This window comes from Juglans regia, chromosome 8 (assembly GCF_001411555.2).
Source record: "Juglans regia cultivar Chandler chromosome 8, Walnut 2.0, whole genome shotgun sequence".
Lineage (NCBI taxonomy): Eukaryota > Viridiplantae > Streptophyta > Magnoliopsida > Fagales > Juglandaceae > Juglans > Juglans regia.
In genome coordinates this window covers 9,122,033-9,174,543 of record NC_049908.1, presented here as the reverse complement: position 1 = coordinate 9,174,543, position 52,511 = coordinate 9,122,033, and the positions used below count along the sequence as shown (strand labels likewise).

At 36.5% G+C, this 52,511-nt stretch overlaps 1 pseudogene; it reads left to right on the top strand.

Annotated features, from left to right (window-relative positions):
* The first annotated feature begins 27,595 nt into the window (after positions 1-27,595).
* Positions 27,596-38,559, top strand: LOC109020190 (annotated as a pseudogene).
* Positions 38,560-52,511: the final 13,952 nt, after the last annotated feature.

The window sequence follows — 52,511 nt, the reverse complement described above, 5'->3', positions numbered from 1 at the left end:
TAATAAAATGATGAAATCTTATTTAATATCTTTAAAAGAATAAAATCATTTAATTAATTAGAGTTTTCAATATAATTCAAATCCCATAATATTTTAAATAACTGAAATTATTTTAATAATTGATATTAAAATGATTTCCAACAATTATAATATTTTTGGAGTTCTTAAAAAATATTATAAATGTCTTATTTAAAATCAAGTTTAGTTCAATAACACTGGAAATACCTCATATAAATATTTTCAGTGAATTTAAAACACTGAGCGTACTTTAGAAATTACATAATATCTTTAAAAACAAGCCATTGAGATTTGACATGCATAACAAAACTCGCAGTCGGTAGAGAGAAGAGCAGAGTGTTACATAATTTCCGTGCTAAAAACTTGCTTACTTCAGAAGAAATGAGCGGGGTATTATAAGAAACCACCCCCGTGGGAGTTTTTCCCCTGCATGACGGAAGCCACCAACCATTGCCTAACCCCATGTGAAATCGTAAACCACCATAGGCTAGCCCCTGTTTCAAGCACTAAAAACAGAGCAAAAAGCATACCCACTTCCACACCAAAATCAGCCTTTGTTTCACCATTCTGACCACCAACTGCTGTGGGTTAGCCACTGCCATAGTCAGTTATGCACCCCCAACCCCAAGGTCCCTCTTAGAGTCCTCATAGTCCCACCTCCATTTCCGACCATCAGCACCGTAAGCCTCCCTCTCTCTCTCTCTCTCTCTATCTCTCTCACACGCTGCTCTCTCTCTCTATCACTCTCTCTCTCTCAGTGCCCTGTCGTCATGAGCACCACCGTCCACCGCACCCAGACCCGTCACGGCTCCCTCACTCTTGGTGAGTTGTGGACTATTGCCTCAGGTCGCACATTGGTTCCTCCCATAAGCCATTGTTTCCCTCTAGTGTTTTAGTTCCAGTTTTTCACATACAAGTCTTCCTCATTACCAAAATGCCCTTATTTTTTTCAATTGGGTTTGGCTGTTTTGTTTACGTAGTATTTTTATATTTTAAGTGGGCTCATTTTATTTTAAAATAGTCCAGAAACTTTATTTTTTTTACAGCAAATATTTAAGAGATTTAATTATATTGTTAAGCATTAATTTTTATAATTTTAATTTTAGAAGTGAACAGTAACCGTGTAATGTTATTTTGAACACTATAATTCTAATCTAGTTTATTTTTATCAAATGAAATTTTATTATTTATTGTAATATATTTTTGGTATAATTATATTATCTAGTATTAAATTTTATAGTTTGATTCCATTGATAAATAAGTTACATTTTATATCTTAGTCGGAGAAATTAAGTGGATATTGATGGATTTGGGAATGATGGTATCTTAGGGTTATGAGAATTTTAGGTATTGAGGAATTAAAATAGGTTAATTATAGCATTTCAGGTTTAAATATCGAAATACGTATTCGACTGGAAATTTACAAGAATTACGTGATTATTTTTATAGGTGACGATTGATTTTCATTCAATACTGTTGTGGAGAATTCCTAAAAAGCTAAAAAGTCTAGGTAAGCGGGGTTCATATACTAGTTTTACATAAAAGAAATGAAATGAGATTGACTTTGAAAATATATATGTTTCTTTTTGAAAAAAAATCTGAAAACGACATCAGATGTTTGTTCTGCATATGCATAAATTTTATATAAGAGAAAGTATTTTCTATATGATTGGTGTAGATATAAGCTAATTTTGTACATTTTGTTTTTGAACTATGCAAAAAGAGTGAATATGAACATCTAAAAGTTTTTGCTATGAATTAATGAGGATGTTTTGATTCTGTTTATTTATTTTTTATTTTTTTTAAAAAGAGCCGGTAGCCATATGGAAGTGGCCCCGTCCCAAGTTTATTAATAAGCCCTCACTTATGGCGGAGGAGTACCGTGGTTACAAGCCAAGTATGAGGGAGTTTACAGAAAGGAGAAAACAAAAACCTCCCAATTACAAACCAACCTAAAAACCAAAACAGCAAGACAAATAAAACAAATAAAACAGAAACTAACAGGCCTATAAAAACCTAAAGATACGAAAATAAAACTAAACAGGCCTATAACAAAACAAACAAATAAACATCTAAACAAACCTAACAAATAAACAAAAAAACCGGAAACAACAAAACCAAACCTGGACCGCAGACTAACAACGCAAGTACGGAATGCCAAGAAAATCCAGCCGCACAATACCTTTTAAAAACCTGGGAAAATCTTGATTGCCGTTATACGTGACATTCAAACCTATTTCACCTTCACTAGCAAGAAAATCCGCTGCACTGTTACCTTCCCGCAATTGATGAACCACAACAAAATTAAGCCCCTCAAGTTCCTTGCGCAAAGCCTCCCAAAAATTCCAAAGATACCACACAGAGCATTTACCCATAAAAAGCCAATCAACAACAATTTGTGAATCACTTTCAATAATCACATTACTCAAATGGAGCCGTTTACACAATCTAATACCATCCAGCATAGCTTTCATTTCAGCGCCATTATTCGTTCCCACCCCATAATGGGCAGAAAAAGCCCCTTTTACCAGACCATTCCAATCTCTAATAATGGCGCCCCCTCCCGAATTACCCGGATTACCTCTACAACTCCCGTCGCAATTAAGCTTCACCCAGCCCGAAGGGGGCCTGGACCATTTAACAATTTTACTAGGACGCATAGAAATGTGAGGCCTCTCTAAATTAAAATCTTCCAAAATCTTCAAGTCGTACACGGATAAATGACTAACAGAATTAATATTATTCGCCAAAGATTTAATCCACACCCGAACACTTCTCCAAACAATCACAGCCGAATCATATTTGCCATCCATTCTAGCCTTACAACGTCTCTTCCAGAGGCACCAAGTGAGGATACAAGGAATTAAATCAACAAGAGTACCTTTAAAAGAGGATTTTTTAGCATAAGAAAACCAGCCAGCTACTCTATTTTTCCAAGGAAGATTGCGTCTACAAGGGATACCCAAAACAATACTGGCTTTGAACCAGACCTCAAAAGCCACTGCCCCCATAGAAAAAATATGGTCAATATCTTCCATACACCTCCTATCACAACAGTCACACGCAGAGGCAAGAGACACACCTTTACTTTGAACCTGAACGTCCACAGGCAGACAATCCAACCAAATTTTCCACAAACAAATAGAAATACGCTTAGGAAGAAGCTGGTGCCAAAACCAATCATGCCAAGATAATTCCCGACCTCTTTTTCTCACCACCTCCGAAGTTGTACGAGTAGAAAACCTGCCATTAGTAGAAGGCTTCCACACAAACAAATCCGGACCATGAGTAACATTAATAGGCATTTGAATAATTTCCTCAACAACCTCCTCACTAACCAGCTCCCTAAGTAAGTCCTCATCCCAGGAATTATTGGACCAACAATCTTGAAGACGCAGCCTGTTATTAGTAATCTCTTCCACCCATATGGAAAGGGGGCCTGAAGCCAACCATCTATCAAACCAAAAAGAAGCATTACCACCACGCACAAGGACCTTCACATTGTCCATAACTTCCGGAAGCACCTTTACAAGCGATCTCCAAAATCTAGAATCAGTTGGCTTCACCTTGTAAGTAGAAAAATGGCTATGACGAATATATTTGGCACGAAAAAAATCAGACCAAAGATTGTTAGAAGACAAAATACGGAAAGTAAACATCATATGGAGAGATTTTTGAACCTCTTTAAGATCTTTAATGCCCAAACCACCATCTCTGGTAGGCAAACAAATACGCCTCCACGACCTCCAATGATATTTCCTTTTACCATCATTCTCACCCCAAAAAAAATTAGCTAACAAAGCATGAATACGAGACAAAGATATGGAAGGCACACACATAACAGATAATAAGTGGATAGGCATACTATTTAAAACATGCTTAATTAAAATCAATCTCCCACCCGAGGATAACAATTTAAACTTCCAACCGACAACTTTTTTCCTGATTTTATCAATTAACGGCTCAAAAACCCGGGTTGTCAATCTACCAGAAACCAAAGGCACACCCAAATAAGTAGTAGGAAACTTACCTTCCTTAAAGCCCGTAAGACTCAACAAGCTCCTCTTACGTAAATTAGAAATAAGCTTAGAAAGAAAAAGAGCAGATTTATCCCTGTTGATTTTTTGACCGGACCACCTCTCATAAGTATCAAGCATATGCAGCAAATTTTTAATAGACCTCTTACCCCCATTAGTAAAAATAAGGATATCATCAGCATAAAGTAAATGAGAAACCAAAGGGGCACCAATTGGGTGGCTAAATTTGCCAATCCGACCATCCTGAAAATTACTCCTGAGCAACCGAGACAAAACTTCTTCCATGAGGATGAAAAGGTAGGGAGAAAGAGGATCCCCTTGACGAAGACCCCTGGCAGACTAGAAAAAACCTTTTAAGGTACCATTCATCATGATAGAAAACCATTGAGACTGCACACAGTTAGCAATAATCTGACAAACAGTATCAGAAAAACCAAAAGCACGGATCACATGCAATAAAAAATCCCAATTCACCCTATCATAAGCCTTAGCCATATCAAGTTTAATCAAACATTACCACCAACAGATTTTTTATGAAGCGACTGAACCATCTCCTGAGCAAGGGTAATATTTTCAAAAATACTACGCCCGGGAATAAACGCACCTTGTTCATGAGAGACCAAAACATCAAGAACAGAATTAAGACGATTCACAAAAATCTTAGAAAAAATTTTATAAGCCACAGAGCACAAACTAATAGGACGGAATTTATCAAAACCAGAAGGCTCCGCCACTTTTGGGATAAGAACAATAAAAGAGGAAGAATAAAACCTGGATAGGGGAACACCCCTGAAGAAATCTCCAGCAGCCGCTACCACATCCTCTTTGATAATATCCCAGCAAGACATATAAAAGCCCGAACCAAAACCATCAGGCCCTGGGCTACTATTCTTAGGAATAGAAAAAACAGCTTGTTTCACTTCCAATTCAGAAAGAACCGCGCATAACCAAAGATTTTCTTCATCTGAAATTTTCTTCTCAATAAGCCTCGACAAGTCGCAGTGTTCCACCGTAGAGACATCAGAAAGGAAGTTACGGAAATAAACCACGGCCTCCTCATGAACCTCTTCAGCAGTACACAAAACTCTCCCATCGGCAAGGACCATTTTACTAATATGCTCCTTGTTACGCCTCTGGTTAACAACAGAATGAAAAAACTTTGAATTTTGATCTCCCTCAGTCAACCATTTCTTTTTAGCAATTTGGCCAAGACGAGAAGCTTCCCTTTTCTCCCAAATATCAAGTTCGGTCTTAGTAGCCACAAAATCATCCTCGATTTCCTCAGAAAAACCAGACTGAAGTTGGGTATCTAAAAAATCTAACCTCTCTTCCAGTGCACGAATATTCACATCCACCCTACCAAAAACATTTTTATTCCAGGCATGAAGCGCTATCTTGGTTCTTTTAAGACGAATAGAGAGCTTAAGAAGGCCAGACGCAGTATCATGCTGGTTCCAAGCTTCCTTCACACACATAAGAAAACTATCATGTGAGCACCACATATTCAAAAAACGAAAAGGAGAGGGGCCATAGGACAAAGCTGGATGATCTGAGCAAAAAATCATCGGGCAATGATCAGAAGATTTAGGGCTCAAATAATTGAAATGAACAGAAGGAAAGAGACTGGAAAAGAAATTATTCATGAGCACTCTATCTAATTTAGCCCAACTTCTGGACACTCCCCCATGTCCATTACACCACGACATGCGCTGGCCAGAACTAGAAACCTCTAACAGACCATAACGATCAATACAATCGTTGAATTCAAGCATCGAGATAAAAGGCCGAGGATTCCCACCAACTCTTTCCGAGTCCCTGCGAATAACATTAAAATCACCCAAAACTAACCAAGGCTGATCCAAATCGGTCCACTCCTCTAAATCATGCCAAAGGTGTCTTCTATCAACATATGAACACTTAGCATATACAAAAGTAACAAAACCACGATGAGCACCCCACTTGAACCAACCAGACACGGATTGGGTCGTACAAAGCACAATCTCAAAAATGTTAGGAATATTCCAGAACACCCACAACTTACCACCCTGATTAGCATTAGAAGCATAATAATTAAAATCCAAAAAACATCCAAGAGAAGCCATACGAGAATCATCAACAAAAGGTTCCGAGATAGCAAATAAAGAAACCTTGAATTTAAAAAGCAACTTCTTCAAAATACCTCTAGAACTGCCCAGCCCTCTAATATTCCAAAAAAAAATGTTATCAGTCATAAATTCAATTTTTGGGAGCGGGTATGAACCCGCTGTGATTTTCTCAACGCCTTATCCTCCTTAATATTTAGTTTCTCATTGGCCGAGATATGATCCGCATCCGAGGCATAACATTTTTCTTTTCCCATCGCAGCAGGTAGAGCACCCTCTTCATTTTCGGAATCATAAAACCGCACCCTCTCCCCATGGAAAACCAGCTTACGCGAACTCGGCAAGTCTTCCTGCACCTTTTCACCATCAGCCTGCACCTGCGGAACGCTGTCACACCAAACTTCCTCACAATCATCTTCACTATCTTGGGCGCTAATAGCATTCAATTGCTGGCCAACATCCATATTAGTAACAGCAGTAGCATGCTCGCGTAACTTCTCAGCCGCAACGTTCTCCAACGAAAGATTAAGACCAGGTTCCTGCTGGACGACGCACACGGCAAGATTGAGTTCCTGCTGGGCGACGCACACGGCAAGATTGTTTTCCATCAAATCCGATGGCTGGAGATTCACGTCAGAGCGAAGAGGAGATGAAGCCCCCAGCCTACTACCACACGCCCCTTCTTTGCTGCCCGTCACAAGAGAGTTGATAACCTTAACAGAAAACTCTGCACCCTCCTCTGTTTTTTCCCCTGCATTACTTGATTTGGGTTTATCAGGTTTTAGCTCAAGATTAAATTTCTCGTGGTCATCTTCTTTGGTTATCACCACAGCAGAATTCTTCCGACCCACTTCCTTCCATATTTTTCCATCATCCTTGTTCCCTTCCCCATTTCTGGTCTGTTTCCCGACATGCACACGGCTTGCACGCTGTCCCGTTCTACAAGCCACCTCTGTATGGACTTGCCTGTAACATTTATTGCAACAAAACCCAGGTTTCTCATAGACAACCGACTGCCAAATCTGATGCGAACCAAACATCACAGGAAATCCTTTAATCTGCTCGTCTCTGAGATCAACAGCAACACACAACCGTGCCCCTGTGGCTCGGGTTCTATAAACCGTAGCATTGTCCGTTCCCAAAAACTTCCCAAAACGTGTGGCAAAGCTTTGAAGACAATCCAACCTATACAAATGCAAAGGTAAACTAGGCAAAAAAATCCATTGAGGAGCAATGGTTGGTTCACGTTTCAGATCAAAACCCACGGACCAGTTGAACAAACGGAACGGAACGCCTGCCACCACCCTGCCTTCACATGCCCATGCATGTAAGTAGTCTTGTCTTTTTCATTAGCAAGGTGTAAAAGAACATGGAAATCATCCATAAAACTGATCATCGGCACCTCACTGAACCCCCAAGTTTTGATAATATTCTTCCGTAAAACATCAATGGATGGTCTGGTGGATAAAAACTTAAGGACCAAAGCAAATTTTAAATCTTCGGTTGCCTTTTCCATCTCAAGATCTGAGAAGATGAAACCAAGCTCACCATTAATAACCTCAGGACGCCAGACTGGAAGTTTGAATTTTGGGGGAGGGATAGGCCGCTGCAACGCCTCCGCAAACGTACGCCTCTCGCCGTTCTCATTACCGGCTGAAAACTCCAACCCCACCAGAGGGGGCCCTACCAGAATCTTGTCCAGCCCGCCGGTCCCAGAGGCCACCGGAGGGCCGTTCATCACTGCCCACGAAGACTAGCGCCGCTCAAAAACCCTAGCAGAGCATGCAGCGGACGTTCAATTCATTATTTTAATTTATGTGAAATGATCTAAAACTATTCAGTATTTTGTTTTGATATGATGTGTCATCTAAAAACCTTAGCATGAAGTTCTGATTCTATATCTGAATGTGATTTGGTTCCGATGTTGTTCCATTCTGTTTCTGTTAAGGCTCAGCCATGGGTATAATGATGGTTTATAACCCTACCACGGGGGTAAAACATGGTATACAACCCAGCCACAAATATAATGGTGGTTTATAACCCTACCACTGGTGTGAAACATGGAATACGACCCAGCCACGGGTATACTAGTGGTTTATAACCCTACCATGGGGGTGAAATATGGAATACGGCCCAGCCACGGGTATAATGGTGGTTTATAACCCTACCACAGGGTGAAATATGGTATACGACCTAGCCACGGGTATAATGGTGGTTTATAACCCTACCACGGAGGTGAAACACGGTATACGACCCAACCACGGGTATAATGGTGGTTTATAACCCTACCACGAGGGTTAAACATGGTATTTGTCCTGATGTGTCGCTATGAGATGATATGAATATAATGTTTCAGATTGGATATGCCCAAGGATTTTTGAATAAGAAAGTTTTTGTGAAAGCTTCGCTTTGACTTTTTGATAATGTGTTTCAATATGTGCATTCTAAAAGTTAATATGTTGTTTCTGCATTCTGAACGTAAATGTTTTGTTCTGCATATCGAACTTTATAAACGCTCATGTTTACATGCTAGTATATGGTCTCTGCTTGCTGAGTTGTTGATAACTCACCCCTTAATCTTCATCGAAGAGTAGGCTTCGGCGGTTATTAAATATAAGTCGACCTTCTGTGGTGGCTCTTTTAGAACCTTTTCTTTGTGAGAATAAATGTCGCCAGTGAGCAAGATGGATGAAGTTGTCTAATTTTGTTAATAATGTGGAAGTTGGGGGGAGGATTTGGCTTTTTTGGGATGATGATCTTGAGTTTAAATTATTGTCGATGACGGATCAAGCTTTAAGTGGCTGGTTTACGCTTGGTAGTGTACAAATTCTTGGTACGTTCGTTTATGCCAATTTTTTCCGTACTAAGAGATTGGAGTCGTGGGATTTTTTGTATAATCAAGACCCGTGTAATTGTCCATGGTTTATTAGGGGTGATTTTAATATTATCTATGGGAGTGAGGATAAAGTTGGTGGTATTATGTGGGCTCCCCGAGCAAAAGCTGAGTTTAATGATTGTATTCAAAATTGTAGTTTGATTGATTTGCCTTATATAGGAAATTGATTGTCTTGGTGTAATGGTAGACTTGGTGAGAGGCGTATTTGGGCAAGATTGGATAGAGTTTTGGTAAATATGCCTTTTATTAATTTATGGGGTGATGTGCATGTTGAATATCTTCCGAAAACTTCTTCGGATCATTCGCCGATGCTAGTGTCCTCAGGTGGTGAGCAAAATATGATCGTTAGACCATTCCGGTTTCAACGAATGTTGGGCACTCATGAGAGATTTCTTCCCTTGAATAAGGGGGTGTGGGATGTTGTTGTAGATGGTTGACCAATATTCCAGATTAGTAAGAAATTAAAAACATTGAAAGCTGTTTTGAGGAAATGGAATGTGGAGGTATTTGGGAGAGTTGATATTGAACTAAAAAAGATGGAAAATCGTATAGTTGGTTTGGAGCAATTATTGCTGAATAATTATTCTTCTCATATGGAAGATGAGTTGTTAAGCCGTAAACAAAGACATTTGGAATGGTTACATAGAAAGGAAATTTTGGTTTGTCAAAAGTCCCGTGTTAAATGGTTAACGAAGGGGGATTCGAATACTAGCTTTTTTCATGCAACGATGGGTATTAAAAAGAAGAACAAAAGGGTTGAGAAGATGCGACTGGAAAATGGTTTGCTTCTAGAATCTGTTGAAGACGTGTAGAATGGAGCGGTGGCTTTTTTCTAGGAATTATTGGCTACGGACGAAATTCGTTTGGAGGAAGATGCAATGATGTTGTTGACGCCGATTATTTCAGAGGAAGAAAATGAAGTTTTAACTGCAAGACCTTCAATGGAAGAGGTAAAATCTGCACTTTGGTCTATTCCTTTGGATAGTAGTTTGAGACCGGATGGTTATTTAGCTAGTTTTTTTATTCTTGTTTGGGAAATTGTTAAGCTATCAACATTTTATGGTGTGACTAACCTGGTGCTCATTCCTAAGGTTGATGAACTTGTAGATTTCTGCCAATTCCGGCCTATTAGCCTATGTTCAGTGCTTTATAAAATTTTGTCGAAGATAATGGTGTTCCGATTGGCTCCTTTGCTGCATAAAATTATTTCTCAGGAGCAATCTGCATTTATTAGGGGGAGAAGTATTTTTGATAATATAGCTATTGCACAGGAGATGGTTCAGGGGATGAACCAGAAGGCGAGAGGAGGAAATGTTATGGTTAAATTGATATGCCCAAGGCGTATGATAGGGTCAATTGGGGTTATTAATGGAGGTTTTGAAAAAGTTGGGTTTCTCGAATAAATGGAGGAATATGTTTTTTAATTGTATTTCTTCTCCATACTTCTAAGTTATGTTAAATGGATGTTCTCGAGGATTGTTTATGGCTTAACGGGGGTTTCGTCAAGGTGATTCTCTTTCACCATATTTGTTTATCTTATCAAATGAGGTGCTTTCACGAATGTTAAATAGAGAGTATCAATTGGGAAGGATTAAGCATTTCAATTCTTGTGGAGGTACCATGATTATTCGTTTGTTATATGCGGGTGATCTACTGATTTTTTCTAATGGGGTAAATCCTCGATTAAAAGACTTTTGGAGGCAACTCACACTACAAAAAAACAACCATTTGACAGAATTTATACTAATGGCGTTTATGTAAATGTCGGTAAAAATAGTGATTTGCCGACGTATTGTTTATACATTGATAATTAGTGGCGCATATGCCTATACGCCGGTACTTAAATATACATTTGCCGATGTTTGCATACACATCGTCGTTTATATTACCAGTGGTTATAGATATGCCAGAACAATAGTCTTTTATCGACATTTCATTTTCACGCCAATAATTAAATACCTATTTACCAGCGTTTGCATAAACGTCAGTAAAATATAGAGGATTTAATGGCATTTATATTAGCGGCGTCTATAGATATGCGGCGAAAATAGAAATTTAATGACGTTTCATTTTTACACCAATAATTTAATATACATTTGTCGGCGTTTGCACAAACGTCAATAAAGTAGAGAGGATTTAGCGGCATTTAGATTAGTAGCGCTTATTGATATGCTGTGAACATAGAAATTTAACGACGTTCCATTTTTACGCAGGTAATTTAATATACATTTGTCAGCGCTTGCATAAACGTCAATAAAGTATAGAGAATTTAGAGACGTTTAGATTAGCATCACTTATTGATATGCCGAAAAAATAGAAATTTATCGATGTTTTATTTTCACTCCAGTAATTAAATATATATTTTTCGGCGTTTACATAGACGTTAGTAAAGTATAGAGGATGTAGCAGCATTTATATTACTGGCGTTTATACAAATGCCGGTAAATGGACATTTAATTACATTTCGCTTTGAAGCAGCTTATAGTTAAATATACATTTATCGACGTTTGCATAAATGTAAGTTAAAAAATCTCATTTTTTCCATCTTTTACATTACTCATGCATGAAATTAGAAAGAAGATATATGAAGGCTAACCTACATGAAGGGAAAAAAAAAAAACAAAACAAGAAGCCCAAATCTCAAGCTTTTCAAGCACTATATAAAATACCAGATGCTCTATACATGTTCGACAGTAGAAAAAGTTCTCTCGACCTTAGGAGCGGACAGATTAACGAAGAGAGGAAATCTAACTCCAGTTTTTGCATATATTTACATCCTGTGAGAAGTATAATTTTTATTTGTGTTTAGTTTCTTTTAAATTATTTATGTCCAGATTTTAATGTTTATCTTCATGAACATGTTTTAGCAAAAACTTTTATGTTTATTTACGTTCAAAATTTAGAGTTTATTTTCATAAACTTGACTACAAGGATACCAGAAGAATTACGTAATTAAGCAACATAACTCTAGCTGTAACACCCAGGCTAAGCACTAAGTCCCGATCTATAATTTTTTTTTAAGTTATTACATATGGGAAATCTATTTGATATTTATTGGGTAGATTTTGAATAGGCCACCGGCCCAAAGTTTTTATTACGACGGGATATGAATTTTTATTAGGTTTGATCATTAGGTTATAAAGTTATTTAAGGGACTAAATGAGATCTTTTTATGTTCGAATTGGCCCGAAAAATTTACAAGACGAGATTTGGTTAATTTAGAATTTGAGTTTAGGCCCATTAATATTTATTAAATACTTGATTTAGAAAATTTTGGACAAGCCGAATAGATTATGGTATGTGGTAACGGACTAACCAATTTGTTAATTCTATAGAATATCAAAGACATAGGCTCAAACACTTTGAAATGGACTCAAAAAGCCCAAGCCGTGGGAACAAAGGATCGGACTCCATGCCATGTTCGTCTCCACATTCATGCATGCACGTCTCTTTCATTTGTTTCTCTAGGGTTTTTATCAAGTCTTTTTTTTCCCTTCCGTTACATGAGTATCACACACAAAGTACCCTCCCGTAAACCACCTTCAACCTAGGTTACACTTGTCGCCGCATGAGTTGTAATGAGCTGCCAAGCACTACCCAAGCCCCACCGCGAGCCACCCTATACTACGAACAATGTCTCGGTCGAATCCCGCTCTCCAGCCTTCGCCCACGTCCAAACTCTAGCCCAGTTGCACCACAGCCTCTGCTTAGCATCATCGTAGACCCATGTCACCCAAACATAGCCCAACACCACCCTAGAAACCCAGCACAGCCCAACATCACCCCAGAACCACCCAACTCCTCTGTTTCACTCATCAAAAATAGAGTGTGCATTCCACAGTACCGTGAGACACAAACCATGCCGCCAGCCTCCTCCAAGTCGTTGCCACTTTGCCAGAGATCACCATCGGTCACCTTCATGCCACCCTTAAGCCGCCGTGTTCCTTTCAGTGTTCCTCTCGATAAGCCACGGTATCCTCCCTGTCTCTCTCTCTTTCTCCCACCACGTTCTCTCTCTCTTTCTCTCATCACTTTCTTTCTCTCTCACCCCCATAGTGCGCTTCCGCTGCTCCCAGCCGCGTTGCATTCAAAATTCAGTTGCTGCCGCTCGTGCTCCTCGCGGTAAGCCTCTGTGCAACCTGTGCTTATACACGAAACAATTCATTTTAATGTTTCAAATAAAAACTCTTGTTTTCGAAAAGCATACATAAACCAAAAATGCCTGTATTAAGTGATTCCAAAAATTATAGATCAGTAAATTTGGCGTCTTAGAGAAGGAATTGTCTCGTTCTGGAGAGATAAGTGATTGTAGTCTGGTGTATTGGCTAAGGTGCTCCCTATTAATGGTTGTCCGAAATTATTAGTAAAATGTTAGTCTTGCGCCATCAGTAATTTTCCAGTACTTTCCCTTCAAACTATACACAAGAAACACTTTGATTTAGACTTAATGGCATCCCCATGCAAGCACAAGTATTTGTATATGTTTAAAGGCATGCTTATTACATTTATAACATTCTATTTATAAGCCGCATATATAATCGTTCCGATTCTACTTCTGAATGTGTGGTTTTGGTTGGGCTTCATTTAATGATGGGTCTTGTTTATTTTGATTGGGCTTGATGCTAAGATCAGCCTATCATTTATGTGGGCCTTTGTGGTTGTGATGCACACACTTTCCCTGAGATGCAGTTATTCATTTGCAATAATTTCGATACAAATAGTATATATTGTAGGTTTTCTAGCTAGATTAGTTGCAGTTAATAATTTTGTCAATCCCAATTCTTCTTCTTTTTTCTTAACAGGTCCATCTTAATCCTAAAATAACTTTATTTCTTAACTTCCTAATTACACTATCATTTAACTCAATAGAAATATGGAGAAGAAAAGTTGGATGACAATGCGTCGAAGTATGAAAGAATATGTTGATGGTGTTAATGAGTTTTTAAAGTTTGCAAGTGACAACACATGTATTGATGGGCTAATCTGTTCCCCATGTAAAAAGTGTTGCTTGTCTAAGTATTTCAAGGTCGATATGGTACACGACCACTTGATTTATTATGGAATTTGTCAGGGTTACACAATTTGGCATGCTCATGGTGAGAAGGTAAATTCTACGCCTAATGTTGGTACTAATACCCCTGTCAATGATGAACAAAGCCAAGAAGGACCTAGTGAGATGCATACAATGTTGCAAGACATTTTTCCTATGTTTGCACCTGGAGTGGTTGGAGGTGGTCTTGAAATGGGTGTGGAAGCTGAAGCGGTAGATGACAATTCTCAAGGTCCCAATAAGGGTGTTCAAAAGTTTTATAACATGTTGAAAGATGCTGATGAGACATTATATGAAGGGTGTACAAAACATAGTAGGTTTAGTGCTATTGTACGTTTGTGGAATATGAAATGTTTAGGCGGATGGAGTAACAATAGCTTTGTAGAGCTTCTTGAATTTCTAAACGAGTTACTTCCATCGGGAGCATCGTTACCTAAGAATACATATGTGGCTCAAAAGTACATGAGTGACTTAGAGCTTGAATGCGTAAAAATCCTAGTATGTCCTAACGGTTGTATATTGTTTCGGAAGAATAATGAAAATAGAGAAACATGTATGTTTTGCCAAACTTCAAAATGGAAGCAAAATACTGATACAAATAGAAGGAATAAAAGAAGCCCAGCAAATGTTTTACATTGGTTTCCTTTGAAGTCAAGATTGCAAAGATTTTTTATGTCATCGAAAACTGCTTCACACATGAAGTGGCATGCTGAACGTCGAATAGATGATGGTGTATTACGCCATCCAGCCGATGGGATAGCTCGGAAGATGTTTCACTCACAACACAATGATTTTGCATCTGACCCACGCAATGTCAGACTTGGATTAGCTGTAGATGGATTTAATCATTTTGGTAACATGAGCATTTATCATAGTACTTGTCCAGTTATGCTAATACTTTATAACTTGCCACCTTGGATGTGCATGAAACAATTGACTTTCATGTTATCATTGATAATCTCAGGCCCATCTTCACCCTCTATGAAAATAGATGTGTGCCTCGAGCCTTTAATAGCAGAACTGAAGGAATTATGGGAGGTCGGATCACTGACCTACAATGCTTGCTCTAAAAGAATGTTTACGATGTGTGCAGCCTTGATGTGGACAATCAATGACTTTCCTTCATATGGTGATTTGTCTGGATAGAGTACGAAAGGTCATTTTGCGTGTCCATGTTGTATGGATAATATGTGGCATAAATCTTCTATGTTTTTCTCTTCTAAGTTTTCTATGGCAAGGAAAGTGGACTTAAAAAGAATTTCTGGTTTTAAGGAAGGTGTGTGGCCTTGTACTTTTTGAGAATTCCATTGCATGTGGGGAGAATGAGACTTCGAATGTTTGATCCAATGATTGTGAAGATTCAAAAGAAGTTAATGGGTTGGAAAGGTAAACTTCTCTCTTTTGGTGGAAAATTGTTTTAACTAAGCATGTCTTGAATAGTATGTCAATTCACATGTTTTCAGTTTTGAATTTACCAAAGGGAGTTTTGTCGGCTTTGAAGGGGATTTTCTCTAATTTTTTTATGGGGATCATCTTTAGATAATAAAAAAAGGAAGTGGATTTTATGGCAAAATATTTGTTTGCCAATTGAAGAAAGGGGCTTGGGATTCGGGATTTGTCTTTGCTTATAAAGTTTGCTTGGAAATTGCAGCAAGGTAATTCCTTATGGGCTAATTTTTTTCACTACTAAATATGTGGGGGATAAGAAGATTTATTCTGTTAAGAATTTGAGGAGGGGATCTCGTTTCTAGAAGGGAGTTATGAGGTTAATACCAATTGTGATGGAAAATTCTAGATGGATTATTCGTAAAGGGGAGACCAGCTTCTGGTTCGACAACTGGTTGGGTGATGGGATTTTGGCAGATTTTGCTTCCGTGTGAGGTGACCCTGACTTGCAAATAAAATTTATTTGGGATGAAGTTGGGTGGAATGTAGAAAGGCTTGGGGTTTGGTCTCCAAGCAAGTGGTGGAAAGAATTATACGGTCGAATATAAGAGTGAAGGAGGGAGAGGATATGTGCGTATGGGTTTCGTCGGTTGATGGAAGGTTTTCTACTAAATCTGCTCGACAGATCGTGAGGAAGAGAGGAATTTTGTGTCCTTGCCGTAGGTGGTTGTGGCACGAGGGGTTCCCAAGAAAATGTCATTTTGTTGTTGGAGAGCTAGAAGGAAATCTTTACCAATAGATGAGGCCATTATGCAATTGGGTATTCTGCTAGTATCCAAATGTACTTGATGTGCAAAGCCAAAGGTGAAGACTTTAGTCCATGTTCTTTGTGAGGGAGAGGGGCTGAAAAAAGTCTGGAACCATTTTGCGGTGATTTGTGGGATTCGGTGGCCATGGGTTCTTACTTGGGATGGGATGATGGTGTTATGGTGGAGGCGTGCGACTTATTCTTTGCAGGTTGGTTGGATCCGTGGTGTGTTGCCCATCATTATTTCTTGGGCTCTTTGGAGGGCTAGATGTGCTTCTCGGATGGAGGGTATAAATTTTGATTGGAGGGAAATGTTGAGAGTAGTGAAAGTGAACTTAAGAGATATGACAAATGGCTTGCGGAAATTTAAGATGATGGGTCCTAATGAATTTTCAGTTTTGCAGGATATTAATTGTCCTATGCTTCCTGTTTGTGATAGATTACCAAGACTAATAGCTTGGAAGCTGCCGGAAAGTGGATTATTTAAACTTAATCTTGATGGTAGTTGTTGTGGGAATCTGGGAAGGTCCGGTAGTGGGGGATTAATTCAGGATTCAAGGGGTAAGGTGTGAGCGGGTTTTGCTCATTTTTATGGGCATGCGAAGAATACGATTGCTGAGTGCCTCTTCTTGATGGTCTTCATTTGTGTCAATTTCTTAGGTTGAGAGATTTATTGGTGGAATCTGATTCAAGTGTGGTGATGGGTTGGCTAGCTTCTAGGATATGCAAATATTGGTTTCTTTGGGACTTTTGGGAGGAGATTAAAACTATTGTAAATGTGCTTAATATTCGATTTCAACATATTTTTAGAGAGGCTAACATGGCAGCAAATATTTTGGCAAAAGAAGGGACAATGGGTACGGGGCATTGTTCGACTAGATTTATTGGGTACTCCTTATATTTTTCATTGATGTATTTGTTATGAAACCTTGTATTCATGATATTCCTCCACCTTAGTGAGGTTATTAATAATAAGAGGCTTGACCTCGTTTTTTTATTAAAACCAACAAAAAAATTTGTTTGTTAAGAGAAGGGTTCTTATGGTGATGAATTTAAGGTAAATTTTGATGCAACTATTGATAAGGCTAATCGGAAAATAGGAATTGGAGTTATAATTAGAGATTGGCAGGGGCAAATAATGGCTACAAATTGTTTTAAAAAAATTTAGTGAATCAAATCAACCAATTAAAGCTGAAAGTACGACTTTGTGGAACGCAGTGGAGCTTTGTTTTGATATGGGTCTCAGGAAAGTCATATTTGAAGGAGATGCTTTAATGGTAGTAAGGGCTATTCAGAGTAAAGAAAAGTGCTTCATATGGTATGGGCAAATAATTAAAGATCTGAAACTAGTTTTCAGAAACTACCAGGAATGGTGCCTTAGATTTATATACATAAAAGGAAATTTGGTTGCACAATTAGCTAAGTTTGCCTTACAACACCAAGGGGATTGATTATTGTTGGATGGAAGAGGTTCCTGATGTTATTTATAGACAGATTATGTAATGTCTCCGAATTTAATGAAAAGTACGTTTCTTGAGTTTCAAACAATATATATATATATATATATATATATATATATTATAAGCCAGGTTTTATAGAAATGGAAACACTACACTAATAATTTCAATGGAAACTTTTTACACACCTTTATTGATTCTTTGCATAATGTTTTTATACAAGTCTGAAATTCTATCTAAGGAAATATACAACCTTTATGACTTATTACATATTGTTAAATATAGAAACGTATAAGCATGATTTTCTCAATACTTATTGCAGAATATTCACACGGATTTCAACTGAGAAGATTCCTTTGTGATTGGATTGTGATCTGTGTCAATATCCTAGGCCCCCGCAAGATTGTGCTACCATCAGCAAGACCAATCTTGTTTCTCAGAAACTCTATACGCTGCCTTGATAGTAGCTTTGTCATTAAATCAGCAAGTTGATCTTGAGTATACACATGACTGACATTGAGTGTCCCTTTTTGAACTAAATCACACACAGAGTGAAGATCAATTTGAATATGTTTCATCCTTGAATGTTGAACAGGATTGAAACTTAGATGAGTGGCACCAAGATTGTCACATAGAAGAGAAGGTGGTCCCTTGAGTGGAAAACCAAGTTCATAAAAGAGAGCTAGAAGCCATATAGTTTTAGCTACTGCATTTCGAAAAGCACGGTATTCAGCTTTCGTGGAGGAATGTGCAACCGCACGTTGTTTTTCAGAGCTCCATGAGATCAGATTGGAATCCAAAAATGTGATATAAGTCGATATTGAAGTAGCTATATGTGGTTAAAGATGGAGAAGCAGATTGTTTTAGGTGAATCCCATGGAAAATTGTTTGCTTGAGATATCGAAGAAGTTGCTTTGCTGTTGTCCAATGTGTGATTGTCGGCTTGTGCATGAACTGTGACAGCTTATTGACCACAAAAGAGATATCTGGATAGGTCAAGGATAGATACTGTAGGCTGCGAATTACACGTCCAAACTCATTGCTATCAACTATAATAGTGCCATCTATCAATTTGAGAGAGTTACTGGTTGAAAGAGGTGTTGAAACATCTTTTGCACCATCCATATTTGTGGATTTTAAGAGATCATGCACATACTTGTGTTGAGACAAGAATAGACCTTCACAGGTTGGAATAACTTCTACTCCCAAAAACAAATTAAGAAAACCCATATCCTTCAAGGAAAACTGAGCACCAAGTTTCTAAATAATAAAGGCCACAAAGGATTTATCATTTCCTGTAATAACAAGATCATCGACACAGACAAGAAAATAACATGTTATTGAAGCATGTTGATATATAAACAGTGAAGAATCAGCCTTTGAATTGTGAAAATCAAGTTCGATTAGAGCATTCTTCAAGGCTGAATACCATTCCCGAGAAGCTTGTTTAAGCCCATAAATAGCTTTTCTTAACATGCACACATGATCAGGTTTGGACATATCTTTAAAGTCTGGAGGTTGCATCATATACATTGTTTCAGTCAATGGGTCATGCAAAAATGTATTATTAACACCCATTTGTCTTAATTCCCATCCATGCATAACAACTATGATTAATACTGACCAGATTGTTGTCAACTTGACAAGGGGGCTGAAAGTTTCTTTGTAAGCAAGTCAAGGACGTTGATTATACCCCTTGGCAATAAGCCGTGCTTTGAATCTATCAACTGAATCATCAGCTTTCTTTTTTATTCTAAACACCCATTTACATCCCACTGGATTAGATTTTTCAGGTAGAGGAACCAAATTCCAAGTTCCATGTCGCATAAGAGTAGTGAGCCCACTAGACATAGCATGCCATTGAGGGTAAGATACAGCATGACTGACACCCGTTGGTTCAAGGAATGATGGGAGAGGATGTTTAGTAACTGCGTGCACTTGTTTTGGTTTGAAGATATTGCTCATTGACTGTGTGGTCATTTGATGGGTTCGAGAATGTGGAATTTCTGGCTGAACAGGACCCGTAGGTGCAGATATTTCAGATGATGCATGAGGAATTGATGGTGGTGTCTGTGTGGGTATGACATTGAAATCCGGATTGGTGGATTGACAATTTGAACGTAAATCGCTAGGACCTAGGGCAACAGGTGAGTGTGTGAAATCTTGAGAAGAAAGAGGGGAAATGATACCTGAAGGTGGTGCGACAACAACGACAACAGTTTCTGTGAGCACTAGTGGTGTTGATGAAGGAGATGAGTCACCCATGGGCACTGGAGTAGAGTGCACAGTTTTCAGAAGGAAATGGCATGGATCCTGTGAAGAAGACAAAGGAAAAAATGTTTGTGATGATGGGCTTTCGTGGGCGGGTGGGCCGTGCATGGGTGTTGGGCTTTGCATTTCATCAAATGTCACATGCCGTGATATGTACATTCGATTTGTTGTGGGATCCATGCATTTATATGAATTTTTAGTTCAAGAGTAGCCAAGGAAAATGCACGGAATGGACTTGGGCTGAAGTTTGTGAGTGTTATAAGGTCGGGTGAAAGGATATCAAAGGCACCCAAATTTTCATAGTTTAAGATAACTGAGCTTTTGACCAAAAAGAGCCTCAAAAGGTGATTTGGTTTGTAAAAGGGAAGTGGGTTGGCGATTTATGATATATGTGGCTGTTTGAAAGCATGAGGCCAATATGAGAGTGATAGGGAGGCATCATGAAGAAGAGTAAGGCCCATTTCTACAATATGACAATGACGACGCTCTGAAACACCATTTTTTTGGGATGTGTAGGGAGCAGTGGTGTAATGATTTATACCATGGAGAGAAAGATATTTTTTAAGACTTAAAAATTCACCACCGTTGTCAGAGTATAAAATTTTAATTTTGGTCTTGAAACGAGTTTCAACAAAATTTTTGAATTGTGGAAAAAATTCTAGATACACCGGATTTGGTAGCCATAGAATAAAACCACATGTATTTCGTGAAGTGGTCAGCAAGAATAAGATAATACCTAGATCCATCAAGATCGGTATAATGAGTGGGTCCCCAAACATCGGTGTAAATAATTTCAAGAGGTGCAAAACTTTGAAAACTAGTGGAACCAAACGGTTGTTGATATGCTTCATTCATTGAACAAGAAGTACATGAAGAAGGTAATTTTTTTGTGGTGAGCGGCAGGGAAAATTGATTAACAAGATTTTGAACTATTTTAATGGATGGATGTCCAAGCTGCTTATGCCATCCATCAATTGAAGTTCATTCATGCACATTAGCAACCATTTTGGAAGGAGGGGCCACTAGTGATGTCGGAAACATGTAGATGCAAATTTCACATACACCTTTTATTAAGATCGCCCCCGTTCTTTGGTTCTTCACAAGAAAATAAAGTGGATGAAACTCAATAAAAACATTATTTTGACTTGTGAAATGATGCACATAAATTAAATTTTTGTAAATATTGGGAACACAAAGAGTATCACGAAGATAAAATATTTTTTGAGGAGAATGTAAGGCTAATGAACTAATGTGTGAGACTGTCAAACCTGTACCATCACCAAGAACAACTTCATCAGTTCTATCATATTCAGAATGAATGGAAAAATTTGTGAGATCACCAGTGATGTTATGTGAAGCTGCCGAATCCATGAGCCATTTATTTTCACTTGCATGAGAGGTAGCAGTACAATTACAATCATTTCATTGGACTGCAGTTGGGGGCAAAACTTGGCTGTGTGGCCCAGTTGTTCACAAAACTGGCATTTGGGCTGAAAACGCCTATTATTGGAAAGACCCGAGTTGGTTGATCGACACTGATCCTTGTTCTAGCCATTGGACGAGCGAGTTGGACCCTGTTGGCCAAAGGGCCCATTTTGCTTGTTAAAGCCTTTCAGCTGAGACACAGGAGAGAAACCAGATTTTCTAGTTGTGTAGTTGGCAGCAACAACAAGTTGCTAGGTTGCCATCTCCATCCGACGCAGGTAACTTTTGTGACCAATGAGCAGATCGTGGAGTTCTTCAAACGCAAGAGACTTTTCTCTTGCCCGAATAGGAGCTGTGATTTCCCTAAAATCAGGATCTAAGCCATTTAGCACATAAAGGGTGAGATCGTCGTCTTAAATGGGATTATCGATGAGTGCAATCTCATCAGCCAAGGCTTTGATAGCATGTACATAATTAGGAATCGATTGATTCCCTTGCTGGATCAAGGTGAGTTCTTCCTTGAGTTGCATTGCTCTTGTGCAAGATCGGCTTGCATACATGTTGTTCAATTTCTTCCATGCCTCATGCGAGGTTTTGCTGTAGTAATGAATGGTGTAATAGTGGTGGATGTGGATGCAAGAATAGCACTAAGAATAAGCTTGTCTTGGCTAACCCAGTGTGTTTTTTGGTTGGAAGATGAGGAAGTGTCATCGAAAGAAGGGCACTGAGACACACCATTGACGTAATCCATGAGGTCATATCCAATGAGTAGTGCTTCAAATTGAGCACGCCATTGTGGGAAGGTTGAGGGTATAAGTTTCTCATTAATCTGAGCAGTGATGTTAAAAACAGCAAGGGGACTTTCGTTGGATGAGGGAAGCTGAGTGTTTGGGTTAGACATATTTGAATTGAGGATCGGGATCTCGGTGGAGGATGGGTCTTCTGATACCATATAGAAAAGGAAACACTACACGAATAATTTCAATGGAAACTTTTTACACACCTTTATTGATTCTCTGCAGAATGCTTTTATACAAGTCTGAAATTCTATCTAAGGAAATATACAACCTGTATGACTTAGAATATACAGCTGTTACATATTGTTAAATATAGAAACGTATAAGCATGATTTTCTCAATACTGATTGCAGAATATTCACACGGATTTCAGCTAAAAAGATTCCTTTGTGATTTGATTGTGATCTGTGTCAATATCCTTAATAGGTTTTGAGTTTTTGTGTGTATGAGTTATTTTATGCTCAAGTTTATGTATGGTGCACGCCATCCACATCAATTTTTCTTTTCATTTTTTTTTTGAAACATAACAACTTTCATTCGTAAGATTTACTCAATACAATATTTTTCAGCTAGTAGCTTACTAGTAATCATATCAGGCCCATCTTCAATCCAACATTGCATTTCCTCTAATGACAATGCCAGTTTTGCTAAGATATGTGCTATCTCATTTCCAGTTCTTCTTACAAAACTGATCTTTCAGTTATGCAGATCTTTCAAACTCTCTTTGACATCTTGATTAAGCTGCCCATATGTTGTCCAACACATCTCTAAATTCACCACAGCCTCTAAGATAACTTTTGCATCTCCTTCTAAAATCACCTTTCTGAATCCCATCTCTAAACACAACTCAATTACTTTCCTAATAGCTGCTACTTCTACTAGTAATGGTTGAGACAACTAGCACTGGGGTTTACTACAAGCTACCATTTGTTCTCCATTATGGTCCCTAATGATCATCCCAACACCTACTTTCTAGTTTTTTGAATCTACAGCATCATCAAAATTAACTTTAAACCAACATTCCTCAAGTTTTCTCCATATAACCCACTATGTTATTGGATGTTATTCAGTGTTCCTCATCACCTTCTTCTGTTGAGCATCTTTGAACTCTTTTAATGACAATAGAGCAGATTGAACAATCTGTTTTGGGCCATCAAAATGATTCTAAAAAACTAATCTATTTCTCCTATGCCATATAACTCTTAATATAATTGCTACTTCTTCTAATTTCTCTTGAGACAGCCTTAGATGCACTTTAACCCATAGCTCCATAAAATCCCTAGCCATAACATACCACTTCTGTAAAGCACTTTCCTTTTCTGCCCATACATCACACACAACAAGACATTGACATAGAGCATGTAACACAGTCTCTCTTTCATGGTTACAGATTGGACATAATTCATCTTCAACCACCTTTTTATGCATAAGTGCAACCTTAGTTGGAAGAGCATTCGTGCCCGCCCTCCATAAAAAGTGTTTAGTTGCAGAAGGTACATGTAATCTCCACATGGATTTCCACAACCCCTCTACATGCCCCCTTTTGATGATTCCCATTCCCTCCTTAGGCTTAACTTTTTTGCTACATAATAACCACTTTTGACATTATACTTACCATCTTTACTGTATTTCGAGATTAACCTGTCTTCACAATTTCTCCTACTAATTGGGATCCTGCAAATGATTTCAACTTCCTCTTGACAGAAATGATTGTTTATCAAACTCTCATTCCATTACTGCAAACCAGGTAAAATAAGATTACAAACTCTTGCCTCATGTCCCAACTCTAAAACAGGTGATTGCACACATTGAGAAGAAGGTGTTGGTAGCCATTTCTAACCTCAAATTTTAATTTGTCTCCCATTTCCCACACACCATATTATCCCTTCCTTCATGAGTTCTTTTGCTCACCACACACTCCTCCATATCAATTAGGGAGTGCCACCTAACTTTGCATCCATAATGCTACCACCATTAAAATACTTACTGCTATAAACTCTAGAAACCAATGAATTTGGCTCTTTTAAAAACTTCTAGCTTTGCTTTGCTAACAAACCCATATTAAAATCTTCAATATTCCTAAACCCCAACCCTCCCTCACATTTTGACTTTCCAACTGAGTTTCAACTCTTCCAATGAATTCCTTTTGTCTCTCCCCCCTTCCCCCACCAAAACTTGGCTATCATTGCAAATATTTCATTACATAACCGCTTTGGTAGTTGACAGACATTCAAGGTATAAGTTGGGACAACTTGCAATATTACTTTTATTAAGATCTCCTTCCCTGCCTTAGATAAAAAACAGTTTTTCCAGCTACCAATTTTCTTCTATATTTTTTTCATCTACATCACTTAAATAATCAGATTTGATATTGAGTAAGATTTAAATTTTAAGTTTTTTTCTTTTTAATCAAATTGTGTCAAGTAGGCACTTTACTAAATTTGTTATCCACGTCAACTTGATTATAAACAGAAATTTTCATTATATATATATATATATATGCACACATATAATATGGTCTGCTAAAATCTAATCATGTGGACACTGTTCTATTTTGCAACTCTTTACTTTCACGTCCTCATTTATACGTGGGAATAGCCTAGCCTTTAATTTCGTTTCGATCTGCCCTGCTTGCATGAACTGTATACCGAAGGGATGAAATGCTAAAAAATATTTTATAAAAATAAATTTATAAGTTGATATAATTTAATGTAGTATATCAAATTATAAAATTATTTTTATTATAAAATAGATTTAACATATCATATGAAGCGGTCACATCAATTTATGAGTTTACTTTTCTATATTGAATATGTGAACCTTTAAAAGTTTATTTGTGACAAAAATATAGTTCGATTGGTTGGCGTTTGGGTTTTGTTCATTTCAATGCATGGTAATTGTGATAATATTTTAACTTTATAGATAATGATATTAATTTGCCTCGTTTGTTTTTGTAGATGAGATGATATGAGTCAAGATAAAAGTTGAAAGTTGTATAAAATATTGTTAGAATATATATTTTTAATATTATTTTTATTTTGAGATTTGAAAAAATTGAATTATTTATTTTATTTTATATGAGAATTTAAAAACGTTATAATGATTAGATGAAATGAGATGAGAATAGTTGTTAAAAGTTAAAACAAATGAGTCCTTAACATTTTTGTGTTACTTCCAAATGGTTTTGTATGCATTAAATATTGGACGTTTGAATGGATTATTAATAATGTTAGTCGTACGTCTAAGTAGCTATTCAATTCTTTTAGCAAGACTTGAGGTTTAAATTATGGCTCAATCTTATTAAAGAGAGGGTATGTGACTTCCACCCAATTACTCAATCGTTTTTTCTTGAGTAAAATCATAAAAACATTCTCATTTTGTATTTAGTTTTGTTTTTTCCCAGAAGCAGCCATAATCTTTCACCACATAAATAGAAATCTAGTATTACTACTTTTTTGTTACTTTTCTATTAACAATTTCTTTTAATAGTAAAATAATTATAATCTTATAACTAATTTGTTTTGCAAAAATACTATAGATTTAAAATAAATTATAAAATAATTATAATTAAAAGTTATGTATTTATGATAAAAAGTAATCTATAGGAAGAATGATGATATGTCATCCATCGTGTATATATATAATTTGAAACATTAATACTAAGTATAAGTTTTAAATAGATAAATTTTATAAAAAAAAATTTTGTAAAAAGTATATACCACTAATAAAGAATAATTTATTTTATAATTTTTTTTTAGTAGGGTCCTTTTTTTTATAAAGATTTATATGAAACTTTTTCTTTTTAAGAGAAATGTCATCATTCATTCATTTATTAAGAAAAAAATTACATTCATAACCGAATACATGCGGGGATATCTCCATATCAACCATTTGGAGTTCAACCAGTACACCACCGGACTGGTCTGGACTTTATTGCTACTGATATTCTCTATAGACAAATGTTCAAGAGACAATATTGTGCCTAAATAGAGACTTAACATCACCTTTTTATAGAAAGGGATGCCTCAATCTTTATGGAAAAATCGTCTAAGAGACAAACTCTTTTTTTATTTTTATTATACAATAAGGAAAACAAGAATGAAAAATGATTGATTACAACTTGGACTAACTCTAGTAGACTTTGACAGCGCGTGAATGTAACAAATTTGTCTCTTTTCATTCACAAAAATCATATCTGAAAGATCTAATGGTGGCGAGATTTTGGTGATCCGGCGTGTGTGATGAGAAGAGGTGTCGAAAGAGATGGCGTGTGAGGACCACGCGTGATTATTTCTGCAAAATCGCTACTATCTTCCAAATAATTTACGACCTGAGAGTCTTTTTGTGCTATGCATATCTTTTGAGAGTTGTAGGAAAATTATAGATCTAATTTTTTTGACCTTGAAAAAAGAAAAATAAATTAAAAAATGCAAGAAGGAGATGGAAAAGGAAGAGGAAGAGTAGAAAGGAGACAAGCATAGGAGGGAAGGAAGCGAAATTCAGATCCGAAGGAAAATTCAGACTAATTAATAGTTATAAATGAGATTTAACAGAAAAAGACGGCCATAATTAATAGTTATATGGCCTAGCTAGCTAGCATTCTATATCAAAGTTCAAACTGCAGACTAGATCAGTACTAATTAGGTTTGACCAGTCACAAAAGGCGGCTGGAGTAGTTGTAATTGTATACATCCTCTTAATTTAAGTGTAGAATGCAGTACCATATTTATAAGAGAATATGAGGACTGCTGGAGATATAGGGATCTCACAAATTGACATGTCAATACCATGTCCAGTTAATTTTTTATTTTATTTTATTTTTTCCCTCCCCAGCCCCAATCCCTCTTTCCCCTCCCTCCCTTCCCCATCGCAAACCCACGCCATTGTCCCCAGCAAAGAGCCAAAGCTTTTGTCTGAGCCAGCCCCAGAAAACAACCGACGTCGACGTCGCTGCTGCTGTTCCCATCCCTCACCAACAATAAACAACAGACCTTTCTCTCTCGGTCTCTCTTTCTCTCATATCCATTCTATTTTCCTATGCAATTTTCTCAACAAACAAACAAATTAGGATTTTCCCTCTCAACAACCAAACACAGAATAAATTTTATTTTCCATTCATTTTCTCAACAACCCAACAAGAACAAGCTGCGATTTTCCCTCTCAACAACCAAACACAGAATAAATTTTATTTTCCATTCATTTTCTCAACAATCAAACAAAATTTTTCCTTTTATTTTCTCAACAACCAAACATAGAGAAGTATCCGACAACAGAGGGATGGGCAGTGGGGGAAGAGAGTGGGTTGTGGGCGACGGTGGTATTTGGTTAACGCCAAAAAGACGTCGGCAATGGCACTAGGCAGAGAATCTCGTTGGCGGCACTGGGAGGGTCACGATCGTCAGCTGGAAGTGAGGAGAGTGGCGGGGGAAGGGGCCTTCATGCGTTGTCAGAGGAGGAGAGTCACGATTGTCGGCGAAGCTGAGGAGAGTGGCCTTCGTAAGGGTAAGGGGGAGGAGGGTAGAGGCACAGGGAGACAGGGAGAAGGGGAGAGGGAAGAAAAATGGAAGGAAAAAACAAAAAGCATAAGAGAAAGAGATGTCGGGGAGAAGGGGAGAAGGGGAAAGAAGAAAAAAAAATAGACACATGGCACATTATTTGTGTCTCACATCTATTTGTGGGATCTATTTGTGGGATCTCTTTGTATCTATAGTGTTTTTCAGAGAGTATTTATGGTTAGTTTAAACTTAGAGTATTTTTTTAAAAGAAAAAAGAGTAAATATGATATCTATATGAAAAAAAATGCAGTAGTTGTTAGCATTACTCTATTTATAAAGAGTCAAAGAGATTTAAAATGTAAATTAATAAATTGACGTGATTTCATGTGATATGTTAGATTTATTTTATAATAAATGTAACTTTATAATCTGAGATACCACATCAAATCACGTTAGCAAGCAAATTTAGTTTTATAAAAATCTTTTGTAGTTAAAATATGGGTAGTGATAGGCTTACAACCTATCTACTACCCATTTACTATTTGTAGTGTTTTTATTTTTTTATTATTTTATTTTAAGCATTTTTTTAACATTGTTAATCATTAAGAAAAAATTAAAAAAATATATAAATTTACTAATTATCACTTCCTTAACTATTAAGTAAAATAAAAAATTATAAAAAAAATCAAATATAAAAAGAATAGTAAATGAGTAGTAAGAAGGTAATAATCCTATCATTTTCCTTAAAATATTTATCATCTTTTGTTTAATTTAGAGTACTCAATATTTCGGTGCAAGAATCCAATCAGTTTTAAGCAATTGCAATTGCAGGGTAAAAGGAAAAACATGCTTGAATTGAAGATCTTAAAATAAGATAAATATTTATATAAAATGAATTCTATAATATTTATGCTGTGTCTACTTTATGTATTTATTTTTCTCTTATTTAAAGAATTCAAAGAATGGCATGCGGTGGATCTTTCACAAGCCTCTTATATTATTAATGAAAAATGATATATAGAAGCCACTGTTTATAGAAGCCAATTTTGTACACATTAGGTGTCAAAATATACACCACATGTTTGAGAGGGAAAACGAGAGAGAGAGCATAGATGAGAGAGAGAGAGAGCGGAGATGAGAGAGAGAACGAGCGAGAGATGAGAGAGAGCGAGACGAGAGATGAGAGAGAGAGCGAGACGAGAGAGAGAGAGCAGAGATGAGAGAGAGAGCGAGAGCAGAGATGAGAGAGAGCGAGACGAGAGATGAGAGAGAGCGAGACGAGAGAGAGAGAGAGTAGAGATGAGAGAGAGAGAGAGCGAGCCGAGAGAGAGCGAGACGAGAGAGAGAGCAGAGATGAGAGAGAGAGCGGAGACGATGAGAGAGAGAGACGGGAGAGAGACGCTGGTGAGAGAGACAAGCCGAAGGAAGAAAAAAAAACAATTGGATGAGAGGCATCCACGTAGTGTGTGCATTGTGTGCACTACTACAGTGGATGCCGTATAGCACTTCTCATTATTAATATATAAGATGACAACCACACCTCTCACATCTTGTGCAATTTCCTTTCTATCAACACTAATTTTTATTTTTCTCAATGATTTTAGTTAATCCCCTAAATTCATTTTTGCCCTTTATTGTGTTAGCTAGTGTTATTCGCTCACGCCGAATGACATGAAGCATGGGGGGTTAGATTTAGGATGTTTAAGGAATGAGATAAGATGAAATCAATTTTGTGAATAGTATTGAAATTGTTTATGAATAATATTGAAATGATTTGAATTAAGATATTTTTTGAGTTTTGAAAAAGGAAAGAGAAAAAATTGAATAAAAATATTATAAAATTAAAATATTGTTAGAATATAACTTTTTAATATTATTTTTGTTTTGAAATTTAAAAAAAATAGTATTATTTTTTATGTTTTGTTTAAAATTTGAAAAATTTGTAATGAATAAGTAATGATTAGATAAACAAAATTAAATATTTGAAATTGAAAAGTGTTTGTCTTTGAGTGATGTTTGAAAATGAAATATGCTTGAGGGATGAGATAAGATGAGAATTTTGTGAATAGTAGTGAGATGGTTTATGAATAATAAAGATAGTTTGAGTTAAGTATTTTTCGAATTTTAAGAAAAGAGAAAAAAAATTAAAAAAAAATATTATAAAGTTAAAATATTGTCATAATATAATTTTTTAATGTTTTTGTTTTGAGATTTGAAAAAATTGATTTTTTTTGTACTTTATTTAAAAATTTAGGAAAATTGTAATAATTAGTTTGAAAGTATTTATTTTTTAGTGATGTTTGGAAAAAAAAATGAGATGAGATGGAATAGGATGATAAATACTTCCAAACAATCCCAAAATTGAGATGAGATGAGATTTCATTCCCAAACAAGCCCGACCCATTTGGATACTTAGAATATATTAGTATATCTGTGAATAGTAATGAAATAGTTTGAGTTAAGATGTTTAAGTGTCGTTTGGATAATAAGTTGAAATTAGATGAGTTGAGTTAAGATGAAAGTTGAAAGTTGAATAAATATTATTAGAATATTATTTTTTAACATTATTATAGTTATGAGATTTAAAAAAATTAAATTGTTTATTATATTTTATATGAAAATTTAGAAAAGTTGTAATGATTATTTTTAGAAATGAAAGAGAAAATTTTGGATAAAAATATTATAAAATTTAAAAATTATTTTTTAATATTATTTTTATTTTAAAATTTGAAAAAATAGTATTATTTCTTTGTGTTTTGTTTGTAGGTTTTGGAAAGATGTAATGATAGATAAAAATTTTGAAATTTTGAAAATTGTAAAATATTTTGTGTTTAAATAATATATATAGAGAAAGATAAATAAGACAAATTTGGGAATATTTTAGAACAATTTTATTGTCAAACGGCCCTTAGAAGATGACATCATGGCCGCAGGCTAGAAAATAGGCCGGGACGTACGCACCCTATGTCTTTATTATCATAAACTTTTCATTAATCAAAAAAATAAAAAATAAAAAAAAATGTCAAAGTTAATTTATATAAGTAATATATATAAATTCTAATTTTTTTTTTTTAAAAAAATTTTCATTCGATTCGGTCCGGTCTGAAAAACTCCTGGAATGTGGACCGGACCAAATTAATTCGATCATTTGAAGTTTGAAACGAGACCCACTGGGACCGTACCTGATTTGGTCCAGTCTAGACCGAATTGGCCGGTCCAGTCGATTTTTCAAGTCCGGACCGCTTGATTATCACCCCTCGAAGAAGTGGATGATGCAGCTTAATCAAACTAATAAATTCGATACTTTTGTTAAAGACTCAACCATTGATCCAAAAGTCTTAAGACTATTGAATACTAATTTTGTTAACTCGGGATCGTAACATTCCACTATACTTTTGAATTCGACGTTCACAACGGCCCACTCTATCAACATTGATCCAGTGGTAGCTCTTTCCCTTTTGACAGTTTTATTCATCTATTAGTATTTAATGATTTAACACAATGTCTATACATAATACTAAGACATTCTAATCTGGCCCATAAGTCACCTCAACTGCTCGTGACGTCAACTTGTCTCTGATAACAATTGTTAAAGACTCAACCATTTATCAAAGTCCTAAAACTATTGATCAATACTAATTTGGTTAAGCCTTTAACCCTAAGATTTCAAAGCACATTTGTCAACTTTTGTGGCCTTTGAGTAGGCTACATCTTTAAGATTTCAAAGACTTGTGAGAATTAGAATGTCTTTTTTAATGCAGGGGGAGTCTTCTAGGCAATTCACTTCAAGGAGAATAAATCAGCTCATTCTTACTTGTGACATCTTTCAAGGCTACTAATAGGTTTAAGTTGAGAAAAGATTGAGAAAAAGTTAAAAAAAAAAAATTATAAAATTAAAATATTGTTATAATATAATTTTTAATGTTATTTTTGTTTTGAGATTTGAAAAAATTGAATTATTTTTTATTTGAAGTTTAGGAAAATTTTAATGATTAATAAAAAGTGTTTATATTTAAGTGATATTTGGAAAGGAAATGAAATAAGATGAGATTGAATGAGAAATACTTCCAAACAACCCTATTTGAGATGAGATGAGATTCCATTTCCAAACTAGTCCTATGGCCGCAGTCTAGAAAATAAGCCGGGACACGTACGCACCCTATGTCTTTATTATTATCATAAACTTTTCTTTAATTAGAAATCAAAAAATGTCAAAGTTAACTTATGCGTACATTAATAATAGATGCAGATCAGGCTACACATGCATATGGTCAACAGAGATACAGTACTAGGCTCGTTGAACAGTTTGCCGTTTCTATATATTTTTTGTTTTCGGTGTTTGGTAAATGATCAGTCGTTTTTCCCACCAGATCACTTCGCTTAAAATTCCTATGCTGCGCCTGCATTTATCGTTTTCTCCCAACTTGCATGCATGTCAAGAGGGAACTAAGCTGGAGCAATTAAGTTGCTATTCATGATGATCTCCAACTAAATTTTGGCTTGGATTTGCGGCTTCCAAACTGGTATTAAACCTAGCTAATTAACCATGCATTCGTGTAAGGTTAAATACATGATGCATGTAGCTTGAACATAGCTTGATCTCAAGGGGTTTTTTTTTTTTTAATCCGGTACGTAGATAAAACTCTATTGACAACTTCAGGTACCCTTTTCATCTGTCTTTTCTTCTTCTTTCTCATTTTTCTTGGGAATCTCTTGGCATTTGGTTTTGTTCATTTCAGTTACCATCATATTGTTATTGAATAAAGATTATTGGTTTGGCAACTTCAGTTTTGCAAGGTTCTTGATTTTGATGGAAGAACGTAGGGGTGATCTCGATCCAGCCTTAGGCGGTTTTGTGAACCTGACCGGACCTATTTGGTCCAGGAATTTTTCACCCTGAACTAGACCGAGTAATATATAGAACCAGACCGGCCCGTTCCATTTTGGTCCGGTCCAGTCCAGTCCAGGGTGGTCCATTAGGTCTGGACCATGCCCAAAATGAGTCATTTAGCCTATCTAAATCTGATTTTTTTTTTTATCCAATCTTAATTAGTTTTGGCCCACTTCAAATTTTGTATATTTTTTAGCTAAAAATACTATAAAAAAACTTGATCTTGAAAAATACAATGATAAAAGAAAACTAATCTATATAAAAAACTAGAAAAATAAATAATAATAATAATAATAATAATAATAATAATAATACAAAAGTTATTACAAATTAAAAATTATAATCCAAAACTTAACATCTTAACATATAATGGGTACATGGCATGAAGACCATATTTTCTAACAATATGAAGACCATATTTTCCAAAACTTAACAGCTTAACATATAATGATAAATATATTTATTATGTTAAATGTTAATTGCTAATTTGTTACTAACTTAGAGTATGTCAATGACTCAAATTCAATGTATTATAAATTTATAATTTTTGATTCTATGAATCTATGATAATTTTCAATTTTTCAATATATTAAAATTTTTCAAGTTTTTACATTTTGTATATATAAATTTGTAATATGATTAATAAATCATTGTATGAGGTATATCATTATATGATTAATAAATCATTGTATTAGCCTATAAGCCTATTAGGTATATATAGTTATAACTTATAATAACTTATAGTGATATTAATACTATACTATTATACATATATTATGCTATAATACTATAACTCTTATATGAGTATAGTTATTATAACTTATAATAGTTATATAGTTAGTATAATATAATACTAAATAACTATAGACTATACAATTATTGCTAATAGTAATAGTAATACTATATACTATACTAATAGTGATATTAATATTATATATAGTTATAGACTTATAGTAACATATTCAATTAACTATACTATTAGTCTATTATACATATATTATGCTATAAATCTTATAATATATTAATATATACTAATCGTAGAATATATATTATATAATAATACATTGATATAAATTATTACTAATACAATATACTGTATTATGTTATAACTCTCATAATATATTAACATATACTGATACTATATATTATACTATTATAGTGTTACTGTTACTACTACATATAGACTTATAGTGTGTGTGTGTGTGTATTTATATATTATAATGATATAGTGATACTAATACTATATATTATATAATAATATATTAATACTATAGACTTATAGTGATTAGTTATTATGAATCATGATTAGTATAACTATATAATAGTATTAGTATTCGACTATTAGTAATATAGTATAGCTATATATTTGTAATATACTAATATTAGTTATACTGATTTAGTATAAGTTATAACTATATTAGTATAAGTATAATTATAGTCTATATTAGATTATTAGTAGTTTTTTTATACCATATTAGAGTCTAGACTATTAATATAATACTTGTATTAGTATAAATATTAGTATTAGTTAATAATTACTTAATGGTGAGTTAATGATAGGATTAGGTTAATTGGTTAAATGAAAATTATATAATTAATATATATAAATTACAATTTTTTTTTTTGTAATTTTCATTCGGTCTGGTCTGGTCTGGTCTGAAAAACCCCTGGACCCTGGACTGGACCGAATGAATTCAGTCCAATGAAGTTCGAACCGAGACCGACTGGGACCATTCTTGGTTCGGTCCAGTTTGAATTGGCCAGTCCAATCAGTTTTTTTGATCCAGACCGCTCGATTCTCACCCCTAGAAGAAGTGGATGATGTAGCTCAATAGGACTAATCAAACTAATAAATTCGATACTTTTGTTAAAGACTTAACCATTGATACAAAAGTCTTAAGACTATTGAATACTAATTTGGTTAACTCAAGATCATAACATTCCACCATGCTTCCGAATCCGACGTCCACGGTGGCCCACTCTATCAACACTGACCCGGTGGTAGCTCTTTTCCTTTTGGCGATTTCACTTATCTATCAGTATTTAATGATTTAACACCATAGCGCCCATACATAGTATTAATGCATTTTAATCTAGCCTATAAGTCCCATCCTCCGTAACTTGAACTCGTGACGTCAACCTGTCTCTGATAACAATTATTAAAGATTCAACCATTTATCAAAGCCCTAAAACTATTTAACACTGATTTTGTTAAGCATTTAATCCTAAGAATCATAACAACTTTAAAAGACGATATATATATATATATATATATATATATATATATAGGTTGAATATTCATTTGTAGCATATCTGCTTTCGTTCTTGTCGAAATTATGGCAATTCTTTTTTCTTTTTCCTTTTCTTTTTTTTTAGTTTTTTTTTTTTTTATGATTAAGGCTTAATGCAGTACAAAAAAATTAAGGGGGATGAAAGATAAAGTTCGGATCAGTGATATGCATGAGGATGGTGTGTGCAGGATGGGGATGCTTCCTTGTATATATGCTATTGGAAGCGGCCCATTTTGCATTTTGCTAAGTTGTGCGCAATGAAGTTGGCACATTTGTAAACTTTTGTGGCCTTTGAGTAGGCTACATCTTTAACATTTCAAAGCCTCATGGGAATTAGGATGTCTTTTTTAATGCAGGGGAGTCTTCTAGGCAACTCATTTCGAGGAGAAAAAATCAGCTCATTCTTCCTTGTGACATCTTTCAAGATTACAATTTGGAGAAGGAAAAAGAAATTTTCTTGTTGTACTGTAATGTATCACTTTCTGCCACTAAATATTTCTTGAAAATACCTACATCATTGTATCATTTCCTGATAATCTCTGGGAACTTGGATTATGCCACAATGGGAGAGAGACATATACATCAACCAAAAAACGTATTGGTTAATTTCTCAGGATCACACTCGGAACTAATCGACAATCCTAATGGAGAATACTCGCAACTCATACACTTGAAAGAAGTAAACAAGGGGTCGGAACAGGCATCAGACGATCAAAACAGATCAGAAATAACTGCTGAATCTTCTAGACACTCAAGTCTGAGATACAGTCAAAGAATGTCACACATAAGATCTATAAGTCAGGGATCATCTGTTAATAGTTGCAGCCGCCGTTCATTCTCAGCCTTTGGATTGCCCATAGAAGTCCTCATCCCTAATGATAAGTGGACAGAACCAGAAGAAAAGTTTCCAAAGGTCTCAATCCGCCGCCTTGCCTACCTCAACAAGCCAGAGATTCCTATTCTTCTTCTTGGGGCTATGGCTGCAGTCCTAAATGGCACATTATTTCCTATATTTGGTATGCTGCTCTCCAAGGTAATCAAATCCTTTTACGAACCACCTCATAAACTGAGAAAGGACACAAATTTTTGGTCAATAATATTTGTGATCCTTGGTGTGGTATCGTTTCTTGCAATTCCAGCACGAGCATACCTTTTTTCTGTGGCCGGGTGCAAGTTAATTCAACGTGTTAGATTGAAGTGTTTTGAGAAGTTGGTTCACATGGAGGTTGGTTGGTTTGATAAGCCTGAGCACTCATGTGGCTCGATTGGTGCTAGGCTTTCAGCAGATGCGGCTAGAGTGCGAGCTCTTGTTGGAGATTCACTTGGTCAGATTCTTGATGTTGTTGCTTCAGCAGTTGCAGGTTTAGTCATTGCATTTGTTGGAAGTTGGCAGTTGGCAATGATTATCCTTGCATTGATTCCTCTGATTGGTATCAATGCATATGCTCAATTAAAGTTCATGAAAGGATTCAGTGCAGATGCAAAGGTCTGCTCTAAAACTAATCATCTCCTTTTTATCTCTTTTGTTTTGGTGACTACAGAGATGAAAAGATTCAGTGCAGATGCAAAGCATTTCTCTTTCTTAAATCAATTTTTTGTATACAATTGAGATTTTAAATAAATAGATAAAACTCTTGAGTGTATATATATATATATATATATATATCTGATTTTTCATCACTCTTTAAGTATATTATTGGGAAAGTTGATCTGTCAAAATCTCAATTGTATGGTTGAAGATGATGTATGTGGAAGCAAGCCAAGTTGCCAATGATGCAGTTGGGAGTATAAGAACTGTTGCTTCTTTCTGTGCTGAAGAGAAGGTGATGAATCTATACAGAAGCAAATGTGAAGGCCCAAGGAAGGCAGGGATAAAGCAAGGCTTGATCACTGGAACAGGATATGGGACATCTTTTGGCTTCTTGTTTCTTGCCTATGCTACCTTTTTCTATGCAGGAGCTCAACTGGTTGAGGCAGGGAAAGCAACATCCTCAGATGTTTTCCAAGTATGAATTCCTTCTCTGCTTTTAACAGGCTTTCCAACTATTTGAACAGTAATACAAGAAATCAAACAAGGGCATGAACTCTTGAGACCTTGTTAAGTTAAATAATGGTGGATGCTTTGTTTTCAGGTTTTCTTTGCTTTGACCATGGCAGCCACAGGAGTTTCTTAAACAAGTTCCATGGGTCCAGATACTGGCAAAGCCAAGAATGCTGTTTCTTCCATATTTGCAATAATAGACCAGCAATCGAAGATAGATGCAAGTGATGAGTCTGGTATAACTTTAGACAATTTCAAAGGAGGAATTGAGTTTCATCATGTAAGCTTTAAGTATCCATGCAGGCCAGATGTTCAGATTTTCCATGACCTCAGCTTGACTATCCATTCTAACAAGGTTCGTAAGGCTCAGTACTTTTGGTGTTTTCAACAACTAGCACAAAAGACTCGAACAAGTTGTTCACATTGGTACTAAATTTTTTATTTTTTTTTCTCAGACAGTTGCCTTGGTTGGAGAAAGTGGGAGTGGGAAATCCACAGTCATCTCATTGCTGCAAAGGTTTTATGAACCTGATTCTGGTCATATTAAACTTGATGGAATTGAAATTCAGAAGTTTCAAGTTAAGTGGCTGAGGCAGCAAATGGGTCTCGTGAGTCAAGAACCAGTTTTGTTCAATGACACTATTCGTGCCAACATTGCATATGGAAAGGAAGAAGGAAATGCAACAGAGACAGAAATTATAGACATGGCAGAGTTGGCAAATGCTCATAGCTTCATTAGTGGCTTACAAAAGGTAATCAAGACAAACAAAGCTGTGCATTTCATTAAATTTATCTGTGAAAACACCATTTATTCCAAAATCTATGAGAAAGAGGTATAAAATTTATTATTTGTTTTATATGATAAGGATCCTTAGGCTCTATTTGGATATAAACAGTATATCATATCATTTGTGAATAGTAATGAAGTAATAGTGAATAGTTTGTGAATAATAGTTAAGTAGTCGATCTGAGAATAAGGTATAAGAACACTTGCAATCCCAAACAGACCATTAGTCTTTTATTATTTAGTTTTTTGCAATAAAAATATTTGCGGCGGGTTTCAAATGGCCCCAAATATAGCTGTTGCTTCTGTCTTTTTTTTTTTTTAATCTTAACTCTATATCACGTGAAATCACTATTTATTCTAAAAAATAAGGTGACGAGAAGACATTTTATATTTTTAACGTTATCATACCCTAATATGATTTCCTTCTTGGTTTCCATAATGAAGGGTTATGATACCATAGTAGGAGAACGTGGAGTCCAGTTATCCGGTGGGCAGAAGCAACGAGTAGCCATTGCACGAGCCATGATCAAAAGTCCGAAGATATTACTGTTAGATGAGGCTACCAGTGCACTAGATGCGGAGTCCGAAAGGGTGGTTCAAAATGCATTAGATAAAGTTAGGGTTAACCGGACAACGGTGGTGGTGGCTCATCGATTATCCACGATCAAGAATGCCGATGTAATCGCAGTTTTTAAAAATGGAGTTATTGTAGAGAAAGGGAGACATGATACTTTGATTAAAAACAAGGATGGCTTTTATGCCTCCTTGGTTTCAATTCACACCAGTACTAATGCTTCCACTGCCTAGCTCGCTATCTGTGAACTAAAAGATGGTGAAAATAAAAGTTATAGATAAATATTTTAATAACAAAAGAAAATTTATAAAAAATAAGTTTATGAGTGTATTTTTATATAATCTCTTTGTATTCGTAGCTATTTCATCTTATTGTAATATGTCTTCGTAAATATATGTAAAAAATTTATTTTACACCTCTACAAGAAAAGTTATCTTTACCGGCGCTACAATTTCGCCGCTAAAACATATTCAATCGCTGCCTAATATCTATACTAGCTATTTCAAATTCGCTACTCAATCGCTGCTATTATAGCCCCACTTTAGATCTACTACAACGTATCGAAAAAATCGTCGGCAAATTTTTGTTTCACAGCGAAAAAACGTCGCCGCTATATACAAATAAAATCGCCATCATAGGAGGCCTCCACGCTACCACTTTTTTTTTAACTAGCAATTGATACCCCAAATTACCAAGATTTAACAATTTAATCCACCCTCGAGTAATATCCGATCGAGTATTAAGATCGATAAAAATAAAACATGTTATGTATATAATCTTGAGGGTCAAATTATCTTAAATAATGAAAATATATTGCCAAAGTTTGAGAGTTTTAATGTGCCGATTTCTAGCTAGGTACGTACCTAGTAATTTATGAGAAATGATTTGTATAAATTTCAAATATACAAGATTCACGTAAGTCTTTGTAAAAAAATATACTATATCTTAAAAATTGTAAAAACAATTATTTTTTATTAGTAGAATCTACTTTTTTATAATTATAACAGACTTACACGAGACTTGTCTATTTTAAATTTGTACCTAGTATTACTCGTAATTTATATATGGTGTATATTGCAATAAGGGGGTAGTCAATTTGGAGGTATGAAATGTAATTTTCTCGAATTAAATTAATCCAATTAGCTAGAAGTGTCATGTAATTGTACTGTTTTAATTAAGAAGTGTCAATATTATGCTAATTTCCTACGCCTTTAAGCAAACGAAGAAAAAGTAGAGAATATGAACAAAATTAACCAATCAATTGTAAGCCAGGTTTCAAATTGCCAGGAAAATTGTAACGCCTCGGTCCCGCGCGGGTCGGAGAGTTACTTCCTAGCACTTAAACTCACATTCCAACAATACTAAAATAGACTCCAAATTCGCAATATCATTTAGAAAATTTGATTCAATCTAATTTCCTCAATATAACCAATTTTCCAAAATATCAAGCCATCACAACACAATAAAATTTCTTAATAAAATTCGACAATACTCATAAAAAACTTCCTATGCTTGAACCACTACACTTAAATCATCTCACCCAATGCCTCATAATCTTGATCCTCAGCTGAACCATTATAATATCTGAAAAATATTGTGGAGATAAGGGGGTGAGTTATCAACAACTCAGTAAGCAGAGAACATATACTAGCATGTAAACATGAGCATTTATAAAGTTCAGTATGCAGAACAAGACATTTACTTTCAGAATGCAAAAACAACATATTTTCTTTCAGAATGCAAAAATAAAACTTGTTACAAAACATCAGAGCGAAATTTTTCAGTAAAACAAACTTGTTCTCAAAAAGAAAGTCCTTTGGCATATCCAACCGAAACATTATAATCTTATCATCTTATAGCATCACATCGGGACAAATATCATATTTAACCCCCGTGGTAGGGTTATAAACTACCATTATACCCGTGGCTGGGCTGTATACCATGTTTCACCCCCGTGGTAAGGTTATAAACCACCATTATACCCATAGCTGGGCCGTATACTATGTTTCACCCCCGTGGTAGGGTTATAAACTACCATTATACCCATGGCTGGGCCGTATTCCATGTTTCACCCCCGTGGTAGAGTTATAAACCACCATTATACCCGTGGCTGGGCCGTATACCATGTTTCACCCCGTGGTAGAGTTATAAACCACCATTATACCCGTGGCCGGGCCTTAACAGAAACAGAACGGAACATCATCTGAACCAGATCACATTCAAATACAGAATCAGAACTTCATGCTAAGGTTTTCAGATGACATCATATCAAAACAAAATACTGAATAGTTTCAGATTATTTCACATGTTCGAAATAAACAAAGTCCAAAACATCTTCATTTATTTATAGCAAAAACTTTTAGATTTTTCATATTCGTTGCTTCTGCATAGTTCAGAAACATAATGCGCAAAATTAGCTCATGTCTACACCAATCATGATAGAAAATAATTTCTCTTATATAGAATTTATGCATATGTAGAACAAACATTTGAGGTCGTTTCATATTTCTTTTCAAACAAACATGCATATTTTCAAAGTCGATCTCATTTCATTTCTTTTATGCAAAACTAGTATATGAACCCCGCTTACCTGGGCAACTTAGTTTTTCAGAAATTTCCTCAAAAATGTCGAGTCGACTATAAATCGTCACTTATAAAAATAATCGCATAATTTCCGTAAGTTTTCAATCAATCACGGATTTCGATATTTAAGGCTAAACTTCTTAAATAACCTATTTTAATTCCTCAAAACTTAAAACGTTCATAATCCCAAAATATATCATCACTTCTTAAAATCATCAATATTCACCATGACCAACGTCAAACTCAAAACACCAATATTTAAACCTGAAACAGCCAACAAATTTCATAGCATAAACCAATCTCACACAAACAACTCCATCATCAAATCCAACCGACCCCTTTACTCTTCGGACTCAGTCCGGCACAACCAACAAATTCACAGTAAATATGAATTAGTGCAGAAATACATTTAAATCTCAAAAGTTCTTTGAGAAAAATACTTACAATGCTATAATATAATTTTTGAAAGATCACGGAGGTGCTAGAAGCGGCAACGTAGCAACAAAACAGTGCCAAAAGTACTGTGGCCGTGGGTCTCAAAAACTCACTTTTGAATGGTGACAAACCAAGACCCGAGATTGCTAGGGTAGGGCTTAGGGATGTCGGTGAAACTAGTAGTGGTGGTGGTTGGCCGTGGGTGGCGGCGTGGGAGGCGGTTTAAGGCCAAAATGCTCAAATCGGAGATGGAGATAGATGGGGCTTCACCAGTGACAGATCGGGGCCAAGGATGGGTGCACTAGGTTGCTAGGAGTTCGATGATGAAGTGGTGAAGAAATGGTGGCCGGTGGTGGCGCGACGGTGGCGCGCGAGCACAAGGAACGCTGTGGCATAGCGTTGCACGTGGGGGCAGACGGCGACGCTAGAGGGGCTGAGATTGAAGGAAGGTGGTCACCGGAGGGTGGGGAAGGCCGTTGGCTGGGCGGTGTCGCTGGACGGAGGCGCATGGTGGCGGGCTGGGAGAGGAAGGAAAACGCACGGGGAGAGGGCGTCGAGCGCGGGAGGGAGCAGTTCCGGAAAAGGAAAAAAAAAAAAAAGAAGAAAAAAGAGAAAAGAGAAAAGAGAAAGAAAGTGGAAAAAGAAAAGTGAAAGGAAATAAATGAGATCTAAAACTCACAACTTGGGTCACAAAATTCCAACGAAAAATTATTTCAACACAACAGTTTTAAATAAAATAAAATTAAACACAGTAACTAAGTAAAATAAAATAATTAAATCCAACAATACAATAATTTTAAAACCCACAAACTAATTTAAATTAAGAGAAATTTAAATACATAACAATTATTAATATTAAGGAAACATGTCAAATTTAACTTTCACAAATTAATAAAAATCATAAAAATAAACCTACTAAAATCTAAAAATTTAAAACAAGAAAATCAATTTTTAAATTAATAACAAATAATCATTCAATTAAAAAATAAACTAAAATACGAGGTGTTACAAAAATTGTGTCAGGATATTTCAGTCATAATAGCGAAGTTTTGGAGGCCAGGGAAAGAGGTATTCATTGGAGAAGTTGGAGTTAGATAGGGATATCAAAATCTGGGGGGTTACTGGACTTGGCTTTCGAGATATAAAACATTTCAACTCGGCTTTGCTTGCCAAACAGTGCTGGAAACTTTTACAACAACCTGACTCATTGGTAGCTCGAGTTTTGAATTAAATATTTTAGGCACACTAATATATTGGAAGAAAAAATAGGGTCAATCATTTTCATTTATCTGGAAATGTATTTAGTTCAGCAATTGGTTTGTTAAGAGAAATTATAGAAGGGCTAAAATCTTCTAACGTGGAGGGGGTCTTATTTTTCTCTCTAATTTGGAGAAGCGATTAAGGGTGATGATGGCGCTAGCTGCCGGCCCTACATCTGGGCCTCAGTCTGGGACGATGGGGTAGGGCGTGGGTGCTAGTTCTGTTCGAAATTTTGCAAAGGTTTCGCTTCAGAAGCCTGATGGTCGTTCGTCTGGTGCTTTTGCAGAGGTGGTGGCTGCGAGGCTGCAAATGCTTCATGAAGTGGAGCTTCCTTTTCAGGATCCAAAATTCATTGAGGAGGAGATGCATTTTCTGTTTTCCAAGTTTGAAATAAAGCAATCGGCGAAGCCTTTCAGATTTTCAGTGGTTCTTAAATTTTTACATAGAAGGCCATCGGTGGACCATGTATGTGGGTTTATTAAAAATAGATGGGGAATGCGTTCTGTTCCAGTGGTTGGGCAGTGATGCAATCCGCGGAATGTTCTTGTTTGGATTGAGAATGAGGATTTTACTAGCGTGATGGCTCGAGGAAATTTTGATATAGAGGGGGTTCCTTATAGAGTCTCGCATTGGACACTGGATTTTTATTAAGGAAGAGGATTCGCCTTGGGTTCCTATATGGATTACATTGCTTGGGTTACCGCCTAATTTTCTTCTTGAATCGATATTGAAAAGTATTGGTGGAGGCTTTGGTCAATTCTTGAAGAGGGATAATACGACGGCGTGTGTAGCACCCGGGCTAGCACGAAACTCGTATTCAATATTTTTATTTTTTATTTATTTATTTTTCTTCAACCTGTTTCTTTTCTCACTCATCCATTCCTGCCCACGTACAAGAAGTTACCCGCATCAAGCATGGCAACTGCATGGTAACCGCTGCCCCCATGCACGTAACCACCCTTTCCCGTGCACTTCTTCGATGCCAGGAATACACTTCACCTTGTAAATCGATGTTCTCTACCTCTATTTTTTCTATCTTCTCCGCAGCAAGTCGCAAGGCACTTAGAAACCCACCACGAACAAGTTGTTGTCGACGTGAACCCGGCTAGCATGACTCTTCATGCTACCCGTCGCTTTTGACAGTTCATCCCAACACTTAACACGACAATACTCCATTCACAACTATGACTTACGTCACATCACATAGCTCGTGACAACTCCCAAGCTACACTGTGACCGTGTCACGTCACCTGACATCCCGCTACGTCATTTCTATGCCAACTCCTAACTCATCATGAGTATGGTCCTTCACGTGCTCCTGTCACATCGTGACATCTCGTTACGTTCCTGCTACACCATTCCTACACTAACTCCTCACCCATCATAAGCACGACTGCCAGTAACTATGTTACTTCGTGACATTCCCCAGTCATGCTTCTGCTATGCACTCTTACACTTGTTCTGCCACTTCACACATACTCCTAGCCATAAGTCAATCACGGTAACACTTGTCACCTCAAACTACAGGGCACATCACAGTTACTTCAGAACACTGTTCCACAGTTCTCGACACTACTCACCACGCTCTATGCCCATTAACCACACAACCATCTTTATCTTTGCGACACGCTACAAGATGTATCGCTGCGCCTCATGGAGTATGCTCCATGTGTACTCCCTCCATACACGCTACAACCCATCACCATATGGTGCATCACTCCACCACATGGAGTACACTCCATGTGTACTCCCTTCACACACGCTACGCCTCACAGAGTACATTCCACATGTACTCTTCCCATTCCACCTTACGCCAGGAGGGTTTATTTTATATATACTCTCCTTGTCCAACACTATGCCACAAAAGTACACTTTAGGTGTACTCTCTTCTCAATCCAGACGACACCACATCATCACTACAACACATACTTTACAACCACACTTCTCAGCACAGTCCACAACACTACACATCATACAACGTAAATACGCCCAACACTTCACTACATGGCACATCACAATTACTAACAGCATAGTCCACAACCTAACCCACCAACTAACATAAATAACGAGGGATAGAGGGTTATACCATCGTCGGAAGGGTCGTACGTGGTGGCTAACCCACGTACAATGGCTGTTTGGGTCCTTAAAGATGGCTACGGGTGTGGATCTATGCGTAGGAGGGTTGGGTCGTGGTCCTGGGGTGGTGGTCTCATGGTGTTGCCGAGGTGGCACACGTTGGAGACACGGCATCGTGTTGGAGTTTAGGTCGTGGGTTTCAAGGCATGGAAAATAGAGGGGGAGCTTGGCTGGTCATGGCTAGCCATGGAGGAGTTCAGGAGGTTGCTGGTGGAGCTATGTTGGCGAGGTGGAGGCGGCCTACGGCGGTGAATGTAGCTGTGAGGTGGAGGGAGAGTCCATGAGAGAGTGAGAGATAATGGGGGAGCTAGGTGGCTCGGCTGGACATAGGGGTGGCTAGGCGAGGTTGCCGGTGGGAAGGGAAGCCTTTGGTGGTGGTGCAGTGGCCGTGGGAGGTAGAGCTCAGCCGTGTGTATGGAGGAGCTCCGTGCGGCTGAGGAAAGGGCTACCTACTTCGGGTTAAAGGGAGGAGGAAGGGGGAGGTCAGGGGGAGCTTATGGTGGTGCTCGGTGGTCGTGGGTAGCCATGTATGGCAGCGTAAGGAGGAGATAATGGGTGAAACCCATTTCAGTTGGGGCTACCGTAGGAGGAGAGAGAGGGTTGCGTGGGGTTCACCGGTGGTGGGAAGATGCTCACCGGCATGAGGAGAAGACGCCGTCAGTGGCGATGAGGCTGGACGGCATGCGACGGTGCTGGGCTGGAGGAGAAGAGAATCGAGTGAGAGGGAGGGGGTTTCCGTCTGGCTCAAGGGGAGAGGGAGGAGAGAGAGAAGGAAGGAAAAAGTGAGGGAGAAAGAGAGAGGGTCTGGGTTTTAATCCTAACCCTTTATCTTGGGATCTTCAAAACGATCTAACGGTGGAGGATTAAAACACTGATTTGAAAATGCGTAAATATTAACTTAATTAAAAGCACTAAGAGTAATTAAGGTAGAATATTATTTAAACTAAATTTTAGTTTATAAAATAATATTCCTTCATCATTAATAAAATGATGAAGTCTTATTTAATATCTTTAAAAGAATAAAACCATTTAATTAATTAGAGTTTTCAACATAATTCAAATCCCATAATATTTTAAATAACTGAAGTTATTTTAATAATTGAAATTAAAATTATTTCCAAAAATTATAATATTTTTGGAGCTCTTAAAAAATATTATAATTGCCTTATTTAAAATCAAGTTTAGTTCAATAACACTGGAAATATTTTCAGTGAATTTAAAACATTGGGCATACTTTAGAAATTACATAATATCTTTAAAAACATGCCATCGAGATTCGGCACGCATAACAAAACTCGCAGTCGCCAGATAGAAGAGCAGAGTGTTACATAATTTTCATCCTCAAAACTTGCTTACTTCATAAGAAAGGAGCGGGGTATTATAGGAAACCACCCCCGTTGGAGTTTTTTCCCCTGCATGACGAAAGCCACCAGCCATTGCCTAACCCCACGTGAAACCGTAAACCACCGTAGGCTAGCCCCTGTTTCAAGCACTAAAAATAGAGCAAAAACCATACCCACTTCCACACCAAAACCAGCCCTTGTTTCACCGTTCAGACCACCAACTACTGTGGGTTAGCCACTGCCATAGTCAGTTATGCACTCCCAACCCCAAGGTGCCTCTCAGAATCCTCAGAGTCCCACCTCCATTTTCGACCATCAGCACCGTAAGCCTCCTTCTCTCTCTCTATCACACGCTGCTCTCTCTCTCTCTCTCTCTCTCTCTCTCAGTGCCCTGTCATCGTGAGCACCACCGCCCACCTCACCCAGACCCGTCACGACTCCCTCGCTCTTGGTGAGTTGTGGTCTGTTGCCCCGGGTGTAACAGCCCGCTAGAAATTCATTGGTGGAATTTCTATTGACTTTAGGAATCTCGTGAAAACCCCATAAGTTTTTACGAATCGACCAATCGCATAGGTTTTAGTCTGTCAACATAGTCAGTGTTATCACTCACTATGGTGCTAGTAATATAAGTTTAATTATTTGAGGTAGTTAGAAGTGTCAGAATGCGTTATGGTCTACGCCATTAGACTCAGAGGATTATTTAGGATTTTATGGCGCAATAACTTATTTTCATAATTCCGGACGAAACGTCTGTTGAAAATTGTGAAATTATTTTTAGGGGCACTTCGGGGTTGAATTTCGTTAAACGATTTTCACTATAAGTTAATATGAATATTTAGAATTTTTTAGTACTAAGTTTATTATGTATTTTTTTGGAGTGAATAGTAACCTCGATAAGCGCACCCATTGCAGTGTTTTCAAAATCACAGTGTGGAATGTCCAAATTAGGTTAGAAAAGTTTTATTTAGACACTTGGAAAGATTTTAGCCACACTTAGTGAATGGTATTAGACACTTGACACAAAGAAGAACCATTCGATAGATTTGTGAAGGAATCAAGGTGTGAGATCATGCCACCTAAGCAAAGTTGTGTTTCATCTGTTCAACCAAATTGTGCCAGACCAAAGAGGGTTTCAACCCTAGCAAAACCCTAAATGATTGGAATCCAATTGAAACCCCAAAAGCTTGGTTGAAACCAAAACCCTAAATGGTTTTCCCAAACCCTAAAGTTGGCCTCCAAACCCTTTTTAATCCGATTTCTAGCATTGTGTTTAATCACTTGATTAAATCACTTCCACATGCTACTAATTAATCAAATCCTTGTTATGGCATCATTATTCAACCTTTTAAACCTTGGGAATTTGATTGGGCCAAGAAAAATTGATTTTGGGCTTGATAGTATCTCAAACCCTAACCAAACCCCCTTTAAACCCCAAATTGAAGCCCACTTGGTGGGGCCCACCAAGGCCCGCGAAATTGGCCACCTTGGCAAAGTTTCTTGGAGAAGTTTCCTCCCCCACATGGCAGACCATCCACTGCCATTGGCTGCACCCAATAGTGCCTTGATGTGAAGGAGAAATCCACTCCATCAACCTCCATCTTTCACAGCTGCTGCAAGCAGTCTCTACCCCTCTCTATTCTCCACTTTATGTCACATATCCACCTCCAATCAAGGGTAATTCAAGCCCATAACTTCTCCCTCCAGAAGTCTAAAGTCGTGCAAGACATACTTCTCTCCATTTTATAACTTCTTTCTCCCGTTCTTAGAGAGAAACCCAAAAGAGCTCTCTCGGGCAGATTTCTGGGACTTTTTACGTGGCCATTTACGACCATTTGTAAGTATTTTTGCACGATGATTCCTTCACATAAGTTGTTTGTATTTGAGTCTAGTTTCCGTGGATATATTATTAGTCTCATTCCATTCTCATTTGGTCGGTCAAAAGTATTTTTAACCATGGAAAGGTAATTCTGGGCGTGGAACTGGAGAGTATGTTATGTTTTGGAAGTTTTGACCAAGCTAATGGACTTATCTTGGTCCGAAAATTTTATGGAGTGTTGTTAACATGTGTTTATGAATGTTCATTGAGGTTTTGTTGCATGAATAAAGCTTTTGATGATAGATTTGCTTAGAGTTAGAAACTTGAAAACTGGAAGTGGAAAAACAGTTTCTGCTTGGTGAAAGTTTGAATATTTCGTGGTTTAATCTTATTCCAAAGGCTTTGATATTTTTATATGATGATCCTAAGCCTCTTATATACATGTTAGGATGTTATTTCGAAGATATTTAGTATTATTTTTAAAGATATGATTTTCTATGTAAGAGGATTTCGGTTAGGCCTAAACTTTGATGTTTTTGAGTTAGATCCATGTTTTATTAAATTTTAGCCATGTGATTTTAAGTTTGATGGTTGGATCTTCTTTAGGACACATTTTTTTAAACCATGTGATGTGTTAGTTTGAAGATCACATGTCTTTAAGCCATGGATCAAGAGATTGATCATAGTTAGTTGGGAAAATCAGTTTCTGTTTTGGACTAAGTTTAAAACCAAAAACTCCAAGTGTTGTTTTGTGTTTTTTGGTGAGTTTTATTTGATGTTTTAAAGCATGTTTGATCTTAGAATGATGTTCTGAATATGTTAGAAGTAAGATTTGATTTTTTTGGAATTCTTGGAGATGTTTTTATTAAGGTCAAAACTTGTGATTTAAGGTTTACTTTTTGTTAAAAAGTTTAGGTCTTTTTACAAAAAGTTTGGTATTGATAATTAGCTTTTTCTTAATGGATAGTTTTAAGGGTGTTTTTAAACTTAGGATAGGAAGATCTTTGTTACAAGATTTTGGTTTATTCATGAGTTTTGGAACTTGAAAGAATTGCAACCAAAATAAGACAAATGGCCTATGTAGGTTTCGGCCATAGTGAGTTTTTCATAGTTGTGATTGGTTTTAAATTTTTTTGAGTTGAGATTTGAGTTTGGGACAAAAGTTACATGAGGAATGTAAATTTTGGTAATTTTTTGGAATTAGGATATCAAATCTTTAAGTTAGGGGGTAAAATGGTCATTTGCCCACATGTAGAGGGTAAAATGGTAATTTTACTTTAAGTTGTCTCTTTTCACATTTCTAATTGTTTGTAATTAATTTCTAATTTTTAGAATAACCTTTTACAGTTACTTGTGTTTCGCGCTTTATTCTAGTAGAACGCGACGATCGAGGTAAGTTAGCTTTTAACTTACTATCAGTTTAATGTGTATGAGCGATAAGTAAGGGAACTAAATTGTATGTATGCATGTTATCATATGTGTCATGCCAAGTCATTACATATTTATCTGTTACACAGAATTTATTCTGTCATGAATTATTCATCTGTTACAAAAGACATTCTGTAAGCATGTCATGTTAAGTTAAGTATGCCATCTGTTACATGTATTTCATGTCATGTAAGATTCACTGTCACATGTTACAGCATGTTATGAAATGTTGTCTGTTATATGGTATGCCATGTTACGAAATATTGTATGTTACATGTATGCCATGTTATGAAATGTATTCTGTTACATTTATGTCTTGAAGTATGTCATGTATGTCATCTTATGTTCATGTCATGTTATGCTACGTCAGGACTTTTGTCTTTTATGTCACGATCATGTTACGAAATGTCATGTATGCCAGTTAAGTTATTCATGTCAATCACGACCCTAAGCGCTAGGATGGGATAATATCCTAGTGGAACTCCTTTGTTCACACTAGAGTGTCTAAATAGGTGTGAAATTCCCTGGGTTGACAAAGTACAGTCAACAGGTTGCGAATGGGGCCTAATTAGCTGGTCACCGGAGTGCGCCAGGCACTAACGCCGATGGTGCCACACATTACGTTACGTGTGTCCACAGCAAGTGAGGCACAAACAAATAAGTCATGGGGTCACAACAACTGTGGAGCATGAAGTATGGGGCCACAACAACTGTGGAGCATACACTATGTGAGACACAACAATTGTGACATGTAGAATATGTGGGGCCACAACAACTGTGGAGTACGTATTAACGCACTCACAGATGGTATAGAAACCTGTGATGTGATGCGGTAATCGGCAGGGACACACGGCTCAAGGGGACCTGTGTAGCACCCATATGGTCACTTTAATGATTAAGTCTATTGAATAAGATTTCAAGTTCATGTATTTCACGTTCAAGTCATGTTTCAAGTTCACGTTATGTTACGTTCAAGTTTACGTTCACGCAATCATGGTAATCCCATGCGACAAGAATATGTTTTAAGTTCATGTTATGTTATGTTCATATTTACGTTATGTTCCAAGTTCACATTTATGTTATGTCATGCTCAAGTTCATGTTCAAATTATGCATGTTCACGTTCATGTTATGTTTTAAGTCCATGTTATATTTCAAGTTCACGTTCATGCTATATTTCAAGTCACGTTTATGCTAAGCTTCAGTTTCAGTTTAAGTTATGCCAGTTATGTTATGTTGTATGTCAAGTTATGCTATGATTACTTATGATTTTATTATGCATTCATGCTTTTACTGCCATGCATGCATCATTAACCTGTGTGGAAGTTTTCCGTTAACTTGCTGAGATTTGTAATCAAATCTCACTATGGTAGTCCCAACTACCATTCCCCCCGAATGGTAGATTTTGTTATAGGATCTGAAGGAGAACCGGGAATCGACCAACTGGAAACGGCCGACTAAGCGACGGTGCGACGTAGATGGTATTACAATAGTTACCTCAGATTACTACTTGTATTGGTGGAGTTCAATCTCCAGCACTCTTTTGATCACAACCTTATGGACTATTATTGTGATCCTAGTTGTTTAATATGTCGTTAAGTATGGAGTATGTTTTAAGTATTTGGGATATTTTAGTTTGGTGCATAGTATTGCTAAGGAAAAAAATTATCCGCTGCGAATATTGCATAATGCTATATGCATGTTAGGAATATTGCATCTTATATGTCATGAACGGGAGCAGGTAACCTTGTGTTGGATGTCTCGACACTTCAAATGTCCGTCCGATCCCAAGCGGAATTTGGGGACGTCACACCGGGTCGCATGTTGGTTCCTCCCTTAAGCCATTATTTCCCTCTAGTGTTTTAGTTCCAGTTTTTCACATACAAGTCTTCCTCATTACCAAAATGCCCTTATTTTTTTCAATTGGGTTTGGCTGTTTTGTTTACGTAGTATTTTTATATTTTAAGTGGGCTCATTTTATTTTAAATTAGTCCAGAAACTTCATTTTTTTTACAGCAAATATTTAAGGGATTTAATTATATTGTTAAGCATTAATTTTTATAATTTTAATTTTAGAAGTGAATAGTAACCGTGTAATGTTATTTTGAACACTATAATTCTAATCTAGTTTATTTTTATCAAATGAAATTTTATTATTTACTGTAATATATTTTTGGTATAATTATATTATCTAGTATTAAATTTTATAGTTTGATTTCACTAATAAATAAGTTAGATTTTTATATCTTAGTCGGAGAAATTAAGTAGATATTGATGGATTTGGGAATGATGGTATCTTAGGGTTATGAGAATTTTAGGTATTGAGGAATTAAAATAGGTTAATTATAGCATTTCAGGTTTAAATATCGAAATATGTATTCGACTGGAAATTTACAAGAATTACGTAATTATTTTTATAGGTGACGATTGATTTTCATTCAATACCGTTGTGGAGAATTCTTGAAAAGCTAAAATGTTTAGGTAAGCGGAGTTCATATACTAGTTTTGCATAAAAGAAATTAAATGAGATTGACTTTGAAAATATGCATGTTTGTTTTTGAAAAAAAATCTGAAAACGACATCAGATGTTTGTTCTGCATATGCATAAATTACATATAACAGAAAGTATTTTCTATATGACTAGTGTAGATATGAGATAATTTTGTACATTTTGTTTCTGAACTATGCAAAAAGATCGAATATGAACATTTAAAAGTTTTTGCTATGAATTAATGTGGATGTTTTGATTCTGTTTATTTCGAACATGTGAAATGATCTAAAACTATTCAATATTTTGTTTTGATATGATGTGTCATCTAAAAACCTTGGCATGAAGTTCTGATTCTATATCTGAATGTGATTTGGTTCCGATGTTGTTCCATTCTATTTCTGTTAAGGCTCAGCCATGGGTATAATGATGGTTTATAACCCTACCACGGGGGTAAAACATGATATACAACCCAGCCACAGGTATAATGGTGGTTTATAACCCTACTATGGGGTGAAATATGGAATACGGCCCAGCCACGGGTATAGTGGTGGTTTATAACCCTACCACGGGGTGAAATATGGTATACGGCCCAGCCACGGGAATAATGGTGGTTTATAACCCTACCACGGAGGTGAAACATGGTATACGGCCCAACCACGAGAATAATGGTGGTTTATAACCCTACCATAGGAGT